Raw genomic sequence first — 70,914 nt, forward strand, 5'->3', positions numbered from 1 at the left:
ATCTATCAAGAGGATGTACCTCAATTTATCAGACTATTCCCCTACTGTTGGATATATGGGCTGGTTCTACATTTTGGTTACCATAAAAATTGCTACAGTCAACTTCTTTGTACTTAAGACTTCTCTAGGGACACCTGGCTGGCTCAGTCAGTACAGCATGTGACTCTTAATCTCGGGGTCATGAGTTCGAGCCCCACAGTGCATGTAGACTTCACTTAAAAAAAAAAAAAAGTACTTCTCACTCTTAACTATAGAAATCAAACTGATGGGTGGGGAGATGGGTAGAATGGGTGATGGAGATTAAGGAGTGCACTTGGGATGAGGACTGGGTGTTGCATGGAAATATTGAATCACTGTATTGTACTCCTGAAACTAATATTGCACTGTATATTAACTGGAATTTAAATTAAAAACATTTTTTTAATGTTTATTTATTTTTGAGAGAGAGGGAAAGACAGAGCATGAGCGGGGGAGGGGCAGAGAGAGAGGGAGACAGAAAATCAGAAGCAGGCTCCAGGCTCTGAGCTGTCAGCACAGAGCCCGATGCGGGGCTTGAACCCATGAACCATGAGATCATGACCTGAGCAGAAGCTGGATGCCTAACTGACGGAGCCACCCAGGCGCCCCTAAATAAAAACTTTTAAACAGGGAGGGAAAAGACTTGTCTGTATCTAGAATTAGCTCCTCCAGGGAGTAGAAATAATTGTCCCAAAGTGAACATTGCTTGAGCATTTCTTGAAGGCTTACTACCAATCAGTTGTGGACCACACTAAGTACTTTGTATGCATTATTTCTTCACATTCTTCATCCCCCTAAGAGGTCTATTCTATCCCTATCTTCAGAAGTTGAAACTAAAGCTCACAGCTTTGTGGGTTTGAGCCCCGCATCAGGTTCTGTGCTGACAGCTCAAAGCCAGGAGCCTGCTTCAGATTCTGTGTCTCCCTCTCTCTCTGCCCCACCCCTGCTTGTGCTCTGTCTCTTTCTGTCCCTCGAAAAAGAATGAGCGTTAAAAAAAAATAAAAAATAAATAGTCTGAAAGTCTTTAAAAAAAGAAAGAAAGAAAGAAAGAAAGAAAGAAAGAAAGAAAAAGAAAGAAAAAGAAAACTAAAGTTCAGACAACTAACTCACCCAGGGTCACAGAGCCAATAAACAGAAGAGCCAGGTACCTACCCAGCCCTGCCCTTCTCCCAGAGGCCACGATCATAACATTCCCTCATCGGGCATTAATTTTTTCAAATCTTGCTACGTTCCAATGGCGGAAAAGCTGTCTTGTTCTAAACCGTTTGATGTTTGCCAAACCAGACACATTTCCTTTTTTGTTAATTACCTGTTGTGGCCTTTGGAATCAAGTGGGACTTATGGCTTATCACCATAGTTGAAAAGAAAAACACCAGGGGCGCCTGGGTGGCTCAGTCGGTTAAGCGTCCAACTTCGGATCAGGTCATGATCTCGCGGTCCGTGAGTTCGAGCCCCGCATCGGGCCCTGTGCTGACAGCTCAGAGCCTGGAGCCTGCTTCCGATTCTGTGTCTCCCTCTCTCTCTGCCCCTCCCCATGCATGCTCTGTCTCTGTCTTAAAAATAAATAAAACATTAAACAACAACAACACCACCAGGCACAGTTTCCTCTTTATAAGTATGCCAACTGTGGAAGCATTTAATGATGGCCATCATCGGGGAAGTCCCTGTCATTACGCTTTTTCACACAAGTGCCTGGTTCTCTCCCTCCTCCCTTCCCAGCCTTGGATTCTGGTCTCCGTTCATTGTGACTCTTCGCACTTCCCTCAACCTCCCTGGCCTGTTTCCTTCTCTTGAAACATAAGTGGTGAACTAGAGAGTACATAAGGCCTCTTCAGCTTCGAAATGATGAGCCTGGGTACAGATCTGTGAGGGCACCATAGCGCAAGGCTAGCAGGCCATGGGGCCCGGCATCCCCCTTTGGAGAGGTCTTTCCTTTCCGATACTCAGGTGCTCACTCATTGTTCTGCCCTAAAGCACTTAACCAAAGAACGGCTTCCTTTCCACCGTTATGTAGACAAATAACACAATGATGAAGATGCCAAACACAGCAAGCCTCAAGGCCACCGGAAACATTTCTACGTTCCAGAACTCAATAATGTTGTTCACTGTGCAGTAGTCTGTCTCTCCAGGGCTTCTCCATTCTTTGAATCTGGTGCTTGATGCTCTTCTCGTAAGTCTGCAAAAACATTAGTGGGGTTGTGGCTGGCTAGGACTGGAGCACCCCCTTAAAGTATCTGGCCCTTGGGCCCCAAGGGAGAACCATGGTGGGGCTTTCAGGAGCAGCCCTCTACTCATTTAAAACCTCTGCAGATTTCAACAAGGCATCACAGGGATGTGAGCTCGCTAAAATCCAAAAGGGCGTTTATTAATTATTATTATCACCCACCTGCATAACATCTTTCAGGGCTGGCCCAAGGCCTGACTCAGGGACTTACAGGGTCGAGATGGGATGTGCTTTTGAAATCTGCTAATGTCATGTTTAAAAGGACAAGATGGTGCTCTCTGAAATCTTTCAGCGAGAGTCTTATGTAGCCACTCGTCTAATCCTGGAAATCTGCCTCACTTTATTAGAAGTTAGGGAACTTTCCAGAAGACTTTACTCTCTGACCAACAAATAAAATGGCCCGTTTGGGGCTTTTATTTCAACTGCCTACTTCTTTTTTTCACTCCGTTTTTTCAAGACGCAAAGAGGAATAAATGTCCCCAAAGACTACAAATCGAGACACTTGGATTCTGGTCTCAGTTCAGTTTGACTTTTGTCACCCTCCTCAACCTCCCTGGCCTCTTTCCTTATCTCCAAACATACGTGGTGAACTGGACAGTATACAAGGTCCCTTCAGCCTTGAAAAGTCCTTCAAGGTCCCTCTAGCCTTGAAATTATGAAATAATCCTTCTTTCTCCACAGATTCTTTTCAGCCTCAAGCCCTTCACAAAAATCCGAACAACAAAACTTTTTCCAGGAGTTATATATAAGACAACAATATGCTAAGAAAAGCATTACCTTATTCCCTCAGAATGCTTATAAGCCAGGCAGCAGCTATCTAGAGCTTTTGGTCTCGTGGTGAAAGCCTCAGGTCTCTAATGAACAGAAAACAAGAATTTATTGTTGTTCTCTAATCAACAAGAATTTACTGTGTCCAATGTCTTCTACAAAGGACTTTCTTTTTTGATTCTAGAAAAAGTCGTATCATCTGAGAACTGATAGAAGTTTTGGTACCTCAGGTATTCATTACCTCAGAACACAAACTTTTAAGTTTGCCTTTCCTCAGTAGTTAGCAAAAACATCCAAGTTCCACGGCATAATATTTTGCTCGAGTGACTCACGCTTTAACAATAGACACACCAGTAACTAGGGTCACATGATGCAAGCAGCATTCTGGTCTTAAATATCAACTCTCTATTTTGTTCTTATCTGGACTTTTTTTTTTTTTTTATTGCTTGGAGCTTTTTTTACGAGCATGCACCAGTTTTATAAAAAGACTAAAGTTATTTTAAAACACAGGTCGGTGGGGCAGCACCTGGCTGGCTCAGCCGGGAGAGCATGTGACTCGATCTCGGGGTCATGGGTTCCCACGTTAAGTATAGAGCTTATTAAAAAAATAATAGTAATAAAATAAACAAAAAGCAAGCTGACTGTGAACAAAAAGTGATCTCGGAAAATGATAATGTTCGGTGAGAGGGATAGAAGTCGGGGTAATCACGTTTTCTTTTATTTTCCCCAAAGTTTCTTTCATGTGGTTATTTTTCCAAACAAAGTGAAAAGCTATAGCTCTCTATGCCTTTGTTTCCTCCCTGTGAAATCGACTTGTAAAGATTAAGTGACTTAATATATGCAAAATGATTCAAAGCTCCCCTGGCACGGCGTAAGCATCCAATAAATGTTAGCAACGATGATTATGATCATGGTAATTATTATTAATTGCGTGTTGCTGGTTTTCCTCATATGTCTGGTTTTCCTTGACTGTCCATTCCCCAATTATGATTCAGGCCTCAGCGTCCTCGAATTTCTGCAGTGTCCAGGCCGGGTGTCTTCGGCAGGTCCGACGGTCTCAGCCCAAGGTGGGGCGGGCAGGGCATGGCCTGTCGTACCATCACCTATGGCTGGTCACTCCCTTCCCAGTCCAGGCCACGGATGATGAAACAGCCGCAGCCTGCACCCCATGCCTCCGCTCCCTGCCTCACCTTCTAGAAGATGATGTTCTTAACAGCGGTTTAATGATACCCAAGCGGGGCCTCTGTGGATGGTGGGAAGCTGTGGGTAGAGCGAGATGTCACATCCAAGGAAGCGCTGTGCCCAGCGTAGACGCTGCAGGTGTGCAAACCCCTACAACTGCCTGGAAGAGGGGGGCTGTTGAGGAAAAGGGGCTTTGAAAATTCTCACCAAGTAGCCAGGGGGGCTAGTGGCGGTTCGCTCACCAAGAGACACTTCAAACTATTTCCAAGGGCGAAGGGAAAATCGTTTATAAGCACATTCTTTTTTTCAACCTTTTTAATTACAGAAAGTTTTGAGCGTATACAAGAGGAGACGATGAGATAATGAGCCTCTATGTACCCGTCACATGCGACTTCTTTTTAATTCTCTTAAATGTAAAAATAGATCTGTTAAAGAAAACATTTGGGGCAGAAGTCTTTTGCAAAATCAAATTATAGGATTTCACAGCTCTTAGGCAATCAAATACTCGTCCCCTCCTCTTCCCTCCTGCCATAACGAGATTTAAGTCTTGATTGCCTTTTCTTTTATCATTTCTTTACTATCACTCACATGTGGGGTTCTCCGACAGCATGTAACACGTGGGCATTTTGATTTTCAAAAACGGAATAATTATGGCCTCTCAACTTGACTGTGCAGCCGTCGATAATAATAATTATAAAGTCAGGGGAAAAGGTTATTGATCCCAATAAACAGAGTATAAAATTGTATGTATACAATGGCCACTGGGTAAACACACACCGAAACAGAGTATAAAATTGTATGTATACAATGGCCACTGGGTAAACACACACCGAAACAAACATTAGAGGAAAATGGAAGCGATGAAATAAATCAGTTTTTGTGTCTGTAGCATGATTCATTTTTCATTAAAAAAAAAAAAAACCTTTAATGTCGTTAAAATATGGTTTTCACTATAAACAGCATTTACAGTGGAACTGAAAAATACCGGTGTTCATTAAAGCAATGGCTGAGTGGGGGCGCGTGGCCCCCATGCGGGATGTAATGTTCCTTTCTCCCTTCGCCCAGAGCAAGAAACTGCAAAGCTGGCTGCTTTCGGCGCGCTCACAGAAGAGGGCCACGAGGGAATGCGTGCCCTCTTTGCTACAGTCCTGGCATTCGATTCAGAAAGTGACACCCATCCGCCTATTATCGATCACAGCTGTCATTAGGATGTAAGCAACTCTGAGATGTGCCAATGCAATCGACGATGAGTGTCTTATTATAATCCCAGCGGACGCTTCTAGAGTATTTCTGTGTGCCGGGCACCGCTCTGAGCATTTTACCTCAACAAACTGAGTCTCAATACCACCCTGTGAAGAAGGTGTTTTCGTTATGCCCATTTCGCAGGTGACAAAACCGAGGCGTGGAGGGTTTAAATCCTCGGTCACACAGCTGGGGAGAGAGTGGAGCCAGGAGTCAACCCAGGTAAGTGTAGCCTCAGAGTCCCTGCTCAGAATCACCCTGCTGTCCTCCAGAGTGGTAGATAATGCTGTTTTACTAGAAAAGAATCAGAAATACCGTGTTCTGCTCGTCTGTTATCTTGGCCATTCGACATGCCCCAGTCCATGGAATCTTCCTAACAACTCTGTAGTGACCATTTTACAGATGAGAACACGGGTTTATGGAGCGAAATTATTTGCCCAGGTTACACAATTAGTGAAAGGCACAACTATACTTAAACCCAGATAGTCTGGCTCTGATGCCCTGTGTTTTGGTTTTGTCATATTTCTATTGGGGAAACTCATCCTTAAAAATAGAGCAAAAACATATGTCTAAAATGAGGTTTTCGTTAATTAATAAGTGATCAAATCACTCATTAATTTCCCATGGAAGTAACACTTGTAGCCATCTGATCGCTTCTTAAATATTGTAGATAAATTGGTTTTTTTAGGAAGATTTTTCTTGGTAGGCTAATTTTGTGCTCATTCTGGCCTACTTATTACATCCATTGAATCTGCAAGCGGACTGTGAATGAGATATTATGTCATACTGTATTATAGCGACTACAAAACGCGGGGCTAATATCCAGAACCGGAAGAACAATGATCAAAAATCTCTTTAAGTCATTACTCATCACAACATGTATTTGGTTTTTGAAAAATGATCTACCTTGACGGAAGCCATTCATTTTTGTGCATAAGGAAACACAAGCTTGTTTGCATTTCCGCGAGATGTATATTTTCCAGGGTAGACCCGAACCTGGCCAGAAATGTGCTAGCCTGACATCTACAGTGACAGGCAGGCAGAGGAGGGCGCGGGGCTGAGTGCTGGGTGCCTTTCCACTCCTTTCTCTTACTGTTCCAGGACTTCTTCCTGCCGGCCTCGGGGGGAGTCAGGAGGCAGTGCCGCTCCTGGAGGTGGGGAGGTGACATCTTCTCCTAACTGCAATGTATTACACTTTCCAACGGCTCTCTTTCATGGATGCGGTTTTTCTAAAACGGCCTATCTGTAGAACCAGACATTTGTATCAACAACTTGGCAAACTGTCAGTTGTGACCCTACTCACGGGCAGAAAAAATCCTTTTGATTTAGAGCTCTTGAAAATTGAGTTAACCTCAAATCCCTTTGTTGACTAAACATGATTCCGTTAATAAAAGATCCTACAATAATTTTAGACTCTTACTTCATTGTCTATACGTCAACCTTGATTTAATAGAGCTCTCATTTTCAACATTGTGTTCCTTTAACCTAAGTCGCGATTTTGAGTTAATTAAAAGCCTTCTAAAATAATCTGTAGCACATTAACGAAAGAAGGGTTAAAAACCTTATGATCATCTCCATTCCTGATTTTTTTTAAAAAAAGGCATCTTCTAGCAAATCAGAAATAGAACAGGAACTTCTTTAACTTGATAAAAAGTGTCTTCCACCCTACGACCCAGCAAGTGCACTACTAGGTATTTATCCACGGGATACAGGTGTGCTGTTTTGAAGGGACACATGCACCGCCATGTTTATAGCAGCACTATCGACAATAGAGCCAAATAGACAAATATAGACAAATACAGCCAAAGTATGGAAAGAGCTCAAATGTCCATCAGCAGATGAATGGATAAAGAAGATGTGGTATATATATATATATATATATATATATATATACACACACACACACACACACACACACACACACACAATGGAGTATTACTCAGCAATCAAAAAGAATGAAATCTTGCCATTTGCAACAATGTGGAATGGAACTAGAGGGTATTATGCTAAGCGAAATTAGTCAGTCAAAGACAAATATCATATGACTTCACTCATATGAGGAACTTAAGATACAAAACAGATGACCATAAGGGAAGGGAAGGAAAAATAATATAAAAACAGGGAGGGGGCAAAACATAAGAGATTCTTAAATATAGAGAACAAACTGAGGGTCACTGGAGGTGTTGTGTGTGTGGGGGGGGGGTGGGCTAAATGGGGAAGGGTCATTAAGGAGGATACTTGTTGGGATGAGCACTGGTATTAAATGTAGGGGACGAATCACCGTATTCTACTGAAATCATTATTGCACTATATGCTAACTAACTTGGATGCAAATTAAAAAATAAATAAATAAGTTATTTTTAAAAAGTGACTTCCAACACCTACACTCAAAGGTAAAATACTAAAAACAGTTCCTTTAAAATCAGAACCAAAGAGGGGCGCCTGGGTGGCTCAATGGGTTAAGCGGCCAACTTTGGCTCAGGTCATGATCTCACGGTCCATGGGTTCGAGCCCCGCGTCGGGCTCTGTGCTGACAGCTCAGAGCCTGGAGCCTGTTTCAGATTCTGTGTCTCCCTCTCTCTAACCCTCCCCCATTCATGCTCTGTCTCTCTCTGTCGCAAAAATAAATAAATGTTAAAAAAAAATTTAAAAAAAAAATCAGAACCAAAGAAAGAATTCTTATTATCACTCTTACTTAACACTGTAATAAAGGGGTCTTAGGCGGCGTAGTAAAACAAACACAAAAATTAAAAGTCTACAAACTGGGTTAAAAAAAAATCTACAGAAAAATTATAATTGCAATGAGTCATTATTAAAAGATCAATATGCAAAAGTCAATTATATTTCTATATGCTAGCAACAGGCCATTTAAAACATAATTTTTACAAAGATACTATTCCCAATAGCAACAAAAATTAAAAGTTTAGGCAATATAGCTACCTACGAAAGCTAACAAAAGATAAGCATGACCTACAGTGAGAAAATTATAAAATCTTACCAAAGAACATTAAAGAAAGTTTGCATAATGTAAAGAATGTAAACAGGAAGACTCAACAGAGTAAAGTGTAGTTCTTTCCAAATTAATGTATAAAGCCAGTAAAAATTTCAGTCAAAATTCCAATCTGAATTTTTCATGGAACTTGGTAAGCTTATTCTGAAATTTACATGGAAGGGCAAAAGGACAAGGAAAATAAAGGCACTGTTTCAAAACAACAAGAAGAGGGACGCCTGGCTGGCTCAGTTGGTTGTGTCTGATTCTTGATTTCAGCTCATGTCATGGTCTCACGGTTTGTGAGTTCGAGCCCCACGTCGGGCTCTGTGCTGACAGTGCGGAGCCTGCTTGGGATTCTCTGTCTCCCTCTCTTTCTGCCCCTCCCCCATCCTCTCTGTCAGAAGCTCTCTCTGTCTCTCAAAAAGTAAACTTAAAGAAAAGAAATAAAAGAAATAAAACAACAAGGAGGTTGGGGGCTTGCGAAGGTAATTGAAACATTCTGCTATCAGCACAGGCTAGACAAATTGATCAGAATAGAGACCGTGTTGTTCTCATGGCTTTTGTTTTCTGGGGTTTATGATGCTTTAACGTCGTCAGGTGATCAGAGCCTTGCTAATGCATGTGAGCAAGCCTTTCCTGGGCAAGCCAACCAACCCAAAACCCATAATCCCAACCACTTCCTTTTTCCTTCACATACTAAGCCAATACTTCCTTTGCTCTGGTTCAGTCCAGGGCCAGATACTGGCCAACTAGGAACCACCTTTGTAGCCTGGAGCCCACCGAAATCATTCAAATTAGCCAGTCCTAAAATGCTTACCTTGCCTGATCAATTTCTTCCTGCAAACCCACAATAAAGTTGGGTGCCCATACTTTCCCCTCACTCTCATTCCCTGCTTGACCTTCATAATTCCCCATGCGACTCTGCATGGCATGAATTGGGAATAATAGGTAATAAACTCCCCTTTCAGGGTGCCTGGGTGGCTCAGTCAGTTAAGCACCCGACTCAATGTCAGCTCAGGTCATGATCCCAGGGTCATGGGATCTATCCCCACATTGGGCTCTGCACTGACAGTGTGGGGCCTGCTTGAGATTCTCTCTTTGCCTCTCTCTCTTTCTCTCTCCTTCTCTCAAAATAAATAAATAAACATTAAAAAAAACCCTGAGATGACACAAATATTGGAATTATCTGACCAGGATTTTAAAGCAGCCTTCATAAAATGCTTCAAGGAACAATATGAAAAGGTTTGTAGCAAACAACAACAACAAAAAATTAACGACTTACAAAGAAGTAGAATATGTAGAGAAGAGCCAACATATAGAATAGAATATAAGAGTAGAATATATAGAGAAGAGTAAATTTAGAAGTGAAAAAAATGCAACAGCTAAAATTAAAAAAAAACTCACTAGATAGGCTTGGCTTGACAGAAAAATTGAGAAGACAGAGGAAAAATCAATCTACTTGAAGAAAAAACTGCATAAATCGCCCAAAATAAAACACAGAGAGAAAACAGAGCAAGCAAACAAACCAAACCAAAACAAAACAAATGAGGTCAGGCTGAAAAAGGCATTTGAAGAAATAATGGCTGAAAATATCCCAAATTTGGCAACAGCCACAAATGTACAGATTCAAGAAGCTGAGTGGATTCCACACAGGACAAACGCAAAAAAAAAAAAAATCCATGCCAAATACACGTCATAGTCAAACTTCTGAAGATCTTTGTGCACCAAGAGATATCATCAAGAAAGTGAAAAGGCAACCCACAGAATGAGAAAAAATATTTGCAAATCTCATATCTGATAAAAGCTTGGCATTCAGAACATACAAGAACGCTTACAACTCAACAATAAAAAGACAAGCAACCCGGTCAAAAAATGGACAATGGGCCGGACTAGACATTTCTCCAAAGAAGATATAAAAATGGCCAATAAGCACATGAAAAGATGCTCCACATCGTTAGCCGTTAGGAAAATGCAAATCAAAACCACACTGAGGTACCAGTTCACGTCCTCCAGGATGGCTTCTAAAAACAACGTGGCGTAGAACGACAAGTGTTGGCAAGGATACGGTGCTACTGAAACCCTCAGACATTAGCGGGAATGCAATGTGCCCCAGCTATTGCGGAAAATGGTTTAGCCATTACTCAAAATGTTAAACACAGAGCTACCTGATGACCCGGCAATTCCACTCCTAGGTGTATATCTAAAGGAATCGAAAACAAGTATTCAAAGACTTGTCCTTGAATTTTTATAGTATCACTTCTCCCAATATGCATGGGGTGGAAACAATCCAAATGTCCATCAACAGAAGAATGAATAAATAAGCAGTGGTGTATTCATATAATGGAACATTAGTCACTTGAGTGTCAATACAAATACAGGCTGTAATGTGGATGGACCTTGAAAACCTTAAGCTAAATGAAAGAGGCCAGCCACAAAATATCACATCCTGAGTGTGCCACTTATAGGAAATATCTAGCAGAAGTAAATCCATTGAAATAGAAAGCAGATTAGTAGTTGCCAGGAAGGAGTTGGGGAGTTACTGCTTAATGAGGACTGAGTGTTATTTTGAGGTGATGAAATGTTTTGAAACTAGATAGTGGTGGTTTCATAGCGTTATGAATGCTCTAAAGGCCAGTGGATTGTGCACTTTAAAATAGTAAATTTTATGTGAATTTAATCCTAATAGAAAAATGTATGATTCTTGTCACTGTAGTATGAATATCCTTATCCTTTAGTCTAAGGAAATACATAATGAAGTTCTGGGGAGGGAGTAAAAGATCATGATGTTTACAATTTAGTCCAAGAAAAAGATAGATAAAATTATTTTAAAAAATGGTAAAATGTTAAAAATTGGTAAATCTGGGTGAAGGCCATATAAAACTATTTGTTAGGAAGAGACACCTGAGTGGCTTAGTGGGTTGAGTGTCTGACTCAGGTCATGATCTCAGGGTTGTGAGATCGAGCCCTGAGTTGGGCTCTGTGCTGAGCATGGACCCTGCTTGGGATTCTCTCTCTCTCTCTCTCTCTCTCTCTCTCTCTCTCTCTCTTTCTCTCTCTCTTTGCCCCTCTCCCCTGTGAGCATGCTCTCTCTGTAAAATAAAAATAAATTAATCCATTTTAAAAAAGAATTATTTGTTAAAACTTTCTTGGGATCCTTGGGTGGCTCAGTCAGTTGAGCATCCAACTGTTGATCTTAGCTCAAGTCATGATCTCACAGTTTGTGGGATCAAGCCCCCATTGGGCTCTGCGTTGACAGCATGGAACCTGCTTGGGATTCTCTCTGCTTCTCTCTCTGCCCCTCCCCTGCTTAAGTGTGCATGTGTGCTCTCTCTCTCAAAATAAATAAATAAACCTTAAAAAAAAAAAAAGAAAGAAACTTTCTGTACTTCCTGTAAGTTTGAAACTATCTTTTTTGTTACTTTTTTAAAAAGACACCAAGGAGAGAGTGAAAAGATAAGCCGACTGGTGGAGGATGTTTATAATGGGGGAAGCTATGCATGTGTAGGGTCAGGGAGTAGATGAGAAATCTCTGCACTTTCCTCTCAATTTTGCTGTGAACCCCAAACTGCTGTAAAAACAAAAGATAAGCCCAGATTACTAGAAGGTGTGTGCTATAATTATGACTGACAAAGGATTAATATCCAAAATATATAAAGAGATCCTGTAAATTAACAAGAAAAAGATAACCTAATAGAAAAATGGGCAAAAGACACGAACAGGCATTTCACAGATCAGAAAACACAAATGAGCAACAAACGTGTGGGAAGATGGTCAACCTTATTAACAACAATAAGCAAATTGTAGTTTTAGTGAAATACAATCTTACACCCACCACTTTGACAAACATTACATCCGGCAGTACTAAATTTTAAAGAAGACTGAAAACGACGGATCTCTTAATATGTTGTTGGTAGGAATGTAAGCTGGTGCAGTCCCTTTGTAGAGTGATTTCACATGATCTCTAAAGTTAAAGAGGTCTGTGTGCTGGACTATTGTAGCAATTCCATTCCTAGGTGTATTCATGCAATTAGAAAAAAATTCTTGCACGTGTACACAATGGATCCTGTATCACAATGTTTGCAGCAGCTCGTATCAGAAAAGCTTGGAAACAATCCAAATGTCCAATAAATAAGGAGTGGATCGATATATATTTATAATAACTACACAACAGTGAAAATGAATGAACTAGTGCTACAAATATTGCAAGAAGCCCAGGACATAATGCTGAATGACAAAGGGAAGTTATTCAGAAATACTTACGTGATGATATCATTTACATAAAATGTAAAATCAGGAGACACTAAAGTTTGTGGATACTATAAAGAAAAGGAAAAGAAAGAAAAGTAGAGAATTCAGGGTAGTGGTTACCTTGGGGGCAAGGGAGGAAGGAGGGCTATATTGAAGTCTTGGAGTCTTCAACAGAATTGACTTATTTTTTCGATCTCTGGAGTGGGAATCTAACTGCTCATTATATGATTCTTTTTTACCCTTTTAGATGCATAAGACATATTAGGATAAAATGTCAAAAATATTTTCAGGTTTGAGGGTTTTTTTCTGTCCACTTGGGCAAATCCGTCTGCATACGTGTCAACCCATTTGAACTGTGCTGATTTCTGCACCACAGCTTTTACGTGTGAATGAAAGTGTCACCAAAAAATGCCTCATAGGGACTCTCATTACAAAGCAATCATCGGAAAGTAAGCCTCTGTTTCCACGGGTGAACAGATGTCCAGGAGTCCTTCTGCGACACTGCGAGAAGAGACACTGGGGGGAGCTGTTTCACTACTCAGGTGCCTGGTTGGTTTTCCTCCCCTTTGGCAGCCTGATACAACAGAAAGGGCAACAGAATAGAAATTAGGAGGCTGGAATTCTATTTCCAGTTTTTCTGCTACCTCTCCGTGTGGTCTCTGTGGTCTTGGGCAAGTCATATCCACTCTCTGCCTTGTTTCCTCATCTGTAGATGAGCCATGTAGCCTCCTTCAAGAAGCCTTTCAAGATAGGAAATCCCATGATCAATAATTATAATAAATCATACCTGGGCTCATGAACAGTGATAAATAGTGCCTGGTGCTTACAAAACCTTAACAAGTTCCAGGAGATTAAAATAATCTGGGGTTCTCGTACGGGAGGTACAACAGGAAACCCCTCTCCCTAAAATAGCTATACCCCAAAAGCAAATTATAAATTAGCTAAAGTCAGTAAGGCTATATTCTGAAATGAAAAAGAAAAGCTGAACTTTCTAAGTAAATTCATATTTTCTTTAGAAAGGGAACACTACTGCTCATAATTCAGTTTTATGAAAATAAATTTACCTTTGTTATCACACTAGAAACACTGTAACCAGAGTTCGGTTTCACTATCTCTTCCTGGGGCTCTTATGCCTCAAAAACTGGGTTCCGATACACAGAAAGAATCAGCATATAATCAATAAGATAAAGACACATTGATCATTAAGCATCGTTAAGCATATCTACTAGGAGGTCAGCATTTTTATAGGGAGAATGTTAAATTACATTCCTTGTAAAGACAGCATTTATTCCCATTAGCACATGTTACAGGTAAGAACAAAGGGCTTATTAAGTGGTTATAGAATGTGTAATTTACTCTTCACTTTGACCCAGCTAGAATATACAACTACTAGTGGGAATAGGGATGTTTTTCAATTAACTAAGAAATTATTATAGCGATGTTTAATGTCAGCTCTCCTAAAAACTTTACCTGCAACTCAACTGCACGCTTAATATATATTCCCTTTAATACATATTCCCTTGGCACACTGGGCCTTCTGATTGCAGCATTTGGGGTAGGCAATACACAGGCTAATTATAGGCTTACAAAGTATCTTATCAGCAATAATAGCAATGGAGACACAGAGAGTAAAAATCCTATTGAAGTCTTGGCACAAAGATATGGAAACAGACCTCAGAACAGGAAGCAAAAGGAGACCTGAAGCTTTCCTTACCTCTCTTCCCCTCTGCACTGTGTTCTGCACTGGTGGTAAGGCAAAGGGGACATAGACACAGACTGTCAGCATGTCCAGAGGCCAAAGAAATGGAGGTCAGGGGGCTGTGCATGTAGAGGGGAGGTACTGAGGTGCTCGGTGGTTGAAGAATGGGAGGGGCAGGAGAGGGGACAGCATGGAGGCATTAGTGTGACCTGTGCCTTGTGACCAGGGAAGAGAGACATGGCTGGCATGTCTAGTGGGCAAGGAAGTGGTGATGGGCATTATGCAGAACTGGTGGCGGCTGTTATGACGGGAGATTTGGTCACACTGAGAAAAATTTTAAAAATTGAGCAAAAATGTAGATATAGGGGCGCCTGGGAGGCACAGTCAGTTAAGTGCCCGACTCTTGATCTCAGCTCAGGTCATGATCTCGGGGTCATGAGTTCAAGCTCCACATGGGGCTCTGTGCTGGGCAGGAAGCCTACTTAAAAAAAATTTAGGGGCGCCTGGGTGGCTCAGTTGGTTGAGCATCCAACTCTTGATTTCAGCTCAGGTCACTATCCCAGGGTCATGGGATCAAGTCGTGAGTTGAGCTCCATGCTGAGCATGGAGCCTGCTTGAGATTTTCTCTCTCTCTCTCTCTCTCTCTCTCTGCCCCTCTCCTGCACTGGTGTGTTCTCCCTCTCTCTCTCTAAAATACATTTTTTTAATGTAGATATATTGAGGATAATGAAAGCCAGGTGTCTCACTGTCATAGGAAGGGGAAAGGTAATAAGGAACACTAAAATGTTGGATTGGAACTGGAGATCAACATGAATTCATGGCTTTTTAATTTAATATATATATATATATATATATATATATATATATATACGCACACACATATACACGTATATGTGTATACATATATACATATATATGTGTATATATACGTATATACACATATATATGTATATGTGTGTGTATATATATGCATATATATACATATATATATACATACAGAGAGAGAGAGATGAAAATAGTTTTAGATGTGTATGTGTATGTGTACATATATATACATTTATTTTTTAGCTCTATTCACTGAGAGGGCCTGGAAGCAATGACTCCCCAGTAGCAATGAGCTCCCTAAAGTCCTAGATTTTGGTTTCCAAATACCATCCTGCAGTAAAAGGAACCAAGGCTCCTTGGGCAGAAAAAGCGCAAGAAGGGTCTGAAACATCTTGTGCCAGAGATTAAGAAAACCCTCAAGGAATAATGAGGACATGTTAAAAGGGCACAGTATCCATTTTGAAGGGGCTCCCACTAGCCAAATCTGGAACAACTTGAGCATTAAAATGATATCAACGAATACAACCTACTGAATCAAAAGGAATCAATGAGTCCATACTAATATATATGAATGAATGGATAAATGAGAAGGGGAGATCTTCCTTACAGTAGAATGTCAACTAGTAAGTATAGAAGGAAGGATAGAAATAGAAAATCTTTGGGGCACCTGGGGGGCTCAGTCAGTTAAGCATCTGACTCTTGATTTCGGCTCAGGTCATGATGTCACGGTTCATGAGATCGTGCCCCACGTTGAGCTCTGGGCTGACAGTGGGGAACCTGCTTGGGATTTCTTTCTCTTCTCTCTCTCTCTGCCTCTCCCCCTGGTCATTCTCTCTCTCTCTCTCTGTGTCTCTCTTTCTCTTCCAGAATAAATATACATTAAAACAAAGGAATAGAAAATCTTTTTCTTTTTAATTTTTTAAAGTAATTTCTCTGCCCAATATGGGGCTTGAACTCATGACCCCGAGATCAAGAGTCCCATGACCTACCAAGTGAGCCAGCCAGGCACCTCTAGAAATAAAAAATTTTAATGGGCCATCGTGGTAATGGAAGTTGAATCAGGCAGTCATCATGGGTGCTAGGGCTACGGATGAGATTTGATGAGGAACGTTATGTTGGCGTCATTTCAGAATATTTCCCCACAAAATACGGTTCCGTTACAAAGGGAAAATGATGGTCTTTTGGAGAAACCTGACAAACACCAACTTTTCCAGGTGATTAAGGTTACCCTCATCACTGGGGAACAGGGTGACATGTTCCCCGGAGTGATGCTCCGAGAACAGCACAGCATCATGTCTGAGGAATTTCTGCCCAGAAAGCGAGGCCTCTATGAATAGTCAAAAGGAAAAATCAGGCAGAAAAATCACCCTACAGAATGAAAGGCCTGTACTTTTTAAAAATAGTCAAGGGCATGAGTGACAGGGAAAGACTGAGGCAGGGCTCATCCAGACCGAAGGAGGCTGCAGAGAAGCCATGTGCATTTTTGGATTGCTCATGGATCGGAAAGCAAACGGGCGGTTTCGGGACAATTGGTGAAATTTGAATGGGGTCTGAAGATTAGACAGTAGCATGGAATCAATGTGAACGTCCTTATATGGAGCATCACGTGGTGGTTACGTAGGAATGCGTCCTTTGGGGGTGGGCGGAGACATGGCGGGGAGCTAGGGGAGGGACTTCCTGTCTCCGGTTTGCTCTCAACCGGTTCAAGGATGCGATGGCAGGGCGCGCGCGTGCGCACACAGAGAGCAAGTGTGGTAAAGCTAACACCCTGGACAATCTGGGTGAAAGCAATATGGGAGTTCTTTATACCTTGTATTAATCTCGCCACTGTCCCTAGGTTTGAAGTTATTTCAAAATAAATTATTTTTCAATGTTTCAAAAGGCAGGGGAAGGATTAGCATCAGGTGAAGAAGCGGCCTAGGAGGGCACATATGACGTTTTTTTTCTTTTTTTAAGGTTGGTCTGCCTCATTCAACACACAGCATTTACAGAGAGCAGTCTTTAATTCTATCTGTATATTTAATTATGTGAACATATCCGCAGGCACTCCGATATATCATTCTGCAGCACTTAGGAGTTCAATACTGAGGATTCGCTTGCCATTATATTATTTCTCATTAGGTATTTTGCTTTGTTTTGTGGGTAATTAAATATCATGCTTTGTACATAGTATTGATAAGAGAGGCGCCTGCGTGGCTCAGTCGGTTGAGTGTCCGACTTCGGCTCAGGTCATGATCTCGCAGTTTGTGAGTTCGAGCCCCGCGGCGGCTCTGTGCTGACAGCCTGGAGTCTGCTTGGGAGTCTCTGTCTCCCTCTCTCTCTGCTCCTCCCCTCCTTGCACCCTCTCTCTCAAAATAAATAAATAAACATTCAAAAATAGTATTGATGAGAGTGGTTCTTATTGTACTTACATAGCTCCTCTCGCGTGCCGTCAGTACTGTTTTATATTTTGTAACTTAATCCTCGCCACGCCCTGCGAAGTTGAGTCCGTTATTAATTATCCTGATGTGTAGGTGAGGAAACTGACAGGTCAAGTGTCTTGTCCAACTGGGTGGCAGAGCTGGGATTTGAACCCAGGCCGTCTGGCTCTGGCGTCCGTATTTTGGATACACATACTTTTTGTCTCCCGAGCTCATTTTTAAGTTTCTTGGGGACGGGGACTGTGGCTCCTGTTACACCTCTTCTCTTCCTCAGAAAGGTCTAGCACAACGCCCAGTATAGATAAATAGTTGTTAACTCACAGGCTGAGACTCAGGGGTGGAAGTTCTCTTGCGACCATTCCCTGGGTGGTCATCAATTCACTGTGAGCTAAGCGTTGTCTCTCAGGAGAATACATTAAGGTATGTCTAAGATACAAAGGAGGTGGTACAGAATAGGTCAGAGAGAGGGAGATCACCAACATCCGTGCACAACAAAGGCTCCCTTCGCCTCAGCCAACAAAGACTGGGTAACTCCCTCTCCCTCCTCCCGTATGCCTGCCATTGAATGCAATGCAGAGGATTCAAAGACATAGGTTTTCACCCTCAGCGTTTTACACGCGAAGCAAAAGCTCTTAGGAGGAGGGTGGGAGTTGGGGCTGACTGAAAAGGCCGCCTGCGAGGTGCAGACCGAGGGAACACATTTTTAGAAGCTCCTAGTGGAATGTGTAGGCTAGGTGACAAGAGAGAAGAGAATCTTCCAGGCTGGGAGGACTGAGTGAACTGGGGTTCCGGCAGGAAAGAGCATGTTGCGTCTGGGAGGGAACAAGGAGATGCCCAAAGGGGTCAGGAGCTCTGGAAGCCTACCTCCCGGGGTCAGCTGCCCTCTGGGTATCCAGTCCTCGAGTTAGTCTGCGCATGCCAACACCTTCACCCAAGGAAACGTGCCTGAGCCAGGGTGTCCATATGCCCTGGTTCGCCAGGACAGTCCTGCTTGACTCCTGGTATTCCCAAGTCCCTTCTGGAAGCGTCCCCTTTCATTCTCAAGAGCATCTTGTTGGGGGTGTAAATGACATGGTCACCTTACTCAAAGGCCACTTCATGCAACGTGACATTGTAGATTATTCTGCCTCCCTAACACCGCAAATCCCATTTTCCCCTCTTTGGTAGAAGGGACTTAGAGCCTGTGTTACACACACGGGCTCTATTGCCTACTCTGCCACTGGAAGCACTGGAAGGTGTGCCTGGAGTCCATGGGACAAAAAAAGTCCCCAGTTAAAAAAATATATATTGCCCTGGGGCGCCTGGGTGGCTCAGTCAGGTGAGTGTCCCACTTGGGCTCAGGTCATGATCTCACAGTCCCTGAGTTTGAGCCCTGTGTAGGGCTCTGTGCTGACAGCTTGGAGCCTGGAGCCTACTTCAGATTCTGTGTCTCTCCCTCTCTCTCTCTGCCCCTCCCCCACTAATGCACGCTCTCTCTCTCTCTCTCAAAAACAAACATTAAAAATTTTTTTTTAATTAGGAAAAAATTATTGGCCTGGGGTGCCTGGGTGGCTCAGTAGGTTGAGCGTCCGACTTGGGCTCAGGTCATGACCTCACAGTCCGTGAGTTCGAGCCCCCCATCGGGCTCTGTGCTGACAGCTCGGAGCCTGGAGCCTGCTTCGGATTCTGTGTCTCCCTCTCTCTCTGCTCCTCCCCGGCTCGCACGCTCTGTCTCAGAACTATTTATTAAAAAATTTTTTTTGAAATATTGGCCTGACTTTCTGGGTGGTCTTAACCACCAGAGCAGTGGGGCTGCATACATGATTTGATACAAGACACACATACAGTATCACAAAGCTTCCAGAAGTTGACATAATCCAAATCTCAAAGTGGTTTGTATGCCACTGGAAGCCTAGGATGGGAGAGGAAAATAGGTGTTCATTTGTGTTTCAAAGAAATGCGGAAATACTACCTTTCCAGGTACTTAGAAGACTGTTAGGCACAGACCACTGCTCTTAAGTAATTAAAGCCTATGGTGTTAGACAAGTATCTCAATAAACACACTTTTACCACCTTTTATGTGGAAATTTAAATGCTTATTTACATTTACTTTAGAATTTAAAGTTGAACAGATGTCTTGAGGCCCTTCTGAGAATCCAAGTGGCTAATATAAATCCTCCAGGGTCAAAACGTTTCATGCCATCACAGACTTTCTGCTTAATTCTATTGCCAATTCAAAATATTGATGTGGTTTTATTTCAGGTTTATGTAAAGCAAGGACTGAAGGGCATTGGTCCCATCCGATGCATTTTAAATACTCTGGTTGTTTTTCCCCCCTCCATGTCTTTGCCGGAACTATTACAAAGGGTTTGTGTGTGTGTGTGTGTGTGTGTGTGTGTGGAAATGAGGTTTTCTGAATGGAAAAGATTCCTTTGATGAACCATTTGGAAGATCTTAAAAATTCTTTTAGAAAACCTGATAAGATATCAGAATTACTTCATCAAATTTGAGTTATGTTCAAATGGGAAGCTAAAGCTTATGGCATACTACCAGAATATTTACTTGGGGGCTTCCTTTTCATTTGTTGAAATGCAGCAAGTAGTTTAAATATGAGACCAGGGGCGCCTGGGTAGCTCAGTCAGGTGAGTGTCTGACTTCGGCTCAGGTCATGATCTCGCGGTGGTCCGTGAGTTCGAGCCCCGCGTCGGGCTCTGTGCTGACAGCTCAGAGCGTGGAGTCTGCTGCGGATTCTGTCTCTCTCTCTCTCTCTCTCTCTGCCCCTCCCACGCTCATGCTCTTCCCCCCTCTCAAAAATTAAAATACTAAAAACATTAAAAAAATTTTTTAGAAGAATTACTAGACCATATTTGCAAACTAACCTATTTGTCACTAGAGCTGCCATGGCAGACTTGATGAGGTGAGCTTCGGGCTCCTAGTTTGTGCAAGAGCCTGTGACAGCTATTGAAAGGGATAAATGGCAATTTTAAGGGGAGGCCCAGGCATGGCCTTTGAGATCGTCCTTAAACCATCACAGGATTTTAACCAGAACAAAAATGGCGGAGGTGGCGGGGGGGGGGGGGGGGGGGGGGGGGGGGGGGTGGTGGTAATAAGGCATCAGATGAAGTTACGGGACCTTCATCGTGTGTGGGAAGTTTGCGTCTTGTTTCCAGGCATGATTCAGTCTCTGCTTGTAGATCTGAACTAGAGTCAGGAAAGGCCAGAGGCCCAGGACACTTAGGAGGATATTACAATTGTTGAAATAAAATTAAAAAAAAAAAGTAATACGGTGCAAGTTAGGATGTAGCAGAAAGAAAGGATGGATTTTCTTCCTTTTTTTTTTTTTTTTTTTCCCCTCCAGTAGGCTCCACACCCAACGTGGGGCTTGAACTCAAGATGCTGAGATCAAGAGTCACGCGCATGCGCTCTACCTACTGAGCCAGCCAGGCACCCCTGGGGGCTGGATCTTTAAAACTCATGACTGAAATCCATAGGATTGGCAAGTGTTTACATGTGAGGGGCCATGGGGAGTGGGGGTTCCAAGATGACTCTTGAGGCTTTGAGCCTGGATGGGAAGGTGGTAAAACCATGAAGGTGAACAGAGGCCACAAATGCAGGTTTGGAGTCAACAGAAATGAGTTTGGTCCCCGTGTCCCACGTGAGGAGCTGGGAAGTAGAGACAGCCACGGGGGAGAAGCGTAAATACACTTATGTAATCCACAAAATGTTCATGATTATAAAATTTGTTGCGTGAATGCAGGACAGAGGGGAGGGATGAAAGGACAAGGAAGAGGAGGGGGCTTTCCAGGAAGTGGCTGGTTAGGCAGGCCTACGCCTCAGGGGAATGGGAGGCCAAGGGAAATGATGCAGAGCAGGAGGGGAGGGGGGCCTGCAGACCGATCTCCTTTAGAGGCCAAAAGACGAGTCAGAATGGGCACAGAGGTACAGAACCAAGAACTGGGCGAGCATGGTGTTGTTACAATTGAAGGAGGCAGGCGTCTCTAAATACAGAGGGACCGTGGTCAGAGGACTGAGAGCTAAGTCCCTGGAGTTGACATCTTGGAGTTCATTATATGAACTAATTATGTGCCTCGTTCTAGCGCTTTCCCTGCACAGCCTTTCACTTGACACCCACCCTGTGAGGTAGGCAGTGCTTTCACGGAGGGGCTGGAGGACCGTGCTACTGGGGGGGTGGGGCGGGGAGAGGGTCTTGAGCCAGAACATGGAAGTAGTTTCACAAAACAGAAACCTGCATTCAAAGGAGCCTCTTTAAGCGAGGATCCTACCCCTGTCACAGAATGTAGCGACTTGCTATTTCCTTTCTTAATACGTGCGAAGAGTGCTAGTTCCTATATTTAATATATGGGTAAAAGTATTCATGCATTAGAATTGTACATACTTTTTTGGGTCCCTTGTGTTTTTCTGATGAGAGAAGGATATTTCCTTTCAAAATGATAGTGGTCTTAAGCTCTGGATCACGGGAAACAAAAGGAAAACAGGGCCATGAGAACATACGAGCGAGCAAAGGAAATAAACACCAATCGTTGGGGTGAATTCTCTCAACTGTAGGGCAGAAGAATTTGGGGAGGGGAAGAAAATTCACTTTGCCCTTCTGAGGGAAAAGAGCGTCTCTGCGGTGGCCTTTGTGCGATGCGCTGAGGCCTTCCCCCCGGGGACAGGGCGGGGGCTCCTGACAGGAAGGCTGTCATAGGTGTATGTCTCCGAGAAAAACACATTGCTGCGTGCAAGCTGGCTGCTCGTCTGGGCGGCTCTTTTCAGTCTAGTCAGTGCCCCTTCAAACCAGCTGCAAGCCTCATACATCCCTGAATATCAAGACAGGGCAGGAGGAGTTTCTCCTTCTGTGTCCAAAGAAGCCCCCCGCCCCCTTCCCCAGGAGGGAAGGCCAAATCTTGGCTAAAAGGCTTCAAAATCAGGGAAACTGCCAGGGGAAGGAAAGGTGGTTGGTTGTTCATCAACCCTTGGCTTCAGCCCGTGGAGAAGCATTTTGATAACCCTGGAGCGATCGTGTGCCACTGCACGTTCAGCAGAACCGTTGGAGGGGATTTTAAATGAGCTCTCCAACTCAAAAATATTTGGGAAGCTTGAAAAGAGGTGCAGTCATTAAAGCTATGCCCACTGGGGGCGAAAACAATGAGGGGCAACGAGGAAAATCAAACCTAGCCAGGTTGTTTGGATAACCTAATGCCTAGCCTCAGGTCGTCACTGCCCCCTGCCGCACACTCCCCTCAGCAACCCTGCCCCGGGATTAGGTATTTCTGTGAAATGCCCAAGACGGAATCTCCCCGGGAACTTAGCAGTTCTGCATCACCCCCTTCATTTGAATGGCACCAGGGTCTATGAGGCTCCTCCAGTGAGGGAATTCAAATGTCTGATTCAGACCTGACCCGGAGAAGCAGTCATTTCGTACTTGACCTAATCACCATCCACTGACACAACAGAATTGCATTACAAGGGTAGGACTGAACCAGAGCTCCCACCTCTGACCGGATCGCCTGCAGCCGGCTAACAGCAGGTGGACACAGTCTACGAAGCAATGGCAAAGCTTACAAACCGAAGGGCCCGTTTTCTCCTCGCCTGGGCGTAAATGCCCCTCCACGGAGGGCTGCGTGCTGGGAACCAGGAGAGCTTGGCCTGAGGCCACAACAGCTTGGCCGTGCAGCTTTGACCTGCGGCACTGGGCGGCTGTGAGCTGTGAGTACACAAGCCTTCCTTTCTGGAATCTTGCACGCTGGCACTGCATTTCATCAAAGGGCTGATGGAGTCCCTTCGGCTCCTGTCGAGGGCAGGAAACACAAGCAGTCCCAGGTCCGGGATAGGACTCGGAACACATTGCACATCCAGAAAGGGTCTGGGGTAGCCACTTGCCCTGCGGCACCCTGGTGCTAACTGTCCCACTCTGGGGTCAGTGGGGTCCGTCTCCAAGCCCTGCTGCTCTTTCAGATGAGGCCAGCCATGCCGGACTTAGGGAAAACCTTTAGAACCTGCACCTCTTCCAGTACCAGGCATCACAGGGGATTTTTCAGAAGGCCCAGGCACTTATCTTATTTGTTAAACTATTCCATTTGAACTGTTTGAAATTGCCTTTTTTTTTTTTTTTTTTTGTAGATCAAACGTGGTCAAAAACACAATGTGCTCATCCTCGCGGTAGAAATTGCGGAGAGAGTGTCAGGCACGTGGTAGAAGGAGCACGACGATGAGAACCAGACCTGGATTCAAACGTCGGTTCTGTCACCCTCTTTCAACAAACATTTCCTGAATTCGTGCTATGTGCTTAGTACTAGTAGTACTAAGCACCTAGTACTTCCAGGATCTGGACGTGTAGTGGCGACAGAGACAACGGACCTTGCTCTTCATGGCCCACTCTGGGGCTGCCTCCTAGCTATTTGATGTTGGGCCGGTCACTTGGCCTCTCTGGACTTCAGCTAGAAGCGTGGGGGTTGAATGAGATATTGCGCATTAGAACAGAGATGCATTGGTGGCCTTCAGTACATGGTAGTTCTATTATTTGACTGTGGCTCATAGAGGACTCCTAATAACTCTTTATCGAATGAAACAGCATTGGAGTTGATCGTAGGAGTCTTCAAGCCCACCCCCTACGATTTCAAGCCAGACGCCCCTACAGAAGAATGCTGCACATGGGGCAGGGGCCACTGGAATGGGAGCCCTGGGATCCCAGAGACCACAGCTCTCCACCTCCCCTGGGGCCCGGAAGAGACCAGCTGTGGTCAGCGCCTACGAAGTCGGGAAGGCAGTAGGCATAGGAATTCAGGAAGGTACAGTTGGCTTCATCTTTCTGAATGCACTTGAAATCATTTAATCCGAACAAAATCATTGCCAAATGTATTGATTGAGGCAAAGCAGAGGTTGAGACCTCAAAGGAGATGGGAAAACTACCTGTAGGAACTTCTGGTTTTAGAAATCAAACCCAGATTTGGTTCTGGTTAATAAGAGGACAGTGCCTCCCCTCCGGCTTTCCTCCAGTGGGGTCACCGGCATGGACAATGGAGTATTGGGTTCCTTTGGCAGCCCAGGGGCCTAGTCTCCAGGCTCCGTGTGAAAACGGGCCATATGGATATTTCGCAGGCCACCCTGCCGCATAGATCATACCAGACAAGGTTCGAATAAGTACACAGTCGCTCTCTAACAGTGCAGCTTCCGACGGTACCTTTAGCGTCATCATCCTGAGCTCTGTCCAGCTCTCTGGATCCATTCATCACAGGTGATGCACTGGGAGGTGAGACCAAGAGTTGCACCAACTTTTTTTCATATGCTTTTCTGGTGGAAGCTGAAGAAGAATGCAGAGAACACAGTCAGTTGTCCTGTTTGTGTATATGATCTCACTGCGTTCAAGGTCTTTCACAGAGAAGGCGCTTATTCTTGTACCTTACGTTGTTGGTGAATCATGGCTTTTACAATCGGGTCGACCCCACAGCTGCTCTCCTTTCCTTCCACAAACACTTAAGGTGGGGCCTCTGTGGATTAGCCACGGAGGCAGGCATCGGACACATCCGAAAGTAAGACTGACAAAACCGTACATCCTATCTATGGGGAATACGAACAATAAATACACAAAAAGCTAACATGGCACACATACTAGAAATGAAACAAACAAACAAACAAAACCCCACCCAACAGGGTGATATCATCAAGAGTAACTTGTTTTTCCTTGTCGGAAAAAAAACAATCCTTTTTCTCTGGCTCCCTATTTAGTAATCCATATGTAGCATCGGGACGTATTTATCACCTCTTCCCTGTTTATGGTTTTTTGTTATAAAAATTTGTTTTGTATTTCCATTTTGAGGGCTTTTATTGCATATGTTCCTTCCATTGTAAATGATTTTAAATCTCTGGAGGTAGTTTGTAAGTGATAAACGACTAGTCTCTAATATTTGCTGCGTACGTACGTAATATCGGGCCAGGTGAATATCCAAGCTTATTAAGTTCATTCTGTAACTCATAGTCACTCAGACACTTCACATCCACCATGGTGATAGATGTTTGGTCTCTCAGACAGTGGAATCTTTGAAAGAGGAAAACATTAAATTCATGAAGACAACTTCCAAATAAGCACGAAAACTTTACCGAAAGTCCACAAAAGTGCTTCAACCCAACGTCTCCAGGCTTGGAGGCACAGAGGCAAGAAAGCAAAAATCACCGTTTTCCGCCATAAATCTCTCTTGGGTTCAATTGCCTCGATGCGAAGCTTTGGGTAGGTGTCACTTTCCCCAATGCCTTTGGGGTTCAATTATTTCTAACTTTGCTACTCAACTCATGTGAGAGAAGTCTTCTGCACAAAATGAGCAGACGAACAAATGTTTCCATTCCTAGTTAGGAACTCTGAGTAAGACTCACGCTCTGAGAAGATAAGAAGTTAATTAAATACGAAAGAGCTGAGAGAGATTTTTTTAGTGAGTTAAATAAAAGTTATTTATCCCTGCCCTCCTTTTGATGAGAGTACAGAGAGTCCAGAGCATTCAGTTCCTGCTAACAGTAGTAGTTTTCACACTTGTAATTTAACTCTGAACGTAACGAGATGGTAGTTTTTAATTAACCGCCAACAGACTTGGTAATTGCTGAATTGGCATTTGGAAAAAGTCAGCTATTCATTCTCTGGCACATAAATTGATTTATATAGGTTTACCCAAGTCTTGATTGGCTTTCCAGACCTACACTAGCCTCAAGTTCAATCACGTTTATTCACTTGATCCCTTCATTCCCAACCCGCCCCTGCCCCCGCCCGAAGGACCCCTCCACCTACTTAACAAAATCCTGAAAAAGATACATCTGTCAAACCTTTTAACAGAGATTTATAATTTAGGAGCTTGTTTATTGTACCTCACTTCTATCATGTTTCTATGCTTTTTAATATTGCAGTGAAAATGACTCAAGACAATTACTCAGCACAAGAGGATCTGGACCAATTTTAAGTAATGACTTTGCCTTTATTGGTGATCAATCAATGTCCAATTAGGAAGAACATTGTATACAAGCTAGAAGAAGCTGTGAATTGTCATGTACATCAGGGTTGTCTGAGAATGCCTAGTTTTCCAGTTTTCCACTTTAAAACTATACTTTTGACCAGAGTCACATTCTGGCACCACAGTAGGTGCTTCATAAATGGGAGTTTTCTTTTCTATGTGTTGGGGAAGCTGAATTAAAAATTTTGGCTACCAGTAAACAACCTAATACAGAAAGGAAAAGGACAATGCGCCCCAGACTTTTTTTTTTTTTTTTTTTTTTTACTAGAAGCTAGCTTAGGCAGATCCTGTGACACTTGTTCCCAAGAACAGCTGTCTGTTGTTTCACCAACTTCCCCAAAATAACCTCCAAAAGAACCCTCATCAATTTCAAGTGACACTAGACAATTGCCTAGAGGGAACACACATATGGAAGAAAAATATTCAAATGGAATCCAACTGGATGATTAATTCACTTACCCCTTTACATGGTTGTCTAAAGTCTATGCAGTTGGGTTGGTTACTAAAGCCGGGTGAGTTTCACCCAAGGGTTTCTACTAGCAACCAACCCCTTTTTGCCTGTTAGATATCATGGTGATCATAATACAGACAGTGTGACATCAGTCAACCCCATAGCAACAGACTGATGTGGAAGTCAGATGATTAATTTAACCTGAGTTCAGACAGAAGGAGGCACTGGTTGATTTTATGGGCAGCCTGCCACGATGAAATGTCAAGAGATGCAGAGAAGTTATCATCATGTACAGGAAGTGAAGGGAAAGAGATACTATGGCACCAAACAGTGCCAGGAAACTGGGAAGATAAAGGAAATATCAGACAAACTCAGGTGCCAAGGTCATCATCAAAAGATCGACAGTAGTAGATGGGTGATTTGGCCATGTACTCTAGGGAAACTGAGAAAGTGGGAGAAGCTATATTAACTTGTCAAAGAATCCCTCATTTAAGAATGAGGAGATCCTTCAGACCATTAGCTTGAGTCTTTTTAAAGAGACCGCTGAGACTTTAAAAACAATTATGTAAGATGAAATGTAAGTACGGGAAAACACACTGTCTTAATTAAATGCCAGGAGTGGGAGGGAGTCACCCGAAAGGGTTACACGGACAGCGAACCAGCCTGTCTGGAGTCAAATCCCGGCTTTGCCTCTTACCAGCGGGGTGACATCAGGTGAGATAAGTTACTAACCTCATTATGTCTCCTTTGCCGCCTCTGTAATGGGGATGACAACAGACCCACCTTACGAGGTTGTTACTGGACGTCAAGGAGTGTACAATACACAAGAAATGCCTAGCACATAGTAAGTCCTGTCTAAATGTTTCCCATTGTTCTAATTATTCGTGAGCCATGTCCTCAAAGTTTCCACACCCAGTCCCTTCCTCAGGAGGCGCCATCCCATTTACACTCGCCCATGGGACTCTACCATTTCAACACCATCCGGATTCTGGGAAAAGATTAAGCAATTTTGCGTGTATTGTCAGGGAGGCTCATTGAATGATTCCAGGCTGTGGTTCTGAGGGCTACAGCTCCAGAGTTTCTGAATAGAGCATCAGTTTCCAAACAAACATGTAATGCAAACATTTGCCAACATCCAAACATTGGATTCACCAAACAAAGACTTGGAAAATTGACACATTTGTTTCAATCAAAGCAAATAAATGATAGGCTTGGGTTATTAGGATGCATACGCATTTTGTTTACATTTCCCGGAATTGCTTTCGACAAAAAAGCAGCCAGCAGGTGGAACTGCTTCCATTTAAACAGTTAGACTATTAGGATGAAACAGGCATTTCTAGAATATTTTCTTAGACCTCTGCGGTTTCAAAGAAGCTAGGTTGACAAAGGATTCAATCAGATGATCTGATTGGGTTGAGCCTCCTATTATGCACAAACTATTCTGTCTGAAATTATTCCCCTGTAGATCCCACCCAGCATATCCGTGATTCTATTCTCAGCATTATTCTGTTTAAGAAATCCTGTACTCTGCAGTATCCGGAAATACTCGGTTTTGATGGTTGCGGCACCCATTTGTCTTGGTTTTATCTGTGAAGTCCCGGGCATTAGCTTGTTTTTTTGTTTATTATTCCTCCCATGGCTGTAAAGATATTTTATTCCATTTCTTGAGGGAAACAAGTTTTAATTGCCAATTGACGAGGTATTCAACATGATAAGGTATCTAAACCCTGAGAGCTTCCTCTTTTCATTAAAATGTAGATCCAATTTCTTTTCCCTTAATGCCACATGCTGTTATTAAACTGAAATAACGGAAATAGTAAAAGCCAGATGTCACTTCGGTCTCAGGTTTGACGTGGGGCACAATTTCCTCTCCTCAAGTTTAATCTGCCGTTATTTACTAACCCCATCCTTTGGAAGAATGCACAATTTAAATGTAAATGCAATTTACATAGGGGAGCAGATAGTAGATTTGCAGTTTCAATTGCCAATAACCATTTGCAAAGGGGGAAATCAACTAAAGCAAAGATCAGCAGCTGTCAGGCTGAAGTCTGCATCACTTGCCATTATCCTAGACTTTCCTCCTGAAGACACCTGCCTCTGAGCCTCAGCTAGGCGGGCAGAAGGAAGTGGAGAACCGAGGCATTTCCCCAGATATTTCAAACTGCATCTACTATTGACTAGGGGAGAAAAGAGGACGTTTGGGTTTCAATGTGCAAATTCAATTGGCATCATCATTGGAGTCATTAACTGAGTCATCTCTTTCAACAAATATTTATCGATCATCTCCTGTAGGACAGACAACATGCTTGGCCTAAATTAGAAAATGGTAGAGGGGCGCCTGGGTGGCTCCGTCAGCTGAGTGTCCGATTCTTGATTTCAGCTCAGGTCATGATCTCACGGTTGTGTGATCGAGCCCCGTGTTGGGCTCCGCGCTCAGTGTGGAGCCTGCTTAAGTCTCTCTCTCTCTCTCTCTCTCTCTCTCTCTCTCTCCCCCTCCCCTGCTCACTCTCAAAATAAATAAATAAATAAATAAATAAATAAATAAATAAATAACGTTAAAAAAAGAGAAACTGGTATAAGAGAAGACAAAGATACAGCCCTTCATTTAAAGAGCTCATTGTCTCCTTCAAGAGAAACAAATGATTTCGAGAAAATAAGGTAAGCTGTTAACAGAGTGCTCCTGTAAACCCAGATTTGGAAGCCCTTAGGGTTGAAAGATTCATTTAGACTGAGACTTCCAGAATGATCGGTCGTTTGCCCTATAACCAGGGGGCTGAGGACAGCCTGTTCTAAGAGTGTGGTGATAGAAGAGACACGAAGAAAATGAGTGGGGGGTGGGGGGGGCCGGTAGGGGAGCGGAGGGGTCAGGGCCAGCTTCTGAGCCCTGCTGAGGAGTTAACCCTTCACCTCTAGGCACATTTGGAAGTTTGTAAGTAGGACTTGGCAAGATTACATTTGTTGGACGCTGGCTGTAGGGCTCTGTGTTTATGCATCCGATACGATTTAGGGTGGGTTCGGAGTGGATGTGAGTTGATAGTGCAGAGTCTGGAGGCTATTGGGAGAATTCTTACAACAGTCCAGAAAAGAGTGGATTCAGACTTGGACCAGGCCAGTGTGGGGGAGGGCAGCAGAGGAAGTCACATGACTCATGAATGATTTAGGAGCTGGAAGAGCCAGGGCAGGGTGTCTCTTTGGATGTTTCGCCCCTTGACCTCACTCTTACAGGCACGAACTCCATCTCAATCTTTTGTCTCAGCCATGAGCCCACTTGGAGTTTGGTCTACACAGCACTGATGCTTTAATTATTCTGTATTCATCGGTTAAGCGTTCAGCTTCGGCTCAGGTCACGATCTTACGGTTTGTGAGTTCAAGCCCCGCATCGGGCTCTGTGCTGCCAGCTGGGAGCCCTGAGCCTGCTTCGGATTCTGTGTTACTCCCCACACACACACTCTCTCTCTGCCCCTCCCCTGCTTGTGCTGTCTCAAAACTAAACATTAACAAAATTTTTAATGAAAAAAAAATCAAATGAACTAATACTCCCCAAGCCCAAAACAGCTGGGCAGGGGAAGGGGCGAGCAGGGCTGAACAGCAGGAGAAAGCCACTTCACCTTAAAATTCAGGGTGAATCATCCACAGGGGCCATGAGCTGGGTCTAGCTCATTGAGAGGTGGCCATATAACTAGAGACTTCAGTGCTTTGGGGGTTCGGTTGCCAAGCACCTACTATGCACTGAGCACCTGGCTGAGCCTGAAGATGGGAAGATAAACACAGCGAAGTCTGCTGTTAAGGAGCTGCCTGCTTAACGGGGACAACGGAGGAGTAAACAGATCGTTTAATCAAATGCAGTCAGGGCTCTGGCAGAAGCATCTTCTCAAGAGAATAAGGCATGAGCAAGGTTAATGGAGAAAAAACAAAAACAAAGTTGTATGAAACAAAGGGGGGTGGGGCGCCTGGGTGGCTCAGTCGGTTAAGCGTCCGACTTCAGCTCAGACCTCAGCTCAGGTCGTGATCTCGTTGTCCATGAGTTCGAGCCCCGCGTCGGGCTCTGTGCTGACAGCTCAGAGCCTGGAGCCTGTTTCAGATTCTGTGTCTCCCTCTCTCTGACCCTCCCCCGTTCATGCTCTGTCTCTCTCGGTCTCAAAAATAAATAAACATTAAAAAATAATTTTTTTTAAAAAACAAAGGGGGGAAAAGTTGCCTAATTGCTGTTTTATAAACACACTAGCAAATACGCTTTTAATAAAATGTGTGCATGTAGTTTCTTCTTCCAGTAACTCAAGTTTGCAAATTTTGGTGTGATCTTCCCTAGTGATTAAAAAAAAAAAAAAAAAAAAAAAAGTTTACTTCTTTTGAGAGAGGGAGGGAGGGGCAGAGAGAGAGGGAGACAGATAACCCCACATAGGCTCTTCACAGGGCTCAATCTCATGAACTGTGAGATCATGACCTGAACAGAAATCGAGATGCTTAACCCACTGAGCCACCCAGGCGTCCCTTCCCTAGTGATTTTTAATTATAATATTTCAGCACCAAGATTCCCTCCAAGCTGCCATGGAGGGGTGGGGGCACAGAGCAGCCCCACTCAAGGGCAGCCAGGACAACTCCACCCCTGCCTGCTTTACATGTTGAGCTCCTGTGAGGACTACCTTTAAAGGAAGAGAAAATGGCCCTAGACCCAACATAGGTCTAGCCTCTAGCCCTGTTACGAAGACAAAGCAAACCTTGGATACTGACAAATCATTATCCGGAGGGCTCCCTTCCTGGTGTCCTGTAAGTCCTGCCTACAGAGATTTATTGTGCATAAACCTGAAAGAAATAATCTGTGGGTGACAGAGGGATAACTGAAATGTGTTTTTTGTCCTCAAAGGGATCAGGTTCTAGGTGGAAAAACCAAAAACACGCAAGGGAAAAGGTAAATCAAAGTTCATAATCGAATACCAACACAGTGGTACCCATGGGTGCCCCAGGAGTTCGGAAGCAGAGAAGAAAATCACCATTGGTTGGGGGGTGGTAGGCATTCAGGGAAAGCTTCCTGGAGGAGGTGGAATTCAGAGCGCAAGCTAACGCGTAGGCAAGGTCTAGGTAGGCAGGAAGCACGAGGATGGGCATCCTAGGCGAAGACACATCGTGAACAAAGGAAAATGGAGAAGGAACGGAGTAGGCTGGCCACCGCAAAGGATTGCTTTGACAAGTGGATAGATACAGTTGAACCAGAGAGCCCTAAGATTTCATAGTAAGGTGTAGGCCCCCAGGACCCTTCTTCCTCCAGGATCCTCCCATTCTGGGGCCCGCTGATGCCAATGATGGGTTGCCCCTCGAGGCCGCTGACAGAGGGCGCTCAGTGATGACAGCAGGGCCATCAGGAAGACGAGCCTGACAGTGCAGGCCAAGATGCATTTTGGAAGAAGAGACACCCGCAGGGAGGGAGATGCTGTGGGTTCTTGGCCCTAGGCTCTCCATGAAATGGTCATGAACAGTAGTGAAGGGAAGGCAAGGAGCCCTGGGAGTGCCAGAGTCCCAACTAGGAGCTCAGAGGCCACCAGAGGACCTTGAGAGGTAAATGCAGAGTGGTCAGGAGTGTAGACTCTCCGGTCAGACTGCCTCTGTGCCCTGGACCTGCCACTTACTATAAGCTCTGTTCCCCCGGGCCCTGGCTTTCACGTCGATAAAGTGGAAATATAATAATAGTACCTTCTTCACAGAATTATTGAGGACTGAATTAGTGCATCTCAAGTGTTTAAAACACTATTTTCACTAAGTGCCCACGGGTAAGTGCTCCAAAGTGTGAGTTGTAAGTAAAGCCCTGTTACTATGCCAAGGCATTAGGGTCCTATCCCAGGGCTCTTGGTGGGGAGGGGACACAGGTGTGACAGTGTCCCAACCTCATTCAGCGTCCTAGCCCACCTTTCCTCTGGAAGCCAGAGAAACGGAAAGCAGCTTGTCCTCCTGTAAAGAACCATCAGGGATCTGCTCTTCCTCCAAGGAACACTTGAGAGAGAGAGAACGAGAACATGCTGGAGGGGATGGGCTTACAGCGCAGGAGGGGGAGAGGGTTCATTCAGCACCAGGAACACTCACTAAGGAGCAGCCACAGTTAATAAAAGACAAGACAAACCGGGTGGAGAGGGCATGGTGGGAGATCCAGTCCTCTCCCTCAAACCCAGGAAAGGTCAATACCCGTGGCTTAAAGGAGGCTCTGCAGGAGTTTAGGACAGCACAGAAAGATAATCAAGGTGGAAGCACAAGAAGAAAGAACAAGCAGGAACATAAAACGGAGCAAAGCACGAGGCTAAGGGAGAAGGGAGCCCTAATGGCCTGTATACACGTTTATCGTATCTGCAGGAGGATTTCTAATTTGACCTAGCTTTCCAGCAGCCACGCAAAAATTGTCCATTCCATACTCATAAAATAAAAACAAAATAACTGTTCCAGAGAATTCTATCTGTTCCTGGTACTAAGAAGCGTAGATGTTTCCTGGGGATCCTCTGAGTGTGCAGAGCAATGGGGTGACGGCTGCGGGGCAAGGCTGCAGGTTGGCGGGGGTGGGGGGCGCTCAGCGAAGGGCCCCGGAGGCACCAGGAGCTCTCAGCTTTATCCTGAGGACAGCGTGGGCCAATTTTTATTTCCATAATTTTTAAACCCAATTAATTTTAAACAGTTTCAAGCAGAAGGAAATTATAAGCAAATATAAAGTGAAAATATAATGAAAGTCACACATACCCTTCACTCTGCTTCAATAGCTGTGAACGCTTTGCCTGTCACCAAAGGGCTTTGAGCAGGGGAGTGACATGATGACATTTATGTCTGAGAGAAATGCCTCCAGAAGCTTTGGAGAGAAAGACAGGAGTGGTGCAGGACTGGACATGGGTGTCATTAGGTTGAGGCTGCAGCGAACGTTCATTCATTCATTCGTTCATGCATGCATTCATTCATTCATCCAACAAATATTTCCTGAGTCCTACCACATGCCTGGCAGTGTTCTCAGTGCTGTGGATTTAAAGGTAAATAAAGTAACGGGGTTCCTGCCCTCCTAGAGCTTATGTCCTAGGAGGAGAAAGCAGACAAGCAAGTGAAGCGAACAAGAAAATTTCGGAGTGTGACAATGAGACAGACTGATGTGACAGAGAAGGTCTTGGGGGGGCGGGGGACTAATTCAGCCTGGGTGGTCAGGGAGGGTCAGGCTTGCGTTCCCGCAACAGGAAAGCCAGCTGGCTGCAAGAGTGGGGGAGAGAGGAGACCAGAGGGGCAGGGCGAGAAGGGGTGATGGCTTGGACTGAGGTGGTGGCAGTGGAGGTACAGAGAAGTGCATTTGGGGGGACAGTTAGGAGGGAGAGCCAACAGGACTTGGCGATGGATCAAATGCAGGGGTGTCAGGAATCACTCTCTGGCTCCAATTGAAGGATGATTCCCGGCTCCAATATGTAGGCCGACAAGGGTGCCCTTTACTGAGACAGAGAAGAGGGGTAATGGGCAGAGCTCGGATCCCCAGGGGACCCCCTCACAGCCTTTCAAAGTGAGAGTCTGACAAAGCGAAGCCATTTCTATCACCAGCTCCAGTCAAGAGATCGATTATCCATGCAGCTTCTGGATCAGACGGTTGCCTCAGGAAATTCCACGGGATCACCACCGTCACCCCTAACCCTCCAAAGCTGGTAGTAAGCCACCGCCACTTCCGATCACATAGAGAGTATGGAAGGCTGCTTGCCTGGGCAGTGGACAAGGTGATGGAGATACCACAGCCTCTGGGGGAGGGTGGGAACATTGAGCTGAACCAGAGGGCTATGGTCTCCATGGTGATGTTTCTATCATGATAGCAGGGGTCCTGTGAAGCCACGTCTGTGTCTCACGCCATTTTGGGGCTTGGCTGATCTCAATGCCCCCCATCTCAGGCGGCTATGAGGGCTGAGATTCAAAAGGAGCAGGGTTTTGCTGCTTTTGGAATATGCAGGACTACGCAGGTCTGGCTACAGGGAAGCCCAGCATTAGAATTTCAATCCTGTGACTTTTGCATGGTGCACAGATTAGAAGGGACACAAAAGGTGGCCTGTGAAGACAGTCGGGGCAGGGAGGAGAAAGATGCCCCCCAAACCAATCTAGACAGGAGACCACAGTGGCTAGGCGGGTGTCTGTTTCTGGAAATGACTCCTCCAACTCTCCTTCGCCCCATTTTTAGCTATTATCAGTCCTTGCAACACCTTGCCCTAGAAGGGCATTTTTTTCTTCAGCTGTCTATTTTTGGGGGGAGGGCAGGGACAGGCATTCGGAGTCATTGTCTGGGAATGAATCCTGGACAGCAGGAGGTTGCTGCTCTCACTCCTCGTCCCCATCACCCCATCATCTGTCACCCAGCGAGGGCCGCGGGCAGCCGGGCTGCGGACTGCCTAATGAAGACAGAGAGGTGGTTCCGGCTGTGCACAGGTGCCGCTTCCCCATTACCAGAGGTGACATTCCGAAACACTCCTCATTACAGAGCAGACATTGGACAGGGCTGGGACACATATTGATGGCAGCAGGGCCAGCCAGCGTCTGTCTCAAATCCCACTGCCCCTGAGAGAGCAAGCGAGAGAGCCAGAAAGGGGCGTCATGAGTGTCAAACGCACAGGCCCCTCACTTTGCAGAGAGAAATTCATTCTTGCGCGCATTTAGGGCTAAGTCCTTCTCGCCGCTGCCCGCACACCCAAGGGTCCCTATCTTCAGGCACCCCCAGCGCCGGCCAGCTCCTGAAGAACCTTCAGCTCCTTGCGTCCTGGGAAAGGCTGGTGGTGGGAATGGCTGTGGGTGGGTGGGGGCTGGTGCTCGGAATCAGACCTTTATGTGGAATGGGGCCCACGATGTAGCTAGGGGCGATGCAGGCAGGCCAAGGAGAAGAACTTGCAGACTGAGGGCGATCGGGGAGGGCGCAGGGGGAGACCCACAGCCGTGGCGTCTCCTGTGCAGCAGACAGTAAGTAAGTGGACAGATCTCCAGCTGGGCTGGGCTGGGCCGCGCGGTCCCCTTCGGGACGGCCGGAACGGCACACCCGGCCCGCGCCGACGGCTCCCGCTGCCGCCGTAGCCGCGAGCGAAGTGGCTGACGCCGGCGGGGGGGCGGTGGGGGGGGGGCGCGGGCTCCCCGCGCTCGCCGCGGCCCGGACACCCCCGCCCGCCGCTGTGCGCACGCGCGCTCGGCCCCGCCGCCCCCGCCCGCTTCTAAACCCGCAGCAGACGGAACTCGACTTAAAAATAACTATTTTGACAGTTCAGATGTAAATATGTGAACGACGCGTGGGGCTGTTTTTCCTTCACACTTCCCCTCACCCCCTCGCTCCCTACCCCAGCCCCCCCTACTCGGCTGAGGCTGAGATGATGGGAGAGCGCCGCCTGCAGGACGCGCCCCAAAATGTAGCGGAGGGCGGGGCGGCGGTGGAAAGTGACCGGTCCGAGAGCACTAGGCCCCTTGCGGGGGGGGGGGGGGGGGGGGGGGGGGGAGGAAGAAGGGGGGAGGGGGAGGAGAAGGAAGAATCAGAAGTTGGAAGATCCCCAGCTCGCTTTCGCCACGCCCCACGACACTGCATTTAGGGGCATCCATATCTATTTCTCGTCTGTTACCGGAGCGAGGAGAAGTTATCTAGGATACAAGTGAGCTAATTTAATAATTCCTGACCTCACCATACGCGTCTTCAATTCAGCTTGAATTGTGTTTACTGAATCTCTATCGTGTTTACCGAATCTCTGGCTCTATCCGGTACCGACACTGTGCCGGACGCAGGGGAAGATGTGAGATATGCAAAACTTTTTGCCATTTGTAACTCTTGTTTCAGGTGACCCTTTGGGTTAACTCATATTTAACCCTGCTTGGTGCCGGGCCCTGAGCTAAGGAAGCGCTTCAGCACATGCTGTCCTATCGATCCTCACAAAAACTTGTGGGATGGGCGTTATTATCTGCATTTGACATATGCCAAACAGAGGTTTGGGGAGATTGAGTTCTCCAGGCTACCACAGCCAGGGAAGAGAATTGAAATCAGAATGCGAGTCTGGTGCTGTTTCCCCCAGAGCCAATTGAGAGGAAGGGAGACAGAGGTCCACCCATCCTACAAGCAGGGAAACCGAGGTCCAGACAGACAAGGACACGTGTCTGTCTTACCACCAACAAGCACCTTAGCTGGAGCAGAGCCAGGACAAAAACACAGGAGCTTTAGGATTGCCAGCCCAGGTTTTTGCCAGAGGTTTTCTGACTGTCTCCTTGGAAGGAGGGTAGAGGAAAAGGTAGTTGGAAAGAGAAAGGAAGGAGAAGGGAAAAGGAGGGAGGAGGTCTGGAGCATAAGCAGGCATAGGCTGGGCAGAGCCGTGAGATAGGGGCAGTTCCTTGTCAGACCCCCCAGCTACACCTTTCTTTGTTCCCCTTTTCCCCACCAGGTCGTCCCCAGCCTGATGTACCAGTGATGCTGTGGGGCAAATGCCTGATGACTGCCCAGTCCTTGCCTCCCTCCTGGATTACAAACCCTAGGGGATCAAAGCCTAAAGCAAAAGAGAAGAAGCACTGATGAAATTTCAGGTATCGGACTCTTGGGGAGGAGAGACATTTGGGAGCAACAGGGCTTGCCTGCAACAGAAGAGGCTACGTATAGCTTTTGCTTGCAAGGTCATGGCTGGCTCTGGCTGTGCATATGACTACGGGCAGATGTCTGCAGCTGTTGGCAAGGAGAGAAGGGTCCCTGGGATCTGTGCTTTGAACGGTTTTTTCCTCTTCATCTTTCAAGGCTCAGCTGAAATTCGCCTCCTCTGTGAAGCCTTCCCTGATCCCTCCCCACTTTCCAAACAGCTCTGCTCTCTCAGGTCCCTGCAGCCTTAAAGCACTTTGCTACACTCTTCCTAAGGTTTCTTGCATCCCTCAAGCCTTGGCATGTTGCTTTTTATTAAATTGTGAGTTCCTCAAGGAGCAGAGCAATGTCTGATGTCCCTGTTTCTCCTGCGGCTCCTCCCACGGGACTTTGCACTGAGTCAGGACTCGATCTTGATTGAAAGGCTTGAGTTGACAGCAGTACAGGGCACACTCTCTCCACACAAGGAGGTAAGGACCGGTGCTGACAGCAGAAGGGGTAGGGACAGATGTCCCTGCCGACTCCTGAAGGCTGAAAGGTGTGGGGCACTTGCCTGCCCCAGACCATTTCACAAACACTTGCTGAGTGTTTACGTGCTAGGCAGCATGGTAGCCGAACCAGGAGAAGGGGCAGCCACCCCTTTCAGGAGCAGCGAATCCACTGCTCTAAACTATAGATTAGCCTCATCCCGCCCCAAACCACTCCATGCCTATAGGATGCTGGCTTTGGGAGTTAGACCTTCTGATTCTAGCTCTCCGAGCCCCTCTCAGGGCCCCTTATTTCAGTGATAATTTGGAATCTCTGTCCCTCCGATCAAAGTGGAGTCATGATATAAGAATTCTTTTTAGGATTTTATTTTTAAGTAATCTCTACACCCAATGTGGGGCTCAGACTTACAACCCCGAGATCAAGAGTCACATGCTCTGCCAACAAAGCCAGCCAGGCACCCCAAAGAATTATTTCAAAAAATACTCTTATTGATGTATAACTCACATACCATATAATAATTCTTATTCTTAATGTGAAGCCATCTTGCAGCATTTTGCTCTCCTTGTAAGTCTGAAACTTCCCATTTGTTCTGTCAATAGTCCTGAGAAGCCCAACTAAAGGTCTTTATTCTGTCTGTAAAAATAAAAGCATTTTTCAGACTATGTGATCCTACTATAATCCCAAACCACCTTCCCTGTTTCCCCACCCCACCTCCTCTAGCCAGCTTGATCCCACTATTTCTCTGAGATTCCAGGAGGCAGGAGCCCTGGATGCATAGGAAGCTCACAGCTCCAGGGGCTCGGTGGGTCTCCCCAAGCCTCCTTCTAAGCCCTGTCACCTCACTTGACTTCCATGACCCTGACTTCCTCCCAGTCTCCAACCTTCCTTCTCTCCCCGGCAGAGTCGGTAGAAATAAATGTTTAGCTTCTGCTGCCGGAACGTATCACAGTGCGAAATAAACACGGATGCCCCATCTACCCTGACAACATAATTCATTTACTGCAAAGGGATATAATAAAGTCTGTTTATTACAGCAATTAACAGAGCAGCATTTGCCGGCATGCTTTTCAGAGGCAACCAGAAAAGTGCTTACTCCAGGTGCATAGATTCAGGAAACCATGCAACTTGAGCCAAAATGAAACCAATTAGACGCTTAGTAAATGCATCCCAGCCACCCTAGAAAAATTAGCTATCCTGGAGTCAGTTCAGCTGAGGTAGAATCTCTGTACAGGAGTCCAACACAGTATGAGTGCTACTTTGCTGGGTTTAGACCTGGACCAGTCTCCAGGGTCATGGTCTCGAGGATGTGCATGAAATGGTCCCCCCAACCCAACCACCCCAGCTGCTGGGTTCAAATCTCACTGACGATCAGAACATACAGGTGGGGAACATTAGCACCGTTGACTTTCAGGGTACCACTGGGGTGGAAATGGGGACATAGGGAGAGGACCAGAGGCTGGGCCAGGGAAAAGGGACAGAGTATGATCAGCTCTAAGAAATCCTTTCCTCGAACCCCGACTTTAAGAGCATTGTCAAAATTTAAGACCTCAAGCACCTGGAGAGAAACATGGCTGTATGTGGGGGTGGGTAGGAAGGAGAGGAACCCAGGAATCTGCTTTCCAGCCTGGAGGATGTATGCTAACTTGCTTTGGGCACAAAGACTGGACAAAGACACGAAGTCAAATTGCCCTAGTTCTTTGGTGGAGGGGCAGAGGCAAAGGGAAGTACCGGTTTAGATTTCCCAGTGATGGTAAGTGTATCTGATTGTTAATTAATCAAACTTAGCTCTCCAGCCCTTTCAAGGGACCGGGGGTTGGCCTGTACCAACAGGACATTCTTTGGAACCAGGTCTGATTTTCCCAAGAGGAGCAGCAGCCACCACCCCCCGCCACCCCCCCCCCCCCCCCCCCGACCAATGTCATAGCCGTGTAGGAAAAACTCATCTAGAGCGGCAGCTCTTTCTTTATCCTCTGGAGCAGCCTCTCAGGTAGACCATGGGGAGTTTTGATCTCCCTGAAAATATGAAACAGAGCTCCTAAGCCAGCTCGAAACCCAACGGCTCACAAGTGCAGAGGCAAACCACCGCCAATTCCCCTGGTTGAGGCGTGCATGACCCAGTGGGTTCCCCCTTTCCTCCATTACTCTTTTTTCTTCTCAGGCCTCTGGGAGAAGATGCGGCATTGAAGGATGAGGGCAGAAGCCCGCCTGGCCTCTCTGGAACAGAGAAAGTCAGAGCTTTGAGCATCATGAACAACGGGATAAAAATAGCAGCGTTGCCATGGCAACGGAGGCTGGGAGAGTCCTGAGGATCTGGCTGGGTCCTGCCATCTCCCCTGCAGCCTTCCTCCCGCCTGTCTGATGGAACACAGGAATGACTGAGGGAGGAGGACAGGCTGCCCGAGAAGGGCAGGGAGACAGACCAGTAGCCCACTAGGAAACCCTTGAACTTCAGAGCCTCGAGTTGCTGTCGAGGTGCCCAGCTTTGGGGGCTCCGGGCTTTTGGAATGCCTTCCTCAGGATAACGAGTTCCTCCAGGGATGGGCTGGGTAGTTCCCCCAACCTCACCCTCCTGGCGGATGGTCCTGGCTTCCCTGTGGATAGCCAAGGTTTCTGTTTCTTCTTCGTGATCTGTGGCTCTGATCCTACAGGAATTTACAGAAGGGAACCCAGACTGGACTGGCCACACAGCCCAACACAGTAGGCACTGACCTAGGGGGTATGGCCTGGGGAATAGAGGACTCACTCGGACCAGCCCGCCCCCTGCTCCTAGCTTTTTTAGCCACGTAGGCTTAGGATGCTGTTTGTATTGGGAACAGGGTGATGGTGGTGACAGCTCTCTCATGCTCTTGCTTTTGTGTCAGAGGGATGGAGCGTTTGTTCTTTGAGAACAGATTCTGGTTCTTGGTTTTGATGGTGTTGTCAGCCCCGTCACCTGCTGGACACAGCAGCCACCTCCAGGGTGGACACCAGGCTTTCTGGATCAGCCTACCGGGAGCCCCCCAAATGCAGCAGCCAGAAGTTTCCTTCTCTGGTGAAAGCCCATCTTCATCGTTGTAAACCAAGTGTTTGCCTCCAAAAGTTCAAGCTCATCTAGGCACATCTGATACAAAGTGCCCTTGTAATGAGTGCCTTCCTATGAGGTGGGGAGGAAATGAGTCTCCTTACCACCTTTTATAGAGTCTGGGAGAGAGGAGGCAAGTTACTGAGGTCAGGAGCCAGCCATGGTGGAGCACTGGGAACCTGCGGGCGGCAGCTGTCCATCCAACGACGGCCAGTCATCAGCCCATCCCACCACGGGCACATCCCAACCCACCGGAGAAATGCACATTCATTCTGCAGGCCGGGCAGATTGCAGCCTGACTTCCCCTTGCAGAAGGCAAGGTAGTGAGGTGGGGTGGCTCGAGCAGCTTGGAGACGGGCTCACCAGCAGCTGGGTAGAGGGGAGCCCATGGGTTACAGAGCCAGGGCCCCGAGCTGGTCCTCTGAGATCCCATCTGCCAGGGGTGGAGTGTGTGTGTGTGTAAGAGAATGTGCACAAAAGCGGCACCTGAGGTGGCCTAGACAGGCCCGGCTGCAGGAAGGAGGAGAGGCAGAACTGCTCGGGGCCCTGGGGGAGGGTTCGAGCGGAAGCTATGGGTGCCTTGGCTGTCCCTGTCACCACCCCCGCCTAGACCTGCCATACGGCTTCCACCTGCCCTCCCCACACGGAGCTGCAGACACGGAGCCCAGGAGACTACAACCCCTGTGCCTCCTCAGCCCTGAGCCCCACTGAGGCTCGACTGCCCAGGGCCACAGAGTCCTGGCCTCTGATGGGGGGTACTTAGAGGACGTTGGTGGGAGGAGACTGAGTCCCAGAAATAGGACATGATTAGCCTAAGATCACACTGTCATCAGTGTCTAAGCAGCAGGGCCGGAACCCAGGAGATCTGGTTCCCAGCTCAATGCCCTTTGCATCCACTGTGGTACTTCGTGCATATTTCAGTTAAATTATTGCTCTTTTTATTTGTTTCAAAAATAACAATCTCTGTATATATTTCTGTTGACTCCTGCGACATCCAAAAAGCCCTTCCCTGGGAGTGGAGAAGGAAATGATATTCTACTAAAATAAAATAAAATAAAATAAAATAAAAGACTTCAAGAAGCCCTTCGGGGTCCCCAGGGCCCGGCCCCAGACAACATTCGAGTCACAAGAACCTCATGCACCCCTCACGTTTCTTTATCCCCCATTCAACAGCCCGCGGCACAAGAGGGGAAAACTGAGGCCCAGGGAGGCCAGGGCCTCCCGCCCTCCAGCAAGGATTCAGTGCCACACAGCAAGAAGGAGAGGCCCGCCTCCTTCCAGAACCATCGACTCTTGTGCCCCCTTCCTCCGCCCAGGAGTTCCCGTCCCCCTCCTCAAGGTAGAGTCTGGGAGATAACTGTGGGGTGGAGGGAATTAGGAACGGGGAGGGCAAAATGGTCCAACCTGTCCTCTGGGGAGGAGCCTCAGGGCAGGGCAATAAACGGGGTGGCCAGACCTCGATGCCCCAAAAGAAACAGAAGAAAGAGAAGCCTGGACTGTGAGCCAGAGGCCTGGGGCGCACGGTCTGTGGACACGAGGGCTGCTTCTGCATTTTTGGATGAAACCTCTCCCCTGGGCTCACCCAGAGGCAGACGGGCAGGAACAGGTCTCCAGATCGGCTCCAGGCGCTGAGAGGAGCCAAGTCACCATTTCCCTGAGAAGGAGACCGAGGGAGGGACGGTGGGACGAGGGGTGGGTATGGCTCAAAGCTGTTGCCGCCTCCTACTCAGCAAGGCATTTGCCCCCACCTTCACCCTGGATGAAGGAGGGGCCACGGGCTGCTGTCTGCAGGCACCGCTAGCCCTCCACTCAGACCAGTGATGCCCTGACCTTGGGACCTCTCCCATGCTCCCGTAGCAGGGGCTCCAGATATCCGGTATCCCTTTGGAGTCAAAGGAGTTCTCCCCGGGGGAAGAAGCTCTCTGGACGGGCTTACTGCCAGACCCCTGCAGCAGACATCGCTGCCGAGCCCCGAGAGGTACGCAGGGGCAAAACCCTCCTTCGCCACCTCTCCTGACCTTTCCTCCGGGTGAGCCCATGCGGTCAGGACCTAACACCCAACACCTCTGAGGTTCCAGGGATACAATTTCATCCTCCACCGCAAGAGTGGCTTCTCTAAGCCTGCAGCCTCACAGGCCACCGCTAGGGACACACATGCCCTCCAGGCGGGCTCCCCTGCCGCCTGATCAAGGTACCCTTGAAAGCGTTTTCTGCCCGTCTCTGCTTCTTCCAAGGCCTCTACCGTCCAAGAGGCCAAAGAACCGGGGAGCTTTTCCTCTGTCCCTTGTGACCCCACTGGCCTTTATTGCTGTTTCCTTGAGGGAAGGACTTCTGTTTATAGTTCTTTGGATATAAAAGGAACTAACAGATTGTACAGGTCTGGGGCTGGGTGCTAGGGGCAAAGGAGGTGGTTGGAGGATGGGAGGAGAGGGATCGTAAGCGGTGCTCTGGCTTCACAAAGATGACCTGTCTCCCACCAAATCTGCCAGAAGCTCAGGAAATGCCCCTGAGCACGGGGCATGAGCTGGACAGGCAAAGAAAAGCTGCGAGGACAGGATGTGCCTTTGCTTCTCCCAGGTTCCGGATGAACCAGCACAGGTGGTCTTCTGCCCTCCCCGACTGCCCAGAGAGGCACATTCCAAGGAAAAGGGCACACAGCCCCACCTTCCGTCCTGGGATCCTGACCTCCTCTCCCTAGCCCACCTGTTAACTGTCAGAAAGAATATTCTGTCCCCGGAGGCTACCGGGCATCTGACTCTGTTCCTGGGCTGACCTGTTCTGTGCTGAAGGAGAGGGCAGACTTGCTAAAGTTACTGAATCTGCCCAAAGTGTCTCTGCCACTGCCATTGCTGCCCGTGTGACCCTCTAGCACCCGAGAGGTTCGGGCACTGTGACAGAAGGGTAAGTTAGATCACACGGGAGGAGGGAGGAGGGAAGGAAGGAAGAAGGAAAGGGGGTTTTGTCTGCTTCTTACCGGCTGGAAATAGGCTGGGAGAGGGGGCTGAGACTGACCCTGGAAGATTGAGGGGAGTGGAGAGATTAGGGGGAAAAGGCGAGGCAGGTCCTAGAGGGTCCCTCTACCCTGTTTCCCCCAAAGGCACAACATGCAAGCCCTTCCCTCTCTATGGCTTCTGAGAAGAGAAAGTAGAGGCAGGTGGGCAAGGCGAGGAGACAGGAGAATAAAGGGAGGACACGGCACAGTCCAGGAAGGGGGCCCCACAGTCTGGTCCTGGATGACAGTTCCCAAGAAAGGGAGTCGGGGCCTGGGAAACAGGCCCCCACATCCGTGCTGCTGCAAGGAGGTGTGCCAGGGGTCAGAAGGTCTGCGAGGCCAGGCCTGGAGAGAAAGCTGCCTTCTGGAGTGTGGGAGAGGGAGGCGCCCAGGGGACACCGAGCTGGCCTCCTGCCACGAGGATGTTGCCTGCCTCTCCCTGTCCCGACTCTGCCATCCGACTCCCAACCCGGCTGCCCGCCTTGGTCCTGGCTCCACCTGGCCCAGGAGAATGCTGGGCGGGGACAGGAAAGGACCCCTCTCTCAGGGATGCTCCTCCTCCGGAGAGGCTCCTGCCTCAAGTCCCGGGCTCCCAGGAGAGACTGCATCCTGGCTTTGGAGGGGGGATCCTCTTACACTTCCACTCGGCCCGGCCTGCCTGAGGCCTCCCCCGGCGTGGGGGCTGCCGGGAGGTCCAGTTTCCTATCCAGGAGCAGCGCTCCTAGCCCACCAAGGCGGCACATCCCTCAGCCGAAGAGTCACCCTGAGTGGAGGGCTTGGAGCCCTGAGGGCAGGAAAGAAGTTTCACTCCTGGGGCTGCTCCGAGGCTTCTTGGCCAGGAGGGTCCTTCCAGAGGTGGGCGCGCCCTCAGGCCTGGAACCTGCTGGAGGCTGCAGAAGGGGCCCCGGTCCAGCTCACACGGCCGTTTCCCGCTCTCTGTGAACTTCCTCCTTCTTCCTCTTCATCTTGCAGAAGCCGTGGAGGCCACAGAAGCAGGCAAAAGTGAACTGGGGCATGCCCTGGGCCAGGCTGGGGGGATGCTCACCGGAGAAGATCTGCAGGGAGAGGCAGGGGAGGAAGAGGGGCAGGAGGGAGGCAAGAGAGAGAGAGAGAGAGAGAGAGAGAGAGAGAGAGAGAGAGAGATGCAAGCTGGGGTTAACGTTCCCAGAGCCCTCCGGATCTGGCCAGCCACCACCACTCCCTGAGCCTGCCAGGCCCTGCCAAACCTCTCACACAGGTTGGGGGGGTAGGGGTGGGGGTGGGACAGGCATCAAACAAACAGCCTCTGTGAAAAGTTCAGCATTTCCAGATCTCTGTGGAGCTGATGTCTATTCCTCAAATCGGAGCCTGGGTGAGTCCTGGGTGGGGAAGAGGGAGCCCCAGCTACTGCTGCCTTTGTTCCTCTCCTGCCCGCTCTGCCTCACCCCACCACCGCACACCTGTGGTTGGGGAACAGGAAGCAAGCCGGCCCAAAGGAAGCTCCGTGCCGCCTGACCCGGGTTAGGGGTGGGGGCTTCCACTTGCTCCTCTAGGTCACACAGTCCAATGATCCAAATGCGGGACTTTGGGGGCCCCTGGGTGGCTCAGTCGGTTAAGCGTCCGACTTCAGCTCAGGTCACGATCTCGCGGTCCGTGAGTTCGAGCCCCGCGTCGGGCTCTGGGCTGACGGCTCGGAGCCTGGAGCCTGTTTCCGATTCTGTGTCTCCCTCTCTCTCTGCCCCTCCCCCGTTCATGCTCTGTCTCTCTCTGTCTCAGAAATAAATAAAAACGTTAAAAAACAAACAAACAAATAAACAAATGTGGGACTTTGTGGGCCTGCATCCAACAGCCTTGACCTTGACACCTGGAACTGAGTCACGGGGTCCCCCCCTTTCCTCGCAGCCCCCATCTGCTTAATACCCTTCAGGAAACCTATAGAAAACAGAATGGACTTTCTTTGCTCAGAGCAGCACAAATCCCGGTCCTCCTCGTGCAGAGAACAGACAGCGGAGAATTCTTTTAGCCAACAGGCTATTTTATTGAGCAGCTATGCTGGGCGATGGGGTGGGGAGGTAGGTACATAAGGGTAAAGATATAGTTTCTTCCCTGGCAGGAAAGTAAGGCTGAGATAGAGGCTGAGGCTGGGTTCGCCCCGGCTCGGCATGTTATCTCCACTCCCGGCTGACACGGTGCCCGGGCACCCAGCACTGGAGGCGGGCGCCCCTCTGGGAGCGGGGGCAGTCTGGCTAGGGCTGGGAGCAGGCTTCAGGAGGTGGGTGCCCACCCTGCAGAGTCCTCCAGCTCGCTTCTCTGCCCTTCCTCTGCCCCTAGCCTGCCCTGGAGGGAGCAGATGTATACTCAAGTCGGCCGAAGCAGAGCAGCTGGGCACCAAGAGAGCACTTTGCGTGGAGGTCAGGCTCCCATCCTAGGCCTGGTTTGGATCATTTTTCTCTTTAGGAAGAATTTGGGGGGAAGCCCAAATGCTGAGAGGAAGGAGGGAGGTGTGGGGCTATGCCGAAGTCAGGAATCAGGAAGCGTGAGGGATGTCCCCGGCCCGGCCCTGCATCGGGTGGTCCCCCTGTATTTGAGGAACCTGGCAAGGCCCAGGCAACGGCTCTCTGGACAGTTCCACAGGTTTGGCCAACATTGCTCCTTTGGACAAACTTCGCGTTTCCGCAGGCCGAACAGAGGGCCCCGGCTGGCAGGCCCTCACCAAGCGCGGTGCCCACAGCGGAACCGGGTCCTATCAGGATTCTCCCCTCCCTTACCCTCCAAGTGTCCTGGTAATACAGCTAATGACTGTAATTAATAGGTGCAGTGCATTTCCAATGGCCAGCTGGGTGGGCAGGAGGCCCAGCCTGAGTCAGCATGGGTAGGTAGACTGGCCATTTAATCACCCGATTTCCAGCATCCTCCACATACCCACTCTCCTGGAGTATATATAGAGAGCAGAGAGCAATCTCCAGGATATATATAGACAGAGCCGGGACGCAACGACCATATTTCTAGATCTATCTCCTGCAGCTATCTCTGGATCCCACCCGTGACAAACCTAGAGAGACTGGGATCTAAACTGGGGCTTAGATGGCCTGGGCTCTATTCTTGGCTCTGACGCCGGCATGCTGTGTCACTCTGGCAAGTGGCCGTGCCTCTCTGGGCTTTCACTTCCTCATCTCAGTGTACCAAGGGGTTACCTAAAGGGCCAGAAGGGCACTAGAAATCCTGGTCTGATCAGGAAGACGGGAGGGAGAACAGGTGGGTTTCCTTGTAGTCAGTAATTGTAATGCATCCACTTCCTTTGCTTAGGGGGATGTATGTCAAGGGTACTATCAACACAGCATTTCCTCTACAGGAAAAAATACGTGGGGAGAAGTCAGTAGGCCCAACAAAGCTGATCTGGGGAAGGAATTCGTAGTTGAAACAAGCCAGGCAAGTCGCTTTGACCATGACTCTCCCACCCCAAGTCTGGGTCCAGGCGCAGCTCAGGGTCTCTGGCCCCAAGGTGCATAGATCCTCTTTTCTCCCTACCATACTTCCCCTCCAATGTCTGCTCTTTCCAAAAAAACAGTAAAAGTGGGGGTGCCTGGGTGGTTCAGTTGGTTAAGCATCCAACTCTTGACTTCCGCTCAGGTCACGATCTCACGGTTCGTGGGTCCGAGCCCAGAGTCAGGCTCTGCACTGAACAGTGTGGAGCCTGCTGAGGATTCTCTCTCTCCCTCTCGGCCCCTCCCTCGCTTGTGCACATGCATGCGCGTGTTCTCTCTCTCTCTCAAAATAAGTAAATACACTTCAAAAAAATCTTTTAGAAAACCCCAGCAAAGTGTACCCCCTGAAGTGACTGTTCCTCCCCAAGGTCCTTTAGGAGAGATGAGAAAATCCTGCCTTTTTTGCTAACTGTAGGGAAGTTTGGGGCTAGAGGTTGGAGGAACCAGGACCTACACATCAGAGTTTCCAGAGGGTTGGATGAAGCCAATATATATATCTTTGATATATAAAGTTCTCTGATTGTCCTCTGCCTTCCCTACCAGGGCCCGACAAGGTCATCTTCCCTATAAGGAGTGGGACTCCAAGCCCTGAAAGCAGTCTGGGCTCTGTGCATGATACAGGTCCCTGGGACGGTCCCCAAAGTGGGGAGCTGTGGAGTAGAGAACGCCTTCCCATTCCAGGGTTATCTCTCCTGCTCAGGGTCCCACTCAGCCTTCAGGATCCCTCTGCGATGCTGGCAGGTACCTGGGGAGCTGTCGGGGCTGTGCCTCCACGTCTCTCTCTGCTTTGCCCACACTGCCTTGATCCCTTCACACTTTGCAGAGTGTCTCAGCACCAACAGGAGGGCTTCCTGGAAAAGGTAGGTCCTGATGAACTTCCTCCTGCTCTGTCTACTTGAGGAGAAAGGGTTTTGAGTGTCTGAAATGGGCAGAGTGCAGAGTTTCAATGAAGCAAGTGGACCAGCGCCTGGAGGCAGCCCCTACTTATCTGTGTTCATGATGGAAACTTCCCCTCCCCTCCTGCAGCTTCCCCTCCGGCCTCAGCTTCCGTGCCTCTAGCCCAGGAGAGGCTAAGGGATAGAAAGATGGCCCCCATCAACTCAGCATAGGAAGGAAAGGAAGGTGGACACCGGACAGACCCCCCCGCTAACTCACAGTTGGCTGCATCTGACTGCAAGCTGGTGGCTTGGATGTATTCCCCATCCTCCTCTCTGGCCTTTGTCCCCAGCTCAGATCTGAGATGATCTGGGGTATGGAGGCGAGAAAGAGCCTCTGCTTGGCCAGCTCTGTGGGAGCCGAGCTGAGGTGTGAACCCACAGCTCATCATCCCCAACCACCAGGGGGTTCCCAGCCTTCCTGTTGACCCCTTCCCCTGTCCCTAAACCCTGCTTCTCCTCTCTATACCAGGCACCCTCCCGGGGGGGGGGGGGGGGCCCAGCCCTAGTACGTCCAGCCAAACTGGGGCAGTGGGTCAGAGACGGCTTGAACACGTTGGAGGGACCAAGAGAGAGAGGGTCCCAGAGCAATCTAGACACTAGGGGAGGAGACAGCCACGGCTTCATGCTGGCAGACCAGGAACTCCTAAGTGCCTCGGATTTGGGCAATGTCCTCCACCAAAGTGGACGGCAGTGGGGGCTGGAAGGGTAGGGAGATATTTACAAGTGTTGGGACATGCCTGGAATCCTCTGCCAAACAAAAAAGAAGGGAGAGAGAGGTCTTCCCTCCCACCCCCCTCACCTCACCTCCCAAAGCAGAAGCAGAGTGGCGGCGGCGAAGGCGCCCCCCAGCCTCACTCTGCCCCACCCCCACCCCAGGTAAAGGGCAAAGGAGAAGTGGCCCAGCGCGCCTCCAGAACAATGCTGAACCCCCGCCCCCTCCCCAGCGCCCCTTAGCACCGCGCCTCAGTAATTAAAATATGAATTCACCTTCCCTCCCCGAGCCATTCATCACTGCGAAGGAAAGCAGCTGCGGCTTAGGAGACCGGATTTGGGGGATTAGCTCGGGCGGTGGAGCAGACACACCAGGAGAAAGAATTAAAAAGGAAGGGGGTGAATTGGGTTTTCTCTCCCCACCTCCTCCCTCTCCCTCCTGCTGCCACCGAGCCTCACACCCCACCCCTTCCCCCAAAGCCTGGCCTCTGCAGGTTTCTGGGAACTGTAGTCCCCAAGACGTTGTTGATAAACAGGCAGGCCAGGGGTGGGTGGTGGCACAAACTACAGATCCCAGGACTTCTTCCCGGAGTTGGCAGAGGCGAAGCTGGGCACAGGCCTCCGGTCTGGGAGAAGCCCTCATTCTCCTTGGAGGTTAACTCCTTCTTGGCCTGCTTGAGACTGACTTCCAGCCTCTGGCTGACTGAACTCCTTGGAATCTGGAGCCAAGGTCCTCTCTGCCTTCGAGGGCTTCCGGGCCAGCCCCCCTCATTTCTCGCTTGCCCACCTATGGAGAAAGCGGGGACGCTCCTCCCACCTTTCCGAGACTTCTAGGACAAACAGGCATTCACCGATGCTTCCGGGGGACTCAGGCGCCATGGGAGCTGGAAGGGTCAGAGCACTAACAGTCTTGACGTGTTTTTATGCCCTGGGCCTTCCAGGAGGCCCACCGCTTGGCAGAGGCTGGCCTATCTAAAGAGTCATCGGAAGCATGACTAGGGTCGTCAGCTTAACATTCAGCAGAAGCTGGGAACGCGGCGGTCCAGGCCATCAGTGCTAGAAGGTCTTCCAGAGGCCAATGGTCCGTGCTATCCCCTTCTAATGATGGGACAGAGATTTTTTTCTTTCAACAGTCTGCGCTTAAAAGGAGCAGACTTTTAGCAGTGAAACTCCACTTCCACTAAAAACAGGGCAAATACAACCGGAGAGATTCACTTGAATCTGTGTTGTTAAGTGTGGGCCCACTGTCTCAAAGGGGGAGGGCTTAGGCTGGGGTAGCTCTGAGGACTGTGAAAAAGACTGAGGTTCAGAATATTTTTGGTTTCAGCTGTCTGCAGGCAGGGAACAGGATAGATGCAGCCCTCTGATCCGTGAATCCTCCAGGGAGAAAGGGCATGAGGCCAGCTTGCCTATTCAATGCAGTTTAACAATTATGTGAAACATATAATTACATATCTCTGCCAGGCCTGCACCACTGGCAGTGGCCAAGAGGCAAAGAACAGAGAGAAGCTGCAACCTTGTAACCCCAGAAGCACCCTAGGCCCAGGCCCAGGAAGGGTGGGCTTGCTCTGTGTCCCTGTTTGTGGCAACTTACTGCTTTTACCCCACCCGCCTTTTCTCCCGGTTCACAATTCATTCGACAAACGTGTGCCCGGCAGCGGCTCCTCAGAGCCTTGCCTTGCGGGAGCTTTTCGGAGGTAAAATCTGGCATGGTCCCCTGTTCCCTTCCTCTAGGCCCAGCCCATTGCGGGGGGACTCCCTGGCAAACCGTGCAACAGGATTCCCGTGAGGGACCCAGTTGCAGAGACAGGAAGGGGGCGCTGTTCCAACCTGACTTGCCCATTAGATCCGGAAGCTAAGGGGAGCAAGTCGGGTGCCTGGATGTCCTCGCACAGAGGAAGGAACAGAGGATAGGCTCATTCGGAGCCAGGGGCAGCTGGATGAGGAGGGAGGTGGGGAAAGGTGGTAGCCACCTCTGATCTCTGGGCAAGAGGACCCAGAGGGAAAGTGAGAAAGCCCGGCAAGTCTCATCCCTGTTCCTTGCACCACCGAAGCTGGGGCGAGAGGGGAAGTGGCTTGGAGCAGCCCCAGCAAACACCCAGCTGGCTTGGGCTTTCTCTTTGCTTCTCCTATTGTTTTGATTTTCTCCCCCTCTGCTGTTGCTGGAAAAGGAAAACCAGCGATGGACGAAGGATGGTTAGGGTTGGGCCACGGAGCCAGTTTGTGGACATGCATCCAGCACTTTCCAGCTTCCAGAGTGCTCTCCCATGCCAACTTGTTGGCTCTCCCCACATCCAGCACGATGTGGTAAGAATCCAGGTTCAGATCGCTGCCTCTGCCCCTTACTAGCCCTATGAACTTGGGCTCGTTTCTTGGCTCCCTTCTGCCTCAGATCTCCCAAAGTAAAATGGGATAATCACAGTACTTTGTTCTTAAGAGTTGTTTCCACGATTAAATGAGCACAGGTAAGACGGATAGAATCTTGCCTGGCACAGAGCCAACACTAGGCGAATGCTGGCCAGGGAGATGAAGGGCTCCGAGACATTGTAAGTAACTTGCCTCCTGGTTCTCAACACCAACTACCGTACCCTCTGATTCTTTAGTGGTCTGTCTTAGACAGACTGGGGGGCTTGGAGGGGAGGCGAGGGTGCTTCCACGGCTGCTCCAGCCAGATTGCCCGCCGTATTTCCATCAGCTGGAGCCTTCCAGGAGGGCTGGGATGGAGTTAGGCAGATGCAGATCTGCATGGGAGTTAGGGGGTAGGACAGGAACGGGAGAGGGAGAACGGGCCTGGGAAGTCGGGCAAGGTGAGTGGCAGACGGTGCGGGATAGGGAGAGGAGGTACTTGTTCCCAGATCCAGGGAGAGGGTGACAAATGCCAGGATGGGGTAGCAGACCAGGCGCTAGCAACCCCAGACTCCATCTCGCAGCCCACGGGGAGAGGCTGCCTTCCTAGTTTCACGCTACTGAACCTCCTCTCCCTGAGTGGCCGGCCTGAGTTCTCCCGTTTCAACCACTGAGAAGTCCCGAGATCTCTCTTACACAGAGAAGGCTGTGGATTCCGAGCTGACCACAGAGAAGTGAGCAAGGCCGAGAAGCACAGGCTGTCCTGGGGGCACTGAGTGAAGGCCGGAGGGCTGTGTGGTCCCATGCCCTTGACTCCTGCCCCCAAATCTCTGAGCATGAGCCAGTCCTCAATAACATGGCAAGGGGGTGGGGGGAGGAAACCAACTTACAGACCTCAGCACCCCCTGAATGTGTCTCCATCCTCAGAAGGAATCTCCCTCTGGAATCACCAGTTCAGCCTCTTCATTTCGGAGTGAGAGACCAGGCCCAGAGAGGGGAAGTGACTTGGCCCAGCTCACACAGCCTTGGCCCCAGACCCCAGGTTACCAGATCCCCTGCAGGCCCCATCCCCAAGTGGAAACCTCTCCTGGTGCCCCCTTTGTGGCTGGCTCCCAGCCTGGTCCTGTGGGGAGGGAGGTGCAGATCTCAGAAGGAGCACGCCCCTCACTGTAGCCCATGGCTTTTAGCCCTACATGAATTAGAAACAGCAATCACATAGGAATGAAAAGCCATAGGCCACAGCAGAGCCGAGGGGGTCCAGCGGTGGGAATCTCAAAAGGATGCGGGGAGCTGGGGGTACCTGGGGAGCCCTCCCTCCTCTTCCCACCAACCCTTCCCACCCACACTGCCACCCTCGAGGTACTGGGCCCCCCAGGTTACATTCTCTCACCATCCCCCACCACCTGCCCTGGCCCCAGCATTAAAGCCTTCCCAGTAATGAGTTTCCAGTTCTGGCCCCACAAAGTCCCCACACAATGGGCCTCACTCCGGGGTATGAGGAGGGGTAGCTTCCTGGCCATAAAGGACCTCCTCAAATTCCCTTAATTAGCCTCCAGCCCCCTGCTCCGGGTCCTTAACTACCCCCTCCCAGAGAGAGACAGTAAGGCCGGATCTTTTCAATGATACTGCAGCCAGTGCCCAGGGCCAGCCCCATATTAGACTCTCTCCTTACAAAGCTTAACCCTTCCTAGTCCAACCACAGGAAGCAGAGAGGGCAAAGGAGGGTGTGGGTAAAGGAGAGCTAAGATGAAGGCCTGAGTGTGGGCTTTGGGGGCCCCCGGGAATGGAAGGCAAAGGAGAACCAGAGGTTCTATTCTTCAGAGGGGCGAACAAGTTTCTTGAGCACCCCCAAGGTGGGGGGCTGGCCCACACTGCCTCGAGTGGTCAGCGTGACTACAACTATACCTGTTCTCATGTGGTTTAGAGGAAAGCAGGGCCTTCTTTTCAGACCCACGTGGAGGCAGGAAAAGGGCCGGAACTTGAAATCCCCACCAGCTGAGGGCGGCCTGCTTTGGACCCATCCCTGGGCGATGCTGTGGGAGCGGGTGCTTGGTGCTCTCCCTCTCTGGTTGACAGGATATACCCGGGCATGGCCAGGGCTCAGGGCAGAGCTGAGTGGAGGGGAACCAAGGTCTCAGGACCCTGGAAAACATGTGCTCTAAACATAAGGACTGTCTCCTACTTCCCTCTCCCATGATGGGTCAGTTGTGGGCAAGCATCAGCCTCGGGGGACAGGAGTTCAGGGGACTCCAGGTTTCAGGAAGCCTCAGGGGATTTCAGACCCCAAGGAGAAAATCAGAGGTCTTAGGCCCACATCAGGCCATGTCCCTGCCAGGGAGCAGCGGTGTCCTTCGCCCCAGGGGCAGGCTCACTGTTCTCTTCAGGACTCCAGCTGGACCGACCTCCTTTAACTGGGCTTCCCACACTCCAGCAGCAACAGGGTGTATGCACACACACTCACACACGTCTTATCCAACCTACGGGTCAAGCTGCTGGACACCCTCCAACGTCCCTGAACTTCTGGTCACCGCCCCAACCCCAGAAACCTCTGGTTCTCCCTTGCCTCCCTCTCCCGTGGGCCGCCACGTCCCAGACTCAGGACCTGCAAAGAACCGTGGGCTCCAAGCAGAATGCCCTCGGTCCCCTCCCAAGGGCCACTGGGGCCGGGGTCCAAGGGACGGCTCACCTGGCGGGCCCCCTGGCCCTGGCAGTCTCCCTGCCTTCCAGGCAGCCACTCACTCCTCCACTTACCCCCAGAAGCTCCACACCCAGCCAGGGCAGGCCTCCTCCTTCTTCCCGCCCACCAGCCGGGGTCTGAGCGGTGCCCAACTCCCACTTGACTCACTGAGAAGGCCTGGCTCGCCCCTCCCCCAGCCCGGTGGCCGGTAGGGTGAGGGTGGGCTGGGCCGGCGGGGGGAGGTCAGGTATTCCTTCAACCCTGACTTGGGCCTGGGTAACAAAGGTCTCATTGAGCCTCTGGCTGTCTGGTCGGTGAAGCACAAACCTCTTGTATCTACTCGCTTTTGATCTCACTCCCTCTGAACCAGCCATGTATTACTCACGTCCCCCTGCCGGGCTATTGGTGTGGAGGGGCTGTTCCTCCCCTCCCTTCCTCCCCATCTCCTTTCTCTCCTTCCTTCCCCTGCTGCTCCCCTCCAGCTTTTTTATGGTTCATTTTTTTGGCAGGAGACCTGAGGCAGCTCCCCAGAGGCCCCCTCTCCTGCCTCGCTGCCCCTCCCCATCTCTGAAGCCCCTGTTCCTCCCCTCGCTCACGCCCCCACCCTGTGTCCCTCCATACCCTGCACTCCCGCACTTGTTTGAAGGTCCACGCACCGGCTCAGATCTGGCCCCTCCACCCACCCTCACCTGGTTCTTCCCTCAGATTCCCGGCCCTGGGCACCTGAAAGCCTCAGCGCCGCCAGCCCCAGCCCACCGACAGGCCCCAAGTAAGCCCCAGAAAGGGCGGCGTCTCTCCAAGGTGTTTCTGGGGCCAGAAACCGGGGAGTGAGGGGAGAGAACATCCGTCTGGTCTTAGGCAACGGCCAGGCCAGATCTCCTTGGAATGTGGAAGAAGGGGAAGCAGATCAGGTAGCCCAGCCTCCTCTGCTTCCTCCAATCCTGAGAATTTGGAGGCGAGAACCCTAAGTGAAAGGCGAGGACCCTAAGGACCCACCTCAAGCTGGGGCCACCCCCACTATTCCTGTCTCCTCTGGAGTCACCCCCCAAACCTTCTGCAGCTCTGCTGGAAGGCTGAGAGCTAGGGCCGAGGCAGCCCACTGGCACATTCTCTCTCTGGCTTCCCCAGCCCTGTTCCCAGGGAGAGAGGCAGTCACCTTTGAGGTCTGAGCTCTCCCCCAAAATGCCAGCAGATGCTAAGAATTTCCATGGTGGCCGGCTCCGGAGAGCTCTGCCAGCCCCCCTCCCCATGCCCCCCACCTGCGGCCTCCTCCCCACCCCATCCTGGCCCTCAGGTACTCCCACTCAGCTGAGCTCAGAATTGGGGAAAGTTTCTCTTGCCCGGACAGAGGCCCCATTCTTCCTGCCGCTGGCTCTCATTGTCCCTCATGACTCTACACATTCTTGGGCCTCTAATGAGAAGCCAAGACAGCCACCTTCCCGCCCCGTGCTTGCAGCCTGGCCCTGCCACCTGCCCCTGGCAGGAGGTGGGGGAGGGGCAGGGGCGACCAGGAGAGAGTGCGAGGAGGAGGTGGGAGACCGAGGAGGAAGGAGCCGGAACTGGGAGAGACAGAGCAGAAAACGCTGACAGTGAAAGGGGCATGGAGTTGACAGCAGATGGAAACATAAGAGAAATCACAGAGGAGAAAGGGACAGGAACTGATACTTAATGGAGTGAAAAACTATGTCACGCACGCGCTAGGTCCCTGTTGCGTATAACCACTCAGTAATGTAAACACTATTATTCCCATTTAGTACATGAGAAAACTGAGGCTTACAGAGGCAGGCAGGCGGGGAGGGTTGCTCTTAGAGAGGTATCCCTGGCCTCCTATAGTTCCCCTCAGGGTCTGTCTGCATGACTGGAGGGCAGAGACACTCCCCAGCCCCTGCTGTGTGCCCTCCCTCTCCAGTAGTAGCCCCTCAGTTCCTACACACCTACGGGAGAACAGAGGGCCAGCCTGGATACTGAAGCCTCTTCCACTGGGGAACAGGCTGCAGCGACTGCCTTTTTAGGGTCCCGCTATGCCCTTCGAGGGCACGCAGTCAACCTGAACCTCAGCCTAAGTCTGGTCACTGAGGCTGCAGATGGTTCCAGCTAAGGATGAGCCCGATGGGGGAGCACTCCTTTGCAAGGAGAGGAGTGGGGATGGGGCTAGCCAGCCATTCACCCTGCTGTCCATAGAAGAGAAAGCCACAGATGGAGGGAGTCAGGGGACCAGCCTGGGCTCAGCTCAAGAAAGGACTGAAGACCCAGAGCTACTCCAAAAGGAGCCAGCGGGCTCCCTGACCCCGGAAGAAGTCAAACACAAGGTGGTCAACCCCTTCTCAGACCCACAGCCAGGCGCACAGGAGGTGCCCAATAAATGGTCTACTAGTGTAGAAGGGATCTTTGCACCCGGAAGGAAGCTAGATAGAGCAAATCTAAAGTCTCATCCCACTTCAAGATTTCACGAGTCAGCATTGGAGCTGACATCTCCTCTCAGAGCTTCTCAGACTTAGGTACCTTTTAGGGATGGGGGGGTGGGGGTTGGAGCCCAGCAACTCTGCGTCTTTGCTCACGGGGGCAGGAAACCAGGATGTTAGGAAGATTCTGAATGGGAGGCTCTCATCACTCCACACCAACCTGAAGGAGATGAAACTGGAAGTATATATCACATTATTCTAAGGATGTTGGCTGAATGATACAGGTATGCATTTGTTGAATGAATGAACACACAGATGCGTGAATGGCTGATGAGCTTAGAAACAAGGACAAGAGATCCAGGTTCTCCCATATTCCAGGCTTGGTGTGCCTGGAGCCCCCTCATGCCTGTACTCTCCGGGAGGAGGGTTCCTGTGCTGCTGCAGGTTGTGGGTGTGGGTGGCATCTGACTCCACTCACCACGAGGAGGGAGGCGCTGCTGAAACTCCCGAGGAGCCTCAGGGATTCGGTTCTGCTACCTCTGCCCCAAACAGATGCCTAGATTTGGAGCTGTAATTAGGATGGACCAGTGGGTGTAGTCTCTGGCCCAGAACCGACCCAGGAGAAGACTAGTTCCAGATGGGTCTGCCAGTCTCCCGTGCGTGGTCCTCCAGACCTGAACCGGGCTAGCGGTGTGCTTGTATTGAAACAGGATGAGTGCCCTATTTCTGGACCCTTCAGTAGCCTCCCCCAGGGCTCAAACTCCCACTGCTCCTGGCTCTATAGTCCAGAGCGTAACCAGCTCGGGTTCCCTCTTAGTGGCTGGCTCCACGAGCAAGAAAGCACAGAGAGGTCAGGCATGAATTTTCCTTTTTCCCAAGGGTTTTCTAGAATTGTCTCAGGAGCCTCAGCTCTGAGCCCTCCTGGGCAAACAGAGGGAGCTCCAGGCCTGGCAGGGTCCCTGGGCTCTTAGGGAAGAAGGGAGAAGGGAGACCTCATGCTGTCTCAGGAAATCAAGGCAGAGAGAGACCAAGGGGAAGGAGCGTGCAAGAGTGTCTCTCCAGCCTTGACGCTTCCTGCCCCTGCATCTGATTTCTACTAAGCTCCAGGACCGGGCTGTGGGAGGAAGAAGAACCCAGGGAAGTGCTTGTGTCACCAGAATCCAGCCTCCCCAAACACAGGACCCAGGCCACAGTTTTGCCTCTCAGAGCAGTTATGCTGTTAAAGAAAAATACAACGGGTCATTGGCAAACTCAATGCATTTCAACCTGAGCAGTTCATGAATTCCAAAATGTTCTGATGTTCTCCCCAGGCCCAATTCCTCCCCAACTCCTTTCCTCCGCTGCCCCCCTAAACCCACATAGGGCAACGGCAGCCCAGCCTAAAGAATTACACAGCTGGGCTCTCCCAAGCCCTTCCGGAGTACCTCTCAGAGGAAGAGGCAGGCAGAAATAAAGGGTGGGGAGAAGGTCCGTGGGGACGGCCGTTCGTTTAGCAAACGTGCCCTGGGCACAAATAATGGGGCAGGCACTGTGCTAGGCACCAGGAGACAGCACTCAGGAAGTCAGCCACCAAGCAGGCAGTGCAGTGGGAAGACAGGCCCATAGGCATAGGATTGCATTCAGGGCAGTCGCTGCCACCCTGATCCCTGTCTCCCCCACCACCCAGAGCCTTTATACCACCTCCTGGGGGTTACACTGAACTTGGTTCTCCCTATTTGAGGGTTCCTCCTTCCTCATAGTGCTTTTAGGAGTGGCCCAGCTGGATAGATATTCACTTCTTCGTGTGTGTGTGTGTGTGTGTGTGTGTGTGTGTGTGTGTGTGTGTGTGTAAGCGGAATCTTCCTCTTTCTCCTCTGCTAGGCCCCAGTAGGGTGATGGGAGCTGGAACAGAGTGACAGATAGAAACTGTTCCCAGTCCCAAGCCTTAGCCTTGTCCTCCTGAAGGATGCAAGCAGGGTTTCCAGGCCACCAAAACTGGCCCCCCAAGGGGGCTTCTTAAAGGACAATCAATTCAGAGCTCTGTGATCTTAGGGCTCCCATCCCAGCCTCAGAGGGCTGAATTTCCCTCTGAAGTTAGCCCTTCTTTAAGGCTTAAGTCGGGCCAAGTTGTTCACCAGCAGAGAAAGGTACATTGAAGAATCACCAGGAGAGAGTAAAATCAGCCCTGAAGAGGAATTTGTTAATGACCGTTGAGGGGAGGAGGGCAGGATACTATGTTTTCAAAGGGAGGCTGTGGAATGTCGGTCAGGAAGGGAGGGCTCTCCCTTGGGCACCCAGGCGCCCTCTCCTGACAGGTTTGGTAGAGCCGGGGGCTGGTGGCCAGCCCGGTTCCCTAGGGGCACCCTGTCATGGACCCTTTCTTAAGAAAGGGAGCAGCTATCCTCTCTACAAATGCCTCCCCCGCCCCCACCCAGCCAAGGCTCCCGCTCCCTGGCGGGCCTCCAGCTCCAGCCCCTCTTAGATGTGCAAGGGCCCTAGGGTTGAGAAGGGAGGTGGGCAGAGGACCCAGGGCCAAGAGTTGGTGGTTTTTGCTCATAGAAATGGCTTCTCTCAGCCTCCCAGGCTGGGGTCTCCTGAAGACCACTGTCCCAGGGGTACCGGACACCTCGGCTTTTCCCTTCTCAGTGCTAAACAAATGCACAGGTGTCACAAAGTCCTGATCCCTGCCTCATTTATAGCCCCGTCCCCATCCAACCCCACACCATGGGGTGAAGGCAAGGGGGGAGGCACCCAAAGCGGGTTTCTCTCTAGCTCCCTCTCATACTCCCCCCCCCCCCCCGCCTGAATCCTACCAGCTGCAAAAACCTTTATAAGGAACAAAGGCAATGGGGGCGGGGTGGGGGGGCTTCCCTTTGGCGGACCTGGGGCTGCGGTTGACGCAGCCCGCAGCCGGTCGGCGCTGGCGCTGGCTTTCAGGTGAGTGCCTGAACCCGCATCCCGGAGTCCGCCCATGCCTCAAGGACCCCTCATCGCCCAGCCAAACCCCTCGGCGAAGAAGCAAGTCCTCCTCAGCTGCTCCCGGCCCTCAACCCGGCCGAGGGGGTCCCCGACTCGCAGCACTTTCTGCCTATTTGGTTTCGCTCAGTACTCACAGTTCGGATGCTAAGCCGTCTCCTCTCTCGCACTCACTTCCTTTGTCTCTTTCTCTCTCTCCCTCTCCAACCTCTCTCTCCCTCTCCAACCTCTCTCTCTCTCTCTCTCTTCCCTCCTTGTCTGATTCTCTGCTGTAGCTTCCAGTGGAGAAAAATAATTATTCTTCTCAATGGGTTCGCACGGGGCGCACGCACACACGCGCGCACGCGCGCGCGCACACACACACACACACACAGACACACACACACACACACACACCGCCGTGGTACCCAATCAATGCACAAATCTTCGGGGTCCCTTTAACCTCTGCGGATGACTCCGGGAGTTAATTATGAAGCCTATTTCGGCGCAGCATAAATATGCATTAAGGTATGATATGACAACCGATGCGCTGAACTTCAGGGAACTGGCATTTAGACAGACTTCGTCTCGCCGCCACCACCACCGCCCCCCCCCCCCCCCCCCCCCGCATAGCCCCAAGATCCACCTCCACAGCCTCTCTCCCTCCCGGGGCTAGCAGTGGCCCCAGCGAGCTCCCACCCGGGTGGAAGCGGGCCGCGTAACCGCGTCGGCGCGGCACCGCTGGCCCGGAGACCCCCTCGTGCGCCCCCTGCGGTCGGGGCAGACCTTCAGCCGGCGACTCGCCTTCCCCCCCACGCCCGCAGGCCCGGCCCGGGCCGCTGTGCTTCCCCGCCTCCCGCACGCTCCCCGTCTGTGAACAAACTCCGCTCTCAGTCCTTTGAGCAGCGGGCAAGAGCGGGACCGCTACCTGCCCGCACGCCCGAGTCCGGGGCTGAGCGCTTAGGACCCGGGACGCGGTTCAACTCGCGTTCAGGCCCAGCCGCCTCGCGTCTTCGGGTCCCGCCGCCCCCCGGGCCGGTCCCGACCCACACACACAGACACGCATTTGCACACGAGCGCGCACACACAGGCACGCACACGTATGTGCACACACAGGCACTCCCGCGCGCGCTCACGCCTGCACACACTCAGGGTTATAACAAAGGAAGAGGGGGGCAGCGCTGCCTTACTTTTCTCTCTCTTCTCCTCTCTTTTGCAGCCCCCCAGCCCCGGGCCGGCGTGCCCGGCCCACCCCGCCCTCCGCGCCAGTCCGACGGCAGCTGCGGCCGGCATTCCCCGGCAGCGCGTCGGGGCGGCAACTTCGCGCCCGGGCGCCCGCGCCTCGCAGCCCGGCGGGCGGGAGACAAAAGCTGCGGCGCCGCCGGAGGCCGCGCGGCCAAGGTGTGCTCGCTAATTGTCAGGAAATGTGTGTGTGCGCGCCGGGAGCCCGCAGGGGCGGGGAGGGGGCGGCGGCGGGAGGGGGAGAGGGGACGAGGAGACCCACCCCCCCCCACCCCCCAGTCCCTGCCACTCGCCAGCGCCGGGCACCCGAACCGGGATTAGAGAATAAATTATCTGCTCTCTTCTCATTGGGCTGTGGCTGAGGACGCCGTCGGCGGCGCCGGGCTGGGAGCTCGCCCGGCTCTTTGCATTCACCGCACAGCTCCGGCTCGCCTCGCTTCGCGGGGGCCGAGAGCTCCGGGCCTTGGCTCCAGACACCAGAGGACACCGGCCGGCTGTCCGCGCCGCCCCTCCCCCGCTGCCCGCCTCAGCCTGACCCCTCTCCCCTCCCGAATCTGGTGCCTTGGGGAGGTAGAGACTGAGAAAGAGAAGCCCAGAGGATGGAAATCTCAGAGTCCCTCCCACCCCTCTCTCGTTTCACCCCCTCTCCTAGGAGAAAGACAGAAAGACGTGGGGGGTGGGGGTGGGGTCACTGGGGTCGGACACCTGAGCCAAGCCCACCTCAGTCCCTGAGAGTTTGGGGAGCCCTCTGAGAGGATACCTCCCAGGACCAAGTCCCCCTCCTTGAGAGTCATCTCCTGCCCTCCACCCGGCAGTAACGACAAAGAGGAGACGGCACTCAGGTCTTTGCTTTCTCCTCCGTCCAGCCCCACCAGCTCCGGCAGAATCTTGCTCCCCACTTTCCTGAGCCTTTCCGTGGCCCACCTGGGAAGACAGGTCATTAACTGCAAAGGAAATGTGCTCTGGTTCAAAGCAGCTCCCTGCCAAGAATGCATTCATTCATTCGTTCATTCAGCAACATGCAGGACCACCCCTGTGCTGTGACATGGGCTAGGCACCAGAAATACAAAGGGGAAAGATTCAGATGACACAGTCACGTCAAAATAAAATAAAATAACAACTGTGCAAGAGGTGCTATATCAATACACAGGCCACTTTGAACCCAGAGGCAGAAGTGACTAACTTCAGCCATTCATTCAACAAATAATTTAGCATGTCTTAAGTGCCAGGCTCTGTGCTGAGCCAGTGGGCTTGGTGCCCACCCCCCTGGAGCAGACAGTCTGGTGGACAAGATGGGCACTGGCTGGTGTGATATGAGCTAATCAGAGAAACAGGGGGGAAGGGGCAAATAGCAGGGGCTCTTAATCTCCTCTGGGGAGCCCAGAAAGGCTTGTGTGAGAAAATGAGATCTAAGTCAAGCCCTAAAAGATGAAAAAGAGATAACTACGTGAAGATGTGATGGGGGGGGGGGGCGGTGGAGGACAACGGAAGAGTTCTGGGCAGAAAGAACTTTCTAGAAAGGCCCTTGAGCTGCTGGTAACTGGCTCATTAGAAGGCAAGTAATCTGCCACCTTGCAGAGAGGGAGATGGGCCGGAGAAGAACTAGGAGAGCTGCCTGGATTAGTATTTACAGATATAACCCAGGGCAGACTTCTCCATGTCCCACAGCTTAATGTTCTGGAAGAGGCTCACTTGTATGCTGTTATGTCTCATTCTAGGCCAACCCCATAACCCACCGCCATTTTGCTTCTAGTCACTGTCTGTTGCAACCAGACCAACTCTGTGCCTTCTAAAGACAACACTAAAACCAAGAACATAGACGAAGGCAGCCCTGCTTCAATGTATCACTTCTCAGAGGCTTGGACCACTATTTGCTCTGTCATTCAGTGATTCGGTGACCTGTGGCCCTCACATGGGGAAGCTGTCCTTAGAACTGGCCTAGACTCCTTTCCATGTGCTGAGATTGGATGCTTTCCAAGCAGTTCTGCATTTATAATCCCTAGATTCTCACAATAGCCCTGTGAGTTAAGTTTATCTCCAACAGACAGATGAGGAAACTGAGAGTCAGAAACAGAGTGGCCTGCCTGGTGCCACATACAGTTGCTGTGGCCAGGCAGAGTTTATGGCTCCCCATCTTCTCTCCACCAGATTTTAGGTATTTGCCAGCCTCCTCTCCTCATTGGTGAGCCCCAGGAGGGTAGGGGTTCGGTGATCCCCTGTCTCTACGAGAATGTCTTCAGCACCTAGGACAGGGCCCTGCGCAGAGCCAACCTTGTGGAATGAGTGAACCTTGTGGAATGAGTGAACCTTGTGAAACGAGTGAACGAGTGACTGGGGTGGGGGCTGGGAGATGCTGATACAACCCACTGGGAACATGTTATAGCGGAAACTGCATGGGCTTTGGATTCACACATACTTCAGTTGGAATTGCCACTGTTACTAACACACTTAGACTTTCCGAGTCATGGTTCCCCTGTCTTCCAAATGGGATTCATAATACCCACCAAAGAAGGCTGCTGTGAAGATTAAGTGACGTTTGGTATATGTGGAATATCTGTGGAAAAATACACAAGACGTTGCTAACGGCAGTTACTTCTGGGAAGGGGATTCAAGTGGATATGGCACAGGAATATATAGAGAAACCCACTTTTCATGATTTACCTCCAGTGGTTATGATGTGTTACCACGTGCATGTTTTGCCTGAGTAATTAAAGTGAGCAATAAAATATTTTAATGAGATAATATGCGCAGCAACATAACAGCAATAAAAACGGCACTCTACACACATTTGTTGAACTGAACTGAGTTTTGCCATTTGAAACATCAGGAGGTACCTGTGACTCTGGCCTGAAGGTTTGCACACTGCCCTGTCTGCAGGCAAAGGCAAAGATGTCTAACCAGGCGAGATATTTACCAACCCAGAAATTCTACAGTTCAAACCCTTAGTCACAGAGGGAAACAGCATCCCAGCAGGCTCATTATTCTATTGTGAATCCTGGGAAGTAACAGGAGATGGAGGAGGATAGAGCAGGGGTGATGGGGAAGGAAAGCTGTGGGGTGGGGGCAGACCCCCCGTAGGCACCATACTGCCCAGAGACACTAAGGCAGAAAGGGCTCCCAGACCTACCCTTATAGTGTTGCCCTTCCAGAGCTTAGCAAGCGAGCTACCTACCCAGGTACCCCGTGGCCCCCAAGGAAAGCTGAGAGCAGCAGGTGCAGAGCCTAAGGAGGGGAGTGGGCTTTCTCCTGTTACCCTCTAGGTATTGAGGTCCCAGGGCAGGACAGGGCAGCCATTCATCAGCCAACACAAAGAGACACTTTCTCAGCTGCACGGAGACCAGGCCAGGTCACCTCAGACACTGGGGCATAACATCAGTGGGAACTTTAGAGGCCTCTTTTAAAAAGCTTTGGACTGTCACATGTAGTAGTATTGGGGGAGGGGTTGGGACAGGAAGGAAGCATGTCGTGGGAGATTCTGGAGAGCGAAAGAAAAAGTGGCCCGAGCCTCAGTGAAACAAAGGGAGGGCAAACAGGATCAGAAAAGCTAGAAAAATAGAAATCAAAAGAAATGGAAATCATTTCTTCCGGACGAACAGCAGGTAAGGGAGAAAAGGAAATAAAGTCAAAGGCACAGGCCTGGAATAGCCATCTTTCAGTCTAAGGGAAAGATGTGGCTGCTCCCTTTTCTGTTGTGAGTTTCCAGAGAAGGGCCTCGGCAGAGCATCTGAGGTAGGGCTGCGGGGGACGGGGATGTCCTGAAGCTCAACCTGAAGTAGGTCACTTTCCTGGTCCTCTCCTTTGCCTCCTGTCCACCTCTTCCTAATTAAGGCAGAACACAACCAGAGTCCAGTCCCTGGTCAGTCTTGAACACAGGAATGATTTTCATTAGAAGGGACAAAGTGCAAGCTATTTATATAGTCAGCACTCAGAAGTACTTAGAGATTGTCATCACCCCCAGGATCCCGAGTACCTATTGTATTCAGTGCACTAGGTTGTGACCTGCCCCTATTACAGTCACCAGAGCATCAGCCATAGGCGGTTTAAATTAATGAACACATCGAGTGCCTCTCACAGCACTAAACACCTCAGGGATACGTGGATTAATTTCATGCATCCTTTTCTTCAGTCGAGTCCTCGTAGGTGCCAGCTACATACTCTAGACGATATGTAGCCTTACCTGACCACCCCTTCTTTTAATGACAATGTCAAGACATGCTCCATCATATCTCGTATCCCAAATCCTAACCTCCCGCATCGTCCATAATTCCAAAGACTGGCAACCTCTAATAACTCTGTATAGCTACTGACTGCATCCCATCTCCCACCTCTCTCCCATTCTCGCACCTTGCCTCTAAAACCTCTGGAACTCAGTCTGCCACTAGCCAATGCCCCTCTGTCCTCAGACCCTTCCTTGAGCATTCCCTTGACTGTCTTGCTCTACTGACACCTGGCTGTCCCCTGGAGACACTGCCTCCCAATAGCCTTGTCTACTGTCAAGGATGAAGGATAACAAAAACAGTGGAGGCTGTTCTTTTCTCTAGTACCCCACGTACCTCAGGGTCTATAGTGCTGTTCCAAACTACTTCTCCTCCTGCCTCCTGCAAAAACGTCAGCATGTTTGATACGAATGGGGTTAGACCTCACCTCACATGCTACATTTTTGCTGTCGTCTCCAGTCTCCCCCAAGGTCATCCCCTAAACCCTGCCCTCACCAATATGTTTACCTCCAATTATCCCATTTTCAGGCATCCCAGCCCCCCAGTGCCTCCTATCAACCCCGTTAACTTTCAGTGAGACCTCCATTCTGCCTATTGTTTGATCTCATAGGGACCTGATGTGCCAAAACAGTTTTTATTGTCCACCGTGCCCTGCATGTAACCATTTTATCCCTTAACCAGCTTCATTAGCACATCTACTGCTGTGATCTCTTACAAATGCCCTCACTGGCTTTGCCTCTCTTTCTTACCTCCGTTGTACTTTTCTGGCAAAACCCTAATCCTGGCTAAACCTGGCTACCCACCTACCCTTCACCTGTACCCAAGCAACCGAACGTTACTGAGGAAAATCATACAGTTCTGTTTACCCACTGGTCTTACTCTAAACTTGCAACTTGAAATCTCCTGAGAGCACTGGGTCCTGCCTACATACCTCTGCACTTCCCCGGTGTATTCCCCTTTCCCTCCCTCTCAAATAACTATTTCATGCCTCCCCTCTCCTCCTTCTCTCTTCAACCCTCCCATATCCTCCCTCCTACGTCACTGATACAATTAAAAAATGCAAATGAATGAGAGCTATTTCATTTCCCCACCAACCCATCGGCATGATCTCTACTTGTATTCTCTGCCCTCCCTGTAGATGAAGAGGCTCTGTGTTCTCTGGGGCCAGTCCCCCCATTTGTGCACTGGACCCCATTTGTTCCTTCCATGACTTTGATTCTTGCAATTGTCCCTCTGTCTCCTGAGTCAGTGGTCTCTCCCATGCCTACTAACATAAAAAATATGCCTTAATATTGCCCACCTTAAAAAACCTTCCCTTTCCCCCACATCTTTTTCTAGGCAAGATTCCATTTGTTTATTGTTTTATAGTAAGCCTCAAAACAGTTCCCTGCAATCACTCTATACCTCCTTACCTATGGTGTCTCCTCAACTCACTCCACTTTGACTTCTGTCTCCATCACCTGCTGACATCTCCCGCCAAGGTCATCAGCAACATTCTCTCTCTCTCTCTCTCTCTCTCTCTCTCTCTCTCTCTCTCTCAACAGCTTCTCTCTTACCAAATCCAAGAGCCAAAGTCAATCTGACTTACTTACCATCAGTGTTTAACACAATTGACTACTCTTTCCTTCTTAAAACACTCTTCCCTTGAAACACAAGGGCTCTCTTCTCTCAACATTCTCTAACTTTCTCTCTAGACAGTCTCTCATCCAGTCCTGTGACTTTAAAGATCAACCTCTCCCTGAGCTGCAGGCCTGCATATCCAACCTTGATCTCTCCACTTGGATGCTGTATTCGCTTCCTAAGGCTGCTGTGACAAAGTACCATAAGTTGTGTGGCTTAAAACAACAGAAATTTATTGTCTCGCAATCGTGGAGGCCAGAAATCCCAAATCAAGGTGCCAGCAGCGCCACACTCCCTGTGAGGGCTCTAGGGGGGGATCCTTTTTTTTGCCTCTTCCAGCTTTGGGGAGCCCCAGATGTTCTTTGGCTTGTGACAGCACTGCTCTGATCTCTGCCTCCATCTTCCCATGGTATTTTCTGTAAGTCCCAAATTTTCCTCTTCTTTCTTTTTTTTTTTTTTTAAGATTTTATTTTTTTAAAGTAATCTCTACACCCACCGTGGGGCTCGAACTCACAACCCTGAGATCAAGAGTCACATGCTCCATCAAATGAACCAGCCAGGCACCACTTTCTTCTTCTTTTAAGGACACTAGTCATATTGGATGAGGGCCACCCTAATGACTTCATCTAAACTTGATTACATCTGCAAAGATCCTATTTCCACATAAGATCACTTTCATAGGTATTGAGGATTAGGATTTCCATGTATCTTTTGGGGGGGGACATAATTCAACCCATAACAGATGTCAACTAGGTATTTCTTTTTTTTAAGTTTATTTGTTTGAGAGAGAGAGAAAGAGAGAGTGAGCACGAGCAGGGTAGGGGCAGAGAGAGAGGGAGAAAAGAATCCCAAGCAGACTCCACCCTGCCAGCGCGGAGCCCCACGCGAGGCTCGATCTCACAAATCGAACTGTGAACTCATGACCTGAGCTGAGATCAAGAGTCAGAAGCTCAACTGACTGAGCCACCCAGGCACCCCGTCAACTACGTATTTCAAACTTCACATGTCCATCATGCAATTCTTGATTTCTATGCCTCTTGCCTCCATCCTGTACCTCCTCCGCCTTCCCCGTCATCATCAGCTCCATCCAGAAGCCTGGAGAACATCCTTGCTTCCTCTCTTTTCCTCACGCCCTACATCTAACCTATCAGCAAGAACACTGCCCAAATCCCAGCCCTTCTCCCGCTCCCCTGCTACCATGGGAGTCCATACTCTCCCCTCTCTCCTGGGCTGCTGCACGGGCCTCCTGCTCTGCTCCCTGTCCACCCCCCCTCCCCACCCCGGGGTCTACTTTCCATCAAAAAGCCAGAGGGATTGTTTTAGAACATAAATCAGATCACATCCTTCCCACTGCTTAAAACCTTCCAAAGACTTCTTACTAGAATTAGCATAAAACCCAAGCTTCTTAACTTGGCTTATGAGGTTTGATAGGCTCTGACCCCTCTTCTCTCATTTCCTACCACTCTCTCCCCCTCTCGCCTCCTCTCCAACTGCACAAACCTTCCTTCTGTCTCTCTAAAACGTTCCAAGCTTGTTCCTGCCTCAGGGTTTTGCATTTGCTGTTCCTTTTGTCCAGAACACCCTTCCCCCATCTTGGCATGAACAGCTTCTTCTCTCATTCCAGTCATATCTCTAATGTCACCTCCTGAGAAACCGTCCCCACTGTGACAGGCCCTGTCTAGCTACTTATTCTATTTTTTTAATTCATACCTTTATTACTATTTGTTAGGTCCTGTGTTTACTGTCAGGCTTCTATCAGGCTGCAAATGTCATAAGGACAGGGAGTCAATCTGTGTGTGTGTGTGTGTGTGTGTGTGTGTGTGTATATATATATATATATATATATATGTTTTTTATTTTTTAAGAAATTTTATTTGTTTATTTATTTATTTTAGTGTTCATTCACTTTTGAGAGACAGAGACAGAGCACGAGCAGGGGAGAGGCAGAGAGAGAGGGGGACACAGAATCTGAAACAGGCTCCAGGCTCTGAGCTGTCAGCACAGAGCCTGACGCGGGGCTCGAACTCACGAACCGTGAGATCATGGCCTGAGCCGAAGTCGGACACTCAACTGACTGAGCCACCCAGCCGTCCCCATTTATTTTTTTAAGTAAGCTCTACATCCAATGTGGGGCTTGAACTTACGACCCTGAGATCGAGAGTGGCAAGCTTTTGATATGCCTTTGCCCCTGCTGAATCCCCGGTACCTGCAACAGATCCAGTACATCATAGGGGCTCCGTAACATTTATTAAATAAATAAACTTATTTCTCTGTGCCAGGCACCGTACTAAGACCTGGGGATTCAACGACGAGTGACAAACGAAATCTGTTCCTTCTCCGTGAACCGGACAGGGCCGCACCTGCTGAGGAGCATATCACAGGGTAACTGGCTCCTGAGCAGCTCCATGGCAACACTGCCTCCGAGGCTGGGTAAGCCCCCTCTCTCTTAGCCAGAGAAGCCTTTCCAAACCTACAGCGCTCTTGACACTTCCCTGCCTCCTCAGCTCAGTAGAGGATCTCGTTTTCTGTTTCACAGAGAAAATTGAGGTCCAGATCAGGAACTCCTGAGTCCTCCTTTTATTTCCTTCCCTTTTCTCCTTCCTGTCTGCCCTTCTGGAATGTGAGCTTTGCCTTCAGGGAGACATGGGTGCCCTTGGACAAATTACTTAACCTCTGAATCTCAGTTTCCTCCTCTGTAAAATGGTCATGAAAACGCCTACCTCATTAGGCTGTCCGAGAATTAAGCAAACATCCTAAGTCACATGCCCGTCTTTTCATAGATGTGCAGGAAATGTTTCATTCCCTTCCCTTCCCTTCCCTTCCCTTCCCTTCCCTGCTGCACGCCGCCCCCCCCCCCCCATGAGATAAGTGTGGGGAAGGGATTCAATTTGAAGGTTTGTCCTTCGGTCTGGCATTTTGTCCTCTTTCTCTCTACCCTCCCCACTCCCTCTCTTTCTCTCTCCTTTAGTGTTAGAATGTCCTTTATCTGAAGAAATGATGTGTTTTTTTCTTACTGGGAAACAAAGCTAGCTGTACACGTATTCCCACTATTACAAAACAGCCTCAAATATCCTACATAGGCTGCCGTTCATCTCCCCGTGACAGGGGGACTGGCCCTGGGACTTCTGCATTAATGGGGCAACCAGTGGTCTGGTTGGAAGGAGGAGGTGGGGAATTGACTTAGAGCTGGTTGCATAACTATTTACCTTGGTTTGGAAGAAGTAACCAAGATTTCAGAGAAATCAGAGCCCCACCCAGCCACCTTCCGTCACTGCAGCGTTCTGGCACACGGGCACACCCTCTTCTGAGAAGGAACACCAAACTGCTCAGACAGGCTGCACCCTCCCTGTCGTGGTCCTTCCCTGGCCAGAGAATAGTCTTTGCCTTTTCCCTCTAAAGATTTCCCAGCATGTCTCACGGGGTGATTTTTGGAGTATAAAAATGTGGGCAGCATATTGGCCCTGGTACTTGCCCTCCCCCCTCCCCCCTCCCCCCTACGTGCGACCGGTCCCAGGAGGTGACTGACAAGTTGGGCCAAGTGCACTGAAAGCCCTGTCTCTGTGCGCCTGTAACTCCTGAGCCTCACAGACCCCAAAGGACCCCGCAAGACAGCAGAGAGCCATAAATCCGGGGAGCTGAAGCTGGGAGCTCACGGGCTGCACTGGGGGAGAAGCCGCCGATCTGATTGCTACGTGAGCTGGAGAGAGAAAAGGTAGTAGCTGGAGTGCTGGAAATACAACCACTTTGGAACAAAATGAAGCAACAGAGGAATGGCAGGAGGGACGGTGCTTTTTTCTTCGGTACAACAAAGGGGCTGGATTATACTGTATCCAAAGCCCTTTCATCACTGAAATTCCGCGTTCCACTCTGCAACTAAGGTCAAGCGTGATCAAGCAGATATGGGAGATGTGAGGGCAGGAAAGCAAAATTGGGAGGCCCGGAGAAGCCAGAAGCAGGGAGGAAGAAGAACTATTTACTGACCAATTGCTATCGCATTTAATCCTGAAAACAAGAAAGGTAGATAGGGTTTTCCCCATTCCGCAGGGAAGAACACTGAGGCACAGAGGCTGAATTAATTTCCCGAGGTCACAGAACCAAGTGCTGAGGCTGGGACTCCAGCCCAGCCGGTCTGCCCCGGGGTTTGCCTTCTGGGGCGCGAAGCCGCCTGCCTGTGTGTGCGCAGTGAGCAGAACACAGCAAG

At 49.6% G+C, this 70,914-nt stretch overlaps 1 protein-coding gene across 2 annotated transcripts; it reads right to left on the minus strand.

The window, feature by feature from the left end:
• Positions 1 to 1,614: 1,614 nt before the first annotated feature.
• Positions 1,615 to 27,127, minus strand: LEMD1 (LEM domain containing 1). 2 transcript variants are annotated; one of them, XM_042925805.1, is made up of 7 exons: positions 27,053 to 27,088; positions 25,771 to 25,970; positions 25,520 to 25,635; positions 24,781 to 24,900; positions 21,994 to 22,064; positions 3,020 to 3,096; positions 1,615 to 2,194 (listed from the first exon to the last, which is right to left on the minus strand). In XM_042925805.1, the coding sequence occupies exons 3-7, from the start codon at positions 25,599 to 25,601 to the stop codon at positions 1,996 to 1,998; spliced, it is 549 nt and encodes a 182-aa protein (XP_042781739.1). In that variant the 5' UTR covers positions 25,602 to 25,635; positions 25,771 to 25,970; positions 27,053 to 27,088; the 3' UTR covers positions 1,615 to 1,995. The 2 variants fall into 2 exon arrangements, with proteins under 2 accessions (XP_042781739.1, XP_042781737.1); XM_042925803.1 differs by lacking the exon at positions 25,771 to 25,970 and having other exon boundaries at positions 27,053 to 27,127.
• Positions 27,128 to 70,914: the final 43,787 nt, after the last annotated feature.

Source organism: Panthera leo, chromosome F3 (genome assembly GCF_018350215.1).
Source record: "Panthera leo isolate Ple1 chromosome F3, P.leo_Ple1_pat1.1, whole genome shotgun sequence".
NCBI lineage: Eukaryota > Metazoa > Chordata > Mammalia > Carnivora > Felidae > Panthera > Panthera leo.

Coding starts and splice junctions, on each gene's coding strand:
- LEMD1 (XM_042925803.1), bottom strand. CDS start 25,601: ATGGTGGATGTGAAGTGTCTGAGTGACTATGAGTTACAGAATGAACTT. Junction 3,097..21,993: donor AACACAAGGGACCCAAAAAA/GTATGTACAATT, acceptor TCTGTTCATTAG/AGACCTGAGGCTTTCACCAC. Junction 2,195..3,019: donor AAGCATTCTGAGGGAATAAG/GTAATGCTTTTC, acceptor ATGTTTTTGCAG/ACTTACGAGAAGAGCATCAA.